Source organism: Bidens hawaiensis, unplaced genomic scaffold, assembly GCF_021521415.1.
Source record: "Bidens hawaiensis isolate Kalapana, Puna unplaced genomic scaffold, B.hawaiensis_p1.1 tig00028269_1, whole genome shotgun sequence".
Classification (NCBI taxonomy): Eukaryota; Viridiplantae; Streptophyta; class Magnoliopsida; order Asterales; family Asteraceae; genus Bidens; species Bidens hawaiensis.
Window position 1 is genome coordinate 132,178 of NW_027494608.1, and position 72,089 is coordinate 204,266.

At 37.5% G+C, this 72,089-nt stretch overlaps 2 protein-coding genes and 2 pseudogenes across 4 annotated transcripts; 1 reads left to right on the forward strand and 3 right to left on the reverse strand.

Annotated features, from left to right (window-relative positions):
• Positions 1-29,040: 29,040 nt before the first annotated feature.
• LOC143576697 (epoxide hydrolase 2-like) lies at positions 29,041-51,058 on the reverse strand. The gene is made up of 4 exons (XM_077060733.1): positions 50,334-51,058; positions 49,360-49,601; positions 46,687-46,873; positions 29,041-29,646 (listed from the first exon to the last, which is right to left on the reverse strand). The coding sequence occupies exons 1-4, from the start codon at positions 50,994-50,996 to the stop codon at positions 29,041-29,043; spliced, it is 1,698 nt and encodes a 565-aa protein (XP_076916848.1). The 5' UTR covers positions 50,997-51,058.
• A 2,559-nt stretch (positions 51,059-53,617) lies between these two features.
• LOC143576698 (epoxide hydrolase 1-like) lies at positions 53,618-56,929 on the reverse strand. Its single transcript, XM_077060734.1, has 3 exons — positions 56,448-56,929; positions 54,768-55,009; positions 53,618-54,012 (listed from the first exon to the last, which is right to left on the reverse strand). Exons 1-3 carry the CDS (start codon positions 56,916-56,918, stop codon positions 53,766-53,768), a joined length of 960 nt encoding a protein of 319 aa, XP_076916849.1. The 5' UTR covers positions 56,919-56,929; the 3' UTR covers positions 53,618-53,765.
• Positions 56,930-58,647: 1,718 nt separating this feature from the next.
• LOC143576692 (lipoamide acyltransferase component of branched-chain alpha-keto acid dehydrogenase complex, mitochondrial-like) lies at positions 58,648-62,027 on the reverse strand (annotated as a pseudogene). Its single transcript, XR_013142987.1, has 8 exons — positions 61,797-62,027; positions 60,421-60,567; positions 60,227-60,352; positions 59,773-60,154; positions 59,431-59,678; positions 59,216-59,304; positions 58,911-59,138; positions 58,648-58,836 (listed from the first exon to the last, which is right to left on the reverse strand). The product of XR_013142987.1 is annotated as a lipoamide acyltransferase component of branched-chain alpha-keto acid dehydrogenase complex, mitochondrial-like (transcript).
• Positions 62,028-63,395: 1,368 nt separating this feature from the next.
• LOC143576699 (uncharacterized) lies at positions 63,396-65,157 on the forward strand (annotated as a pseudogene). The gene is made up of 3 exons (XR_013142988.1): positions 63,396-63,567; positions 63,633-63,738; positions 64,786-65,157. The product of XR_013142988.1 is annotated as an uncharacterized LOC143576699 (transcript).
• The last annotated feature ends 6,932 nt before the right edge of the window (positions 65,158-72,089 follow it).

The window sequence follows — 72,089 nt, forward strand, 5'->3', positions numbered from 1 at the left end:
TGTCCTTTGTCCCGTTGCGTATCGCGATAGGACAAGAAAACAGAAGTTTCATTTTTAAACCTTGGAGTTTGGAATTTGGCAAAATTGATCCCTTGACTTTGGAAGTTTGACATTTTGAACTCGAAATTTTCACGATGTTACATACTAAAATATATTACTTGAAAACTGCAGAAACATGCTCTTGCAACATGCACAAGTTGCTACCTTATTTTTCTTAGAGATGCTAACTTAATATTTCATCTTATCTAGTATAACAACTTAACACACCAGTAGTTTACCTTACCTATTACAAAATTACTCTAGGTTAAAAGCTTTAACAATAGTAAAATACCAAGGGTTTGCAGCTGAATTGTTTCGTAACCTATGAACATAACGATTAATACTAACAAACACGAATCATATCATGTGTATACATGACCGATTCAATGAATGTGGAAGCCTAAATTGAAACAAGATTTATGGCATTTTCATGACAATTGTTAAGAAAACAAAGTTTGCTTATTACAAGTTTTGAACTCATAACATATACTTTAGTAACAACCAAGCTTACTATCACGCCAATACATTACTTTGAGGTTACTTTACTCATTATAATATATTTATATATAATGTTTTTTTGGACTTGGAGGCCTTAATTATATGTACGCCTAAAGCTTTAACTTGTTTTCAATATCCCACGAGACACCCCTGAATGTATACAATACATTACACATTCTATTCTACTTTTCCTTAAAACTTGCAACTTTTAAGTTAATTTTAGTATATACTCTTTAAATTTAATTAGAAATCGCGAACAATATCATGGATCATATGTATAGTATAAATTAACATGGTAAAGTTAAAATACAAAGGAAGACAAAAATGAAAAGTGTGAGGATTTGTGTCCAAAAAAAACTCCTTAACAATAAATTCAAAAAAAATAATAAAAAAAAAATCATAACTCGATATATAAATAAAAAACGAAAAAAAAAATAAAACTAAAATGTTTCCGCCACCATTCATTTTCAAAAACAATATATAAAAAAATAAAAAAAATTGACGAAAAGACACAACGCCGAGATCAAAGACACAATAACAAAAATGAACAAAAGGGCACAATTATAACTAAAAAAGACACAATAGATCGCAAAATAAAACACAATACCGAACAAAATATAGCACAATGTTGAGTAATATAACACATTATAAAAAAAAAGACACATTGTCAAGAAAAAAGACACAATCAATAACGAAAATAAACACAAAACACAATGATAACCAAAAAGACATAACGACTTTTTTCACTTACCTTTGTGGTTTTTTATAAGAACGAGAAAGACAGTGAAAATATTTTTGTGTTTTTACTTTTTTCGTTTTTTTATTAAATTTTGAGTTATGATTTTTTTATTTATTTATTTATAATTATTTAACGGTTTTTTATGTAAATTATTCTCATCATTCTCATTTATATTTCTCTTTGTAAAATAACTTGACCCTATATTAACAATGACCTATTTAAAAGTTAAAACACAATACATAACCAATAAACTTTGACATGTATTCGAATCAAAATTAGAATTGTTCCCTTGAACTTTCATGTTTAAGTGATCTTTAATGTAGTCAAGAAAATATATATTACTCTCTATTGGGTCAAATTTCTTTTCCTTTACCAAACTTTATATATTACTCTCTATTGGGTCAAATTTCTTTTCCTTTACCAAACTTTATCTTGTTCCCATTTAGAGGTGTACAAAATACTTGGTTTCGCAGCTGACCTAGAACCGATTCCTACCCGAACCCGATTCGCGGGCATGACCTGATATTGGGTTTCTCCACAGACTTGTACACAGAATCGGACCTGACCCGGACCCGCCGGAACCGGTTTCACATTTACCCAGTCAAAACCCGACCCGACCTACCCTAAACTCGAAAAACCCTAGAAAACTCGATCAAAACCCAGTCAAATGCCCGACTTACCCGAAACTGGTTCATATCCGACCCAGTTTTGACTTTTGTTGACCCTACCCAGATTCCGTTACTTTCCTGTTCCTAATTAAAAATCCCTGTTTTATGCACCTCTATGAGTCTATTACCATTTTCTATTTTCAAATTTAGGCATTGGAGAATGGAGATGAAACGATATGCAAAGCCCAACAATATATGGGCTTTCGAAAATTCATCTTTAAGCCTTTAATAACTTCTATAGAAACTAGAAAGTATGGATTTTTAGATAGCCCATATTTTTTTTTTCCGAATTAGCTTAAAAGAGTGAGCATGGAATTCGTCTTTTGGCCACCACCAGGCAACGAGAACAGTCGTCCAAGCATTCCTTTTGTTAGGTTTTACGTACGCTTTTAAACTTGTTCGAAAAAAATCGAGTCAACTTGTTAAGGCAAAACTGAGTTGAGTTGTATATGTGTTGAGTGCGAATGAACTCAATAGCTTTCAACAAAGAGATTTTGAGCCGAATGAATCGGTATGTACAGTCCCAGCTTAAGCCTAAGTTGTATACATAGGTAGTTAGAGGATATATACGCTTCATCTTAAGAATACAAATGTTACTTAGGTAGTTAGGTTGTTAACTTCCAAATCTTGCCTAACACCCTAACCGCAGATGTTATAGATCCCAATCTCTCAACTCAGCCCATGGTGCAGCGGCAGAGCTATGTTATAAACTTAGTTTGGTGTCACGTGACATCGATAAATACCCTTTATGCGTGATTACTATATTAAAAAATATAGTCACAATCTATTTCCTAAAGATATACTCATTGAACACATTTTTATAATTATATATATGTTTTATAAATTTTAATGTTTGATATAATTTAATAATTTCTTATCATACGAATAATGATAACTACAAGAAAACATACAAAGTAAATATCAAAATACTTGGAATTAAATAAACCTTAATAAATAAGGAAATGTTAAGAATTAAGATATTTTAAATGTTTGGCTGATTCCAAGCCGAAGGCAACTTCAAATAAATTAAGAAAATGAAAGTCTTTTTTTTTTCTTGAATGGCTGTGTTAAGTTATAAACAATCAATAGGGACTGAACCAGAATACATAACAAAATTAATTAACAAAGACAAAAAAAAAATAAAAAGACAACCACCAAACAAACCACAAGATACAAAAAACCAGCTTGAGCAAAAAAAAAAAGACCTCCTTTATCCAGAGCAGCCAGCGGATTTGATTCCCACATTTCACTTTGGATCTATGATTTATCCAATTGAAAGTTGTTAACTTGATTTCGTCAAAAGCTCTTTCACCCGTTCTTTGCCGTCCTTTGAACGCTTGATTATTTCGGGTTTTTCATAGTCATCGTCACGATGTGTACACAACGGCAAGCCGTACTAACATTTTTCTTTAAGATGTTGTTAAGAAATATAGCCTTTGTTATCATAATTTTACTAAATAACCCAAATAGCTAGTTTTATCTATATACTATATATAATATATGAGACAAGAGTAGATTAAGACACTTAAATTTTAATAATGTATAAAGAGAAAATTCCAAAAGTGGTCCAAATATAAAGAGAGAAACTCTTTTAACCCAAATTATTAAAAGATGCCATGAAAGTCCCCACGAAAACCATTTGAGGCGACACCTTTGGAATTGTGCCGATGGATTTACCATTCAATAACATGTTGTCATGTGTCTAAGTATTGGCAAGACCCATCAACTTTGAATTAAAATCCATTGGATCCGTAAAGTTCAAGCCTAAAACTGTCTTGTTCAAAGTAATACTCTCGATTTGAAGGTGATTTTATCGAACTAGTTGGAATTTGAAAAGGTTAGACAAGTGGTCCGATGCCTTTGAGATGAATTTAAATGTTTCAAAGTTTTACCTTTAATATAATAATATTATAATTAATTTTTACTTATATTTAGATTTTATTTTATAACTTTTAAAATATAAAGTTTTATAAAATTTAGAATATACCATTGAGACATGCTTAATTTTTATCCATGTATTATTCAAAACTGATTCGGGTTAAGTTTTTATTGAATGTTTCGATATAAATTTGACTCGGCTTGGTTTTGAATAAAATTTAATATCGGCACATTAATAAAAATAATTTTGTCTTAACGATATATTCAAAAAAAAATTTAATTATATATTTTAAAAGTTTTAAAGAAGACTAAATATAAGTAAAATTAATTATAATAATATAATATTAAGATAACATAATTTTCAAAATTTTGTTCAAAAACGACGGATTTTTAGGAAAGTTGCCGGAGCCGACAGGTTTTGTTCAAAAGTTGTCTGAGTCGACGTATTTGGAACGCGTGGCTAGTTTTGAGTGGCTCTAACAAAATTAGTCGGTTAAGACGGATTTGACTCAAAATTAGTCGCCAATGTTCTATATATTGCACTAATTTTGACGTTATTTTACTAATCTCGTGAAAATAACGTTAAAAGTGGTGGAAAGTTAATCAGGCATCATGTGCTGGCGTTGATAGCCGAAATACAAGGGTACATGCACAAATCGGTCGGTGTCCCAATGGTTGAGTGTTATGTGTCTTATGTCCAAGGCTTGATGCAAAACTACTATCGAGCCGGGGTCTCACCGGAAGCAGCCTCTCTATTCCTATGGGGTAGAGATAATGCTGTCTACATCTTACCCTCCTCAGACCCTACCATAATTTTGCTATTGGTGGGATATACTGAGTACGATAATGATGATATGCACTCTTGATCTCTTTTTTTTTTTGAACGGCGCTTTTATCGTGGTAAGCCATCAAGTCTGCTAATCATCAATACTCTTGATCCCTTAGATGAAGTTTCAGTCGCCCACTAACGCTTTATAGATTTGAACCTAAGAGGCTAGGACCTCCTAGGAGGAAATCCTTGAGGGGGAAAACTCCCTAATCACCGGATCAAAGGCTTGATGGCGGTGTACTCTGGATCTTAAGATATATATATTATTAAAATGTTTAGTGGGCCGACTCACCAAAATTTATTACGATACACTAGGATATCGAAACACGTAACACGAGTAAAAATATTATGCGCTCACCAATGGAAAACAAGTTCAAGGAAAGAGACCGTGACATCTGGTGTTTAGTGTAACATCTCCAAAATTTTGGTCCAAATTTGACAATTTATTAAAGTTAAAGGATCAAAATTATTCTCTAAAATAAGTAATGAGAAAAAAAATTAAATAAAGAAAATAAAATTATTTTTATAAAGGAAATAAAATATTCCATAAAGAAAGTCATCTTATGTTAAGAATAAGGAAATTAAACCCCATCCCACATGAAAAGTGGTAAAGAAATGGAAGCTCTTTATAAGGAAAAGATTTTCCATAGTAATATTCTTTTATGCCTAGCATGCACCCAGTTCGCACCCGACGCGCACGGGCTCGGGCTCGGGCGAAGGGCGATGGACGCAATGTGGCGCTTTGATGGCGCACTTCGCACGCTCGCATCGCCGAGAGCCGCCTTAGTATTTTTGGATAACGAGATTTAGACCTAGACGTGACAAGCTATAAAAGACAAGGGACCAAAAGTGAAAATGATATTTAGGGACCCATCGCGATACGCGATGAGTCCAAGGACACGGCCATCGCGTACCGCGATGGTCCGTGATGACTCAGGGACACGTGTCACACTCTGGTGACACGTGGCAGCATGTGACACTCCGAAAATCAAGTCATTTTCCGTACATTCCTTAAACATGATTTCGTTACGTTAATTCCCGAATGAGTGTAATTTTTATGTTTAATCACAACGAGTCTAGCATAGGCTTACATATGCACGATACATTGCATGTAAGTAATTTATTTTTAATTAAACCACTCGAACTTTCGGATTTTATCCGACGGATACAACGATGGTGATAAAATACTTGAATCCAGAAAAGTATAAACAAAAGAAATAGATAATTAAAAAAATATGCATTCACGTATTCGTATACAGGATTTAAAAATATTAATGTGTCAGACTACATGCGTTACATTAAAAGTACTATGCCTCGTAAGTGAAAAGCGTGTGCGCGTGTGTGTATATATATTTATATTCTAGTGTATATATGAGTGTTTATTATTGCGCAAAAAGTATATGTGAGCAAAAGTAAAAACGGATTTGAATGTTGAATGATCATGACAATTCCGTTGCCAAAATGGATGTGAACAGAGTAATAATATAACCAAGTTTGTTTATTATTTATGCATGTTGACAAATAAATATAACATAACAAAGTGTTGTATAGTAATAATAGTATGACATGGAATGCTTGATGTCATTGCATTATATAGTTCTGAAATTAAGTTTATAGTTATAAGGTGTGGGACTTACCATCACCAACTTGTAACATACACAACTACACGCTCATCCATGTATTATACACGTACACAATATAACTAACAGTTAAAAACAAAGATTTACATCTCAACACAATCTTCATCATGTCACCATCACACTATTTTCTCACTCCATCGGCTGAACAAACCCAAATGTATTTTCTTTCAACAAATTTACAAACAAACATCCATACCTTATACATATTTAAATTCAAGAAACCTAACACCCCTATAGTACCATCATCAACATTAGGTGGGAGTCAAAGATGCATGCATTATCCACCATCATCACAAAATCTCATTTTCACCAAACCACCCAAACTCTCGTCCCTTGATGTCGGATGAAGACACACACATCCATACTTTCTTTGATTTTCCTTATCATGCACTCAGCCAACACTCACATCCAATCTTTCATTGAATTATATTTTGTAGATCGTGCATGAGCTTTTATATTTAAGAAACTGTTAGATGTAAAATGTTTACACCACAAAATTTCCATGCACTCTTTCTCTCTCTGGATTGTAACCGACCACCGAAGGCACCCGAACACCCCTTCCCTTGGTTTCCGGCAGCAGCTATACCACAACAAAACACCCTCCCACTGCAACTCACCACACCAAACCACCGCCACTACTACCTCCTTCTCTCTGTACGCTCACTCTCTCTTCGGCTCTACAGCACACACGTACACATACACCGCTGCTCTCCGTTTCGCTCGACATCTCATCACCACCGTAACATCATCCCCACTGCTACCGGTCTAACACCCGATTGTGGCATCGAACCCAACCCGAGACACCGTTACGTACGGTCCACTATTAGACCCGAACCCGGACAGAAATATTCTTCGGTCTCTTACCGTAATCCGAGGATCCCAGGACCATTAGCGGTTTTTAATCTAAAGAAACGACTAGGAACGTGAAGTTGGCGGGCTGAGCATTTGGAAGTGGGAACTAGCTCAAGTCTTCTTGTTTCATCATCCTAAATGAACCCGAATCTTAGAGCATTGTGAGCTAATTGTTTTTAAAATGATCTTTACATGGTTATAAAGAGCGTTTATGTTAGCTCTAGCACCCAACAATCTACACACTAACTAATATGTTTAATGTTGCTAAACTTATGCTTAAACTTGATAAATATGAGTTTGGTTAAGGATTTGAAAATGGTTATAAAACTTGAGTTAAAAACATGTTAAAGATGGTCATGGTGTTTGCATACTAGTTAAAAGGGTTCTCTTGATATAAATGGTGATTATGAAAGATAATACTTAGATTGTATTTTCAAAGTACAAAATGGATTTTTGTATAAATTGTTTATATACAAATATTTATTTGAAAGATAGAAAATGTACTTGTAAAATATTAAAGTTTGGATGTGAAAGGATATAAACAAGTAAAACACTAGTTGTTTGTTTAATAAAGCGGTTATTTGGTAACTTTAAGTACAAATAGTCTTGTTAAAGAAAAAGCATCTAAACGAGTACACTCGACTTTTAATAGAAAAACAAACGTATTTTTATAGCCAAAGCGTGCTTTGCAATTTTAAATAAACAAAAGTTTTACAAACTTTTATGTTGAGATTGCGGTTATGAAGTTTTATAAAGCCTAAATATGGATTTGAATAAAGCTATAAATTTATAGTTGAGAAAGACGACACGTATATTGTTAACGGCAATGAAGAAACGGTATATAAAGGTGGTTTGGATATTTATGAACGAAAAATATAGTTACATTATATTTTACTAAAACATTTGCCATTAGTTAAGGATACAATACTTAGAAATAAATATATAACCCTAAAGTATATTTATTTATTACTCGATGAAACGAATAAGTTATCTCTAAATGAAAACAAATTACAATAATTATATTCTTAATAACTATATAAGTATATAAATATTTGTATGGAAAAAGAAAACAAAAACTTATGAACAACGTTTCATCCACAACTAACATGAGAAAGGTTAATAAACGAAACGCTCGGTTGGTGAAAGCGACCGACAACTTGAACGAAATGTTCGGTTGGTGAAAGCGACCGACACCTTAAACGAAACGATCGGTTGGTGAAAGCAACCGACACAATAAACGAAACGTTTGGTTGGTGAAAGCAACCGACACCTTAAACGAAACGATCGGTTGGTGAAAGCAACCGACACAATAAACGAAACGCCCGGTTGGTAAAAACAACCGGTACAAATAACTAAACTACTAGTTGGGTGAAAACGACTAGCATAAACCAGACTTGCGAGTCAATAACGAACTAACTGACCTTACGCGTTTAGGACGTGTGAAGGCGGCGAACTTTGACTTATCTGAAAATTGCTAGCGAACGACCACTGAACTCACGAGATGAGTTTCACTACCCCTTTTTTATGGTTTTTACTGTTTTATTTATCCAGTGGTGGAAAACATACACAACTGCTTTATATACGATAACTAGAAAAAAAACACATAATCCTTATGCGAACATGAGTTGAACTATGTAGTGCTATAAGTCCCTTGCTTGCATACTATAACCATTAGCTAACGGAGTTAGCCACAGGAATATACGAATAGTACTATTGACGTTGACATTTCCCCCTACTGTTAGGTTAGTCGCGCTAACCTCCGATATTGCATCGAAACAGGGTGCGTATATCCAATCTGTGAGATTTGAACAGGGCAAAATGGATATAAGTCGTGGTTTGGTTATAGGCTCAGGGTTCGTCATATTATTTTGTAGATTTAGCTAGTCTACGGAGGATCATCGTATTTGTTTCAACATATTATCGTATATTTATTTGTGAACTGATTTAACGTTTTATGAATAACGTGATTTCATATCGAGTATCAAAACTTGTGAACTCACCAACCATTGTGTTGACTTTTTAAACGTATGTTTTTCAGGGAATTAACAACACATAAAAGGAATCATGAAAACGGGACCTCAATGCATAATTAGGATACCATTTTGGATGATTTTGCTTGTATAACCCTATCGATGTTTGGGGTCATATACGAGAAATCTTCTAATTATTTTCAACGAACTTTGTTTGAAAATAAGTTATGATTTGTAAACGATTTTCAATACTATTGGTATCCTAATACATGAATGTTGGCGATAATCATATGCTTATGGTATACATGACGTCACTTGCCCGCGCTTCCGTTTTGGCGGGGTGTGACAGATTGGTATCAGAGCCATTGGTTATAGCGAAATAGAAGGTCCAGTCTATAACTGGTGACTCAAATAAATGTTTTCAGTGCATGCATACACATTTGGACAATGTATATATTACTTTATTTGGATAATGTTGTCACATAGATTTCGTCCTCGTCATCCACTCACATTGTTTTTCGTGATACTACAACCATTAGTCTCCTAATCGCCACCATTTTATGAGTTGTGACGCGCTAGCATTAAAAATCGCATCAACCTCCCATCCCGATAACCATTGGGACTCGCACCCGAGTGGTGACTTGATACGTATTCTTAACTACAGAGGAGTCGGGATGACTCGGTAACCTCAATGTACCTTTATGGAATGAGCACCAGTAACTCCAGTGATGGGAGTGCCGAATTGTTATATTGCTACCGTAATGTACGACTCACGAGTTTGCGATTCATAGCTTGCAAATCGGGTATACACCCATATGGTGCGTCTAGAATATGTGTAGGAGTTTATCACACGAGGAAGCTGCGTGTCAATTTCTATCTGAATTCTTACGCGATAACATAGAGGCTAACATTCGTGACGCGGAGTAAACTCGGGTGAATAAAAGACTATTCATTATTCATGCTAGACCATTCATGTAACATCCTATCTTGAGCACGCCTATGGATGGAGTTTTTCAAATCATTTCTTTCCACATAACTTCGGTCCATGATTGTTAAAAAAAAAATCTTTTATTGTTCATGACAAAGATTTAGCATTCGATAATGCAACTAAATGGACACTTCGGTTCCCTTACAATAAGCTCGAACATGGAAGACGCTTGGATGACCATACAAAGGATTATAATAGTGTCTCCTTACAATTAAGAAACATAAATTTTACATTCATAAGGATATATAGTTTCTTCACGATTAAGAAACGTAACATTCTATATACAAGGAATATAGTTAAAACATTGTTTCTCTATGATTAAGAAACATAAGATTTTACATTCAAAGCTAGCAGTCAATGAATGTTTCTTCTTGAAGAAGAAACAGATTATAGATGTTTCTTCATGAAGAACAAACTCAACATATGATTTGAAAATAAACAAAAAGACTATAGGTCTAAATATTTTATTCAAACGAATGATCAATCAAGGTTTAAAGCTATCAAAACCAGACTAAGGGTCTGTAGCCGGATCAAAAGACGATCCGGATATTTATACAACCCTATTTTTATAATAGGTCAATCATCAATCAATCATTCACAGTCAAGGTTTCAAACGAGATCACCATATCATTCAGATCAGACATTCAACAGATGAATACGTAAATCTTTTTAATCAGTCAAAACATATTTATACTCGATAAGATGAACGGGTGTTTGTCTTAACGAGTCAATCAATGTCTACATGAGATTTTGTGATCAGTAAAACGTTATAATACAAAGTAGAGAATAAAATCAACTCAGACCGAATACGCATGTGTATGGATCCAAACATAACTGTTAAAGCTCAATCAATCAATCAAAGGCAATGAAGAGCTTAAACGGTCATGACCAGTTCTCTGTTCAGGGCCGTTAGGCTCGGAGAATACCGTTATGTGTGTAGGGCAGTGGTACATATACCGAAAGTAGAAATGATTCCGCTGAGCTTGTCAAGAAAACTATATTTGTATTATAATCGTCATTCAAAATGTTTTATTGAGTCATACGTGTTCACCAGCATATAGCTGACGTATTTTCCCCACATTTCAGGGAAACATATTAGCACGGGTAGCAAGGAACATAGTCATTCATGAAGATAGACGCTCGCAAGGTAGAGATGGCTCAGTTTTTAATTATTAAAATATTATAAACATGATTTATAAATCAAATACTCGGATATTTATTATTCGAGAAGTTTTCAATTAAACTAATATTTTATAACCAAAGTCTTTCGCTAAAATAAACTGCAACTATGATGTATTTACAAAACATGTACCAACTATTAGTCATACGCCTAGGCCCTAAGCCGGAGTGTGATATCTAGGAACATAAATTGGTTGGTTGTGAATACACACAAACCACATGTATCTTGCTTGTTTACTTTATTAAAGTAAAAGTCATTCATTACACAAAGACAAAAGATTCGTGAAAAGCCCCACCTCTAAAGATAGAGATAGAAGAAGCGTGACAAGAATACTTGAATTCAAAGCTTCATTTCATTTTCATCACAAAATATTCTTTTCAATTTAAATAAGTTTTCTTAGAAAACCAATGTAAAAAAAATTACTTTCCCAACCCCCCTCTCTCTTTTCAGTCCTTTCTCTTCGAGGGTGTTTATCCCTTCGGATATTTATTTATTTCGTTTATTCGATTTGGTTTTGAATTTGTTTAGTGTTTACCCTAACCGAAAACTTAACCAATTCTAATCAGATATGTGTCAAATGTAACCGAAATCAACCTGTTAAATCGATTTATTTGGGAAACGTAACCTCTCTTTCGTTTTCTACCTACCCCGGTTTTGTCTCTCATTTGAACTATCAATGGCCTCGATTTGTACCTACCTTTGATGTGGAATGGGAAAAATCGACGGGAAAATACAACGTAGAGGGCAAAATGGCATTTGGGATTTCATGAGACATAAGTGGGTGGGTTGTGCCGAGTGCTAACGAAGAAGACGAAACACAAAAGAGGCAGTTAGGTACTTAGGTTGCATCATTAGTGACATATTGTCAAAGACAATTAAAGGAAGTGTTGTTTCTCTTCTTTTTTCTATAGTAAAGTTGAAAGAGTAATTTTATAAAAAAAACTAACATAAGTTTTTACTAGGGGTGTGCAAGAAATCCAAAAAACCATTTCGAAACCGAAAAAACCAAAAATTCCAAACCGAAAAAACCGATCAAAACAAAAACCGACGGTTTGGTTTTATGTTTTTGTAAAAACCGAACTAACGGTTCGGTTTTGGTTTTATATGTAAAATAAACCGTAAAACCGAACCGAATTCCTAATTTTTAATTTTAAGTAAATTATAAGAATTTAATAAATATGTAACTCAAATATTTTTGTCAAATATATAATAGTCTATTAGTTAACAATGAACAAAATTATTTATACTTAAATTCATTATTTATTGCTAACTTTTTTTTTCACCCTTAAACTTTTAAGCTCAAATGGCAACATCCAAAAAACCGAAACCGAACTGTAACCCATATGAAAAACCGAAAAATCGAAACCGAACAATTTCAAAACATCCAAAAATCAAGGTTTTGTTTTTTGGTTTGGTTTTAGCGTAAAACCACGCACCACGCACATCACCTGGTTTTTACATAACCCGGTGAACTAAATTTTTTTACATTTAAACAAACATTTGCAAACACAAATGTAATTTCTAAGCAAGTGTAATTTCTAAAGAGTTAGGATCGAAATCAAAATCACATTCCAACCTTATCGCAACATCATCCTCATTAGTCAAACATATTTGTTATGTTAAAATATTAAAGCTAAGACCATGTGTAGTCGTAAAGCTCCACATCCAGGGGTTATGCGCCACGTGGCGCCCAGTCAGAGTTATGGTTATGTACAAAAACAGGCTGTAGTCATAACTCTTCACATCTGTCACACCCGGCCCTGAGCGGCGGAAACAGCCGGGCGCGCGCGAGTGGGGATTGATAATTAAGCACGGGCCATTGCAAACATTCAAAGTAAGATTTTCATTGCGCATGAAATGTTTAATACAAATACGTTACATTGTTTAAAAAATTACATAAAAACATCCAAGTATAAAACTGTAGAAGATTTCCACGCCATATCCCCTTGCGCGGCGGGAACAACCACGCGCATCGAAGGGATAGAACTAAAATCTTCCAAAAAGCTAGTTTTAGATGTTCAGCGTGAGGTGCTCTAAGTGTGACTCCATGCGCTACTTAGTTATCTCCTGAAAGACACGTAAAACATTTGAATCAGTATAAACTGAGTGAGTTCACAAGTTTTAGTAACTTTATAAATCGCATTGCATCATAGTCTTGATAAAAATCATATTGAAACACATTTCTGATTTCATGTCTAAACATATACTTGATAATCCGTATGAAAACATAGATCTGACACATATTTCTGATAAAAGTCGTTCCGCGGGCTACGCGCGATCATTACTGGAAGTGTGCTCGTCCATGCAAAGTGGCGCTGCCACTACGAGCTAAATAATATAATGCCGTCCCGCGGTTTACGCGTGGACATTTCTGAAAAACCGTGCTCGTCTATGCAAAGAGGCGCTGCCCCTACGAGCTAATCAATAATTCCGTCCCGCGGGTTATGCGCGGACGTTGTGCCGGAAAACAAGGCGCTCGTCCATGCAAAGAGGCGCGACCCCTACGAGCGGGCTCAAACCCATAGTACTGCCCCATGACCATACTTAGGCACTCGTCCATGCAAAGAGGTGCGACCCCTACGAGTGGGTGGATCAAACCAGCAGTCCCTACCCTTAGAGTTCCAATGGTAAAGTGATCACTTACTCGAGTTCTAGCGCACATACATCGAAAACCTTAGATAACCGTTCGCATTGCTCATCATGAAATATAATTTAAACACATAATCGCTTGCATAGCTTGTAAGTATACCATGATAAAACATTATTTAAGTACGTGTCCCTCGCCCCGAAAACAGTTTAAAAACAGTGAAAACAGCGAGAATAGGGGCTGTGAGACTCACCTATGGTTCTTGTTAAGGGATTAATCGAGATTCGGGTTTTCTTGGTGTTGGCCTCGGAATTGAAGGTCTAGAATACGATTAAATAACAAGAAGTATATATATTAAGATCAAGAATTAGGAGAATATAAGGGTTGGAAAGCAGATCTCAAGGTTATATTCTCGGCTTACCTAGTAACAGGATCGGAAACGAAAGCAACGGATGCTTGGGAGATGATTAGTGCAAGTTGCAGTTCTTAAGAGAGAAGTTTGAAGTGTGTTTTGGGTGATATTTTAGGTTACATATTTATAGGCAAACTCAAGGGAACACAATCCCTTGCTTTAGGGGATTGTAATCTCTTCATATCTAGGTGTAATGGTGATAAAGTATGGAAATTATTATTATTTATTTAAGAGTGGAGTAGTGGATAAAAGATTTTGATTTGATTTGGACAGGACATGCAGGTCTGTGGTTGGTGGGAGTAGGGTGACTGACAGTTGACTTTTCATGTTACAGTGTGCTTTTTCAGGTACTTTGTCAGTGTACAGTAAAAAGTGGAAAATCTCTGAAACACGCTACCGTTTCTTTTTGGGCGGGAGTAATCTCCTTACAACTGGAGAATAGACTAAGTGTTCTGCGCGTATCACTTTGTGCGCATAGCTTTCTGCGTGAAGGACATTTCTTTGCTGCGGGTAGGTGCGTAACCTTCTCGCAGTCAGGGACATTGAGTTTCATTTGTGGGTTCTCCAGGTGGTCTTGGTATTTCAACATAGTGATCAGTCATGTTGAAGTCAATTCCATCTTGGAGCTTCAGGCAAACTAGCTCTCAATGTTCCCGCCATGCGGGGAGGTTAGTTCCCCTTCCGCACGCGCATAAACGATTTGGGATACACCCGCCTTAGCAACATGCGAGACGGTCAACTCAATAGACAACATTATGGATACATAAAACCAATACACTCGCGCATGGCGCATATAACATATGCCCACGCAGGTTCTTAACATGGTGCGCTTGCGCAGGGCGCATATAACAAATGCACGCGCTGATTAACATAGCGCGCTCGCGCAGGGCGCATATAACAAATGCCCGCGCTGACTAACATGGCGCGCTCGCGCAGGGCGCACATAAAAAATGCACGCGCTGATTAACATAGCGCGCTCGCGCAGGGCGCACATAACAAATGCACGCGCTGATTCTAATATGGCGCGCTCGCGCAAGGCGCATATAACATAATTACCTAATATTTAGGTTGATTTAAGGGATTGGGAATTTACCGGGTGTCACAACATCCAGGGATTATGCGCCACGTGGCGCCCAGTCATTATAATTTTATTTGTTTTTTTTTAAATAATAATTCATTTAAATAAATTAACATAAAATTAAAAATTACATTAAACTTCCAAATAAAAATTACATTAAACTAAATTAAAAAAAAAATACATCAAATTAAAATAAAAAAACATAAATAATGCTAATAAAACTAAAACTCATTTATATTTTTCTAAAATTTTCGCTCGTCGAGTGGCTTTTAGAGATTGGATTATCGGGTCCTCTTCGGATAGCTCGTTTGATAAAATCTCGATGTCATTGTCCATCTCATTCCTTCGAAGTAGGTCGACGGCGTCCAAATTTACTTGAAGTCGTTGGGTTCCAAGTTGGTGTAAATCTTGGAGTCGAGAGTTCATTAGTTGGAATTGGCTTTCCAATTCGGGATTCGAACCCGTTGCCGACGACGAACCGGCCCCTTTCCCCTTTCCTTTGCCTTTGGTTCTTCTACCCCCCGGCCGAGGCATGTCGGTAGTATTCACGGGGTAATTATCGCTTAAGTTGAAGTTTCGAGCGTCGGAAAGGGGCGTGTCTGGATCAACCGAAGATGATGTTTTAGACTTTTTTTTACGCGGACCACCTTCGCCTTGGGCTTCGGCTTCGGCATCCAACACCAAGCCCCATCTTGGGTGAAACCTCAAGAGGTCTTTCCAAATGCCAAAGTAGTTGAAGGTCCCACCGACCTTATGTTGAAACTCAACCAACGCGTTATCCATGAGTTCCGCATCTGAGACACCGCTACTCCTAGTTCGATTCATCTGAGAGAAAACCGTATGGAAAGCCATGCATTTGGTGTTTATGTCGCCCCATTTCGACAGTAACGAATCTTTTTCTCGACGCGAGTCCCCGCCAAGGTTGTGAAACCTCTCTATAATTTTGTGCCAAAATACCCCCGTTTTTTGATAGTTCACTAAAAAAATAAAAACATTACAAGTTTAATGTTTGTTATAAGAAATTTAAAAAATATATATATGCATTTTAAAAACCTACCGCATTTGGCATCTTCCGATATTTGGCACCAAGCACGAGCACATAGTATGCACTCGTCGATACTCCACGATATCACCGTCTTTTTAACCCGAGGTTCGCCGGCGGGCTTCTTTGCGTGTTTTTTCGAACGTCCGTGTTGGCTCGAACCGCCCTCGGGTTGTGTCTCTGGCACGAACTCGACCTCGGGTTGGGTCTCCGGGGCGGGTTGGGAACCCGAACCCGCAAAAATGTTTGTCAATGGGTTTTGGAAACCGGGCACCGCATTTGGCATAGAGTTTTGTATAAGTGCAAAGTACGCGGCCATTTGCGGGTCATACATTTGCGGGACGGGTACGGTTGGCGTCGGGGCGGTAGATTGGTTCTTTGGTTGGCTTGACGGGCATATTGACCGAAACCGAGAATATTTTGGTTGTTGTTTGGAAACATGATGGTAGAAATATTAGTGTAAAAGATATAAATATTTGTGTAAATTGGTAGATTGGAAGGAATGTGTTAAAAAATATGAGTTTGGTTTGTTTATATAGTATAAATATAATTAATTTTTTTTTTAAAACTCCAACGGCTCCATCCAACGGTAACATTTTGATTCTCGTGCCACTCTAGCGTTTTAGATATAACGCGCAAAAAAAAAACTTTAACATAACGCGGGGAGGGGGGGCGGTGTACCCCCTGCGTTTTCATCCAAAACGCTAGGCACAACGTGCCAGTATCCCTGGTCTAACATGCATAGAACGTTAACGTCAAAAGTAGATTAAACTCATTATTTTTTTAGTTTTTCTATGTAAAAAGAAATTAATAACTTAAAACCATGTGGGTTACGTGCAAGGAAAGTTATATTCGATCGTAATACATATGGATGACACATCCATCAGTTACTCCATTATATGTTGTAATATAATTATGTTTAAAAGGAATAAAGAAAAAGTATACTTAAAATGGTCTTTTTTGATAACTTTTTAAAAAAAGGAAGATAAATAAAAAACTTTAACACGTCCTCACTAAAAGTATTTAAAAGAAAGATTATAAAATAAGATCATATCAGTTGTGACATATTGTCGTACTTTATGCCAATTATTACATGCAAAAATGAGCATCTACAATCCGTATAACATATAATAATGTGTTCTTTGGCATACATAAAACTTTCATCATCGAAACCTGAGTTTCTCGATAGAATTATATATCTAGAAATTTTTTAGGATTAAGGTGGAAATATATTTAAATAATACATGTAAAGAAAGAAACGAAACAGGAGCTTCGTTTAAAAATGGTCAAGTGTTAGGTAGCTTCATGGTAATGAAGGTGGTTAATATTTTATGCGGTTTTCAAGGTTGGTCATTTTAATAGTAGATAACAAAATAGCAAAGGCCAACCGATCATATGATACGTTGGTGACTTTTTTAATAAAAGGTTGTGGCAGGATCGATCGTGTCTCTGATAATAGGGGTGTAAACGAGCCGAGTCGAGCCCGAGCTCGACCAGGCTAGAGCTCGGCTCGTTTAACTTATACGGAGCTCAAGTTCGAAATCGGCTCGTTTTGATCTTTATTTATAAAGCTCGAGCTCGGCTCGGGCTCGGCTCGTATAATATTAATTAATTAACTTTTATATATTTATAATTATATTTTTGAATTTATTTTCATGATAACTTTATATATAAAATAATATATGTTATTTAGCTTTTTTATATAAAATTATATATATATATATATATATATATATATATATATATAAAAGATGAGTATCATTTCAGAACTGTTAAATTATTTAAGAACTTGAAGGATTCTTTGAAAACTAACGTTTTTTATAAAAAAAAAAATTTGTATGTTAATGCTTTTTGAGAGTAGTTTTATCATTTTTATATCTATATCTACGATTACAATTTTGAAAATTTGTTTTTATACATATCTATGTTTTGTTTTACACCTATGTAAATTTGTTAATACAAAAATTTTACATATATGTAAACTTGTGATTAATATATGTAATCGAAATTTTTTATATAAAATATGATAAAACTAATCTTAAATAATGTTAATATATAAAAAAAATTAATAAATTGTTTGATTGTTAAGGGTTCATAAGAGTTCTTAACTTTTTTAGAGTTCTTAAATGATACCCACTCTCTCTCTCTCTCTCTCTCTCTATATATATATATATATATATATATATATAAATGACAGGCTTGTTTAGGCTCATGAGCCGGCTCAAGCTCGATAAGTAAAGCTCGGGCTTGGGCTCGTTTATAATTAGTGTATTAGATATAATCTTAATTTCATCTTTACTTCAAATAGTTTTCTTTTGTTTTTGTTTGCTTCATTTTTATCTTAAATTTTCTTAAGTATGTTTTATTTTATTTTATTTTTTATTGTTTAATTTTTTATTTTTTTTTGTTTCAATCTCAAATTTCAAGTGTAAAGTTATTGGGTTTATGTTAAGGTCCACCTTGCAAAAGTTGTTAAGTGATGGACCAACACAAATATATCTTCTTTAAATTTAAGTGTTTGGATTCGGTGGGTAAATATTTTTCGGGGTTAAATCTGTAAATATTTTCAGAGTTCGGTGGTTAAGAGTGTAAAAACGTAAAAAACTCGAGATTTGTTAACCCTATCGCGAGATAGGCTGACCCTATAAATAGGGTCAATCCAAAATATATTTCATTCTTTCACTCTCACTTTCCCCAAACATTCTCTACTTTCTCTCTTTACATCATCCTTCCACTGCCTTCTAACTTCAAATCCTAGGGCAACCAAACAGTTGATTTCTTTGTTATTACACTTGATATATCATCAGAGATGGATCCTTCACCTTTTTTATCCATCTTTCTTGGTGAAATTTAACTTAAATCTTGTTTGTTCTTCAAAAGTTCGTCAAAAATGTTCAAGATCTAAGGGTTCTTTGTATGTTGTTTGGCTATGAAGATGATATATTCCTATCATAGACATCTTAAGGGATATTGGTATTGATTTAATTGAGTTTTTATGACAGTTTGTTCAGTTGATAGATTTTAGGTCTTTTTCGGGCCATTTTGGGTTTAATTGACCCTTGTAAAGAGTTTGGATGTGTGTAAGGACTGCCCAAAAACTCATATCGGGGTTGTATGATACCAGAAAAGGAGTAGATGTAAGATTTGGACATAGTGTGATTTTTTATTCCCGAGAGGCCCGGATCCGTTGTCCAAAATCCTCGCCCTCCCTTTGGGCCAGGCCCTGGGTTGTTTGTTCGAGTCTCGTATGAAGCAACTTGCTTAGTTGCTCTAGGTTGAGCCAAGGGATTTTTATTGTTGTAGGTTTCCTCCTGGGGTAGTGGGTCAGGTCTTCATGTTTTGTTCTTCAGTCGGAATTCAAGTCTCAGTCGATAATCAAACACAAACTAAACGAATAACTCTCGTTTATATTAATTAGATAATATAACTCAAAAAACTGATTAAATCTCTCAACCCCTAACTGGGTTTGACTATTATCAAACCTTAATTCGGTTGCTCGTATATATAATGCTAACTCTAGTTTAACTAACAAAAAACTAATAACCATAACTTGGTTATTAAGTAACTCATTAATTACCCCTTTTAATTCTAGGATTGGGCCCTATTCCCGAGCCAAACAACAATCAAGCCAACACAAATGACGTTCTATTTGACATGGTGTTTTAGATGTCCGAGCCTTTGTTGTTCAATTGAAAAAGAGAAGAAAAAAATAAATAACTACATAAATAAAAATCATGGAAGAAAGCAAATAACAAAAATTGGACACGCTTAACTAGTGGAAGTACGTTTATCAATGGCCCTTACTTTTCTCAAAACCACCATAGACTAATCAGTAGAGTCGAAAGAAAATATTTATTGATTATAGAGCTATAATAAAGGACTGTAATAATATTGTAGCTTTACGTTTCTTGCCATTAAGAAAACACGCCTAGTTAGAGAATGAAATAAAAAAACAAAAATCTTTTCAGAGTGATGATATAGATGTCATGTTTTAATTAAAAATAATTATTTTAAAGTCTTAAATACCTATAACTAGTACAGTACAGGTAAGTAAGGTCGACTTCATAGAAAATCAGTGAAAAGTGCAATTAAAACTCATATTTTATTTATTAATTAACTATGGACAGTTGATGTCAAGCGGTTTAGAAAAAGCTTATTTGTAGGAACACACGATTATAACTTAAAGGTTGTAAACAATTATGAGAAAATGATTTACTTCAGATTCAGGTAATGTGATGACCGACTAATCACGGATTCATAGAAATTGATTGCGCAGTAATTACTAAACCTAACAGTTGGGTTGTGATGACAAATGATATCTTAACCGAATTGTTGACACAACTGAATCCTGGTTTACCCAATTACCAGTTTAATGTATGAAAATCTATTATAAGCAATGATTAACGATTACTGGTTCAATGACATAAGAGCTAACCCTACATGTGATTAACACAACCAGAAAAGTGATGCGAAGTTTGATATTCAAAATCATAAACAGTTTAAACAATTAATTCATAATGTAAAAACAAGATTAAAAGACATTCAATCAAGTCCATACTCATTCAAAACATAGAATCTGATCAAGTTAGTGTACACACAACTCTAGCCTAAAGTGAATACTATGGTTTTAGCCTGACATCGGCATCACGAAAGATTCGCTTATCTGATGAAAGGATGAAAGCATGTGATAATCTGACGAACCGGAGGCTTCGGGATGGTGAAAAATCATCCTAGAGCTTCTCTCTGATTGCTGGAATGAAGGCGCTCCCAAATAGGGGCTCAAAACTGATTATATCAAATTTAGGTTAGTTTTTCTCGTTTGTAGCCCGTTCGTGCGGCGCGAACGGCTTTTAGTCAAGTCCTTCGCGTCGCCCGAAAGACAAATTAGTCGACTCTCCCCTTTTATGCAATTCGCGTAGCACTAACATCTCCACAGATCCCTTCGCGCCACGCGAAGGGGGATCTGATGTATTCTTTTTGTTTTCTTTTTATCTACTGCATAGAGAAACTTGCCGACTATTATGACTCTTCTACATCTTCGTTCCAAGCCCGCAATTCACCCCCGATAAACATCCTTAACGTCATGTGTCCTGAAACACATAAACACACTTGAAGTACCAAAGTTCACAAAATATTTAAACCAAAAGTAAACAATTAATATAATAATATACATGACTTTTACCTGACCATCAAATGACTAACTTTAGGGACCTGGATTCGGCTAAAGTTTCTCCTTAGACCCAAAACACACACCCACACACACGCAAATAATAATACAATAAAAAAAGTTGTCCAATCTTTTACCATGAATTACTAGATAAGCATATTGGATTGATTGTTCAAAATCAGGCCGGTATATCATGTTTACACACTACATACGTGTTTGTTTCAAATAGCTTATTATTCTCAGTCACCTGTGTTTAACTTACCATTACGGTTAAATGTCTGGTGAATAAATCTAGGATTGTAGTTTTATCATTTTCATGTTAATGTAAGCGTTTAACAAATTTAAACTTGACAATCTAATTGTTGATTGCTTAGATTAAATATTATTTTGATATTATGTGTTAAGTTGTATTGAAATTACTACACACCATTGACATATAGATTTGTTGGAAAACAGTCGATGAAAGTCATCACTAACAAGATTTTGTCCGATGAATCACCGACAAATACTTCTAACAATTAAACGTTCACTTTTCCGATGACTACTAATGGACGTTTTTCCAACCTAAGTTTGGTTATCGATATCAATAGTCTTTTAGTAAGTTTCAAAATATAAATAAAACGAAATTATCCAGCAATAAATACAAATAAATATCTAAATTATATTATCATTAAGAGGCGACTTACAAAGTTTAGTTCTTTGTAATTTGGTTATTAAAAGTTTGTCGTCAAAGTCAAGTTCTTTACAGTTGGGCCATAAAATTGTTCTTTCATTTTTGTACTTGGTCAAAGTTTGGTCGCTTTGACCATCACAAGTTTATTATTTTGTACATTAACCATCACAAGTTATTCTTATGTTTGCCAACAAAGTTTCATACATTTACACTTTTGACATAATACTTTTTAACTTAGAAGGATTTTTCTTAGGAATTTTGTCATCACAAATTTGTCTTCAAACTTTTGCCACCAAAGTTTCACATTTTACATTTTAGGCAAAAGACTTTTTATGCTTCGACTTTTGTCCCAAAACTTTTACATTTTTTGTCACATCCCGACTTAGGCCTAGGCGTGTGACCACAAGTTGGTACCTGTTTTATAAATATATCAGAGTTTATGGGTTAATTTTAGCGGAAGATTTTAGGTTGAATATAATATTAATTTACATTGAAAATTTTCTCGGGAATTAAATACCCGAGTATAGGTTTACAAAAGATATGTTTTCATATTACAAGGATTCTATATCAAAAATGGAGCCATCCTGTTCGCGCTTCTATCTTCATTAAGACTCCAATCCTTGTTAATGCTACTTACTCTTAATTACCTGCAAAGGGTTGGAAAAATATGTCAGCTATATGCTGGTGAACACATATGACTCAATAAAACATTTTGAATGACGATTACAATACAAATATAGTTTTCTCTACAATCTCAGCAGAAGCATTTCTACTTCTGGTCTATGTACCACTGCCCTACACACACAATTGTTCCCGAGCCACGTAGCCCTTACCGGGAGACTAGTTATGACCATTAGCCCACGACCACGTAGCCTTAGAATGATTTAGCTGAATGGTTATGTTTGGATCCAGACACATGTGTATTCGGTCTGAGTTGCTTTTATTTTTTACTTTGTATTATAACGTTTTAGAGATCACATATTCTCATGTAAACATTGACAGGCTCGTTAAGACAAACATCCGTTTGTCTCATTGAGTATAAATATGTTTTGACTGATTAAAAGGTTTGCGTATTCACCTGTACCGTCGGTGTTGGAAAACCTTGACTGATTGATGGATTGTAAATGATACTTAACCTATACATAAATAGGTTCGTATGAATGTTTTGAATGATGTTAAGCTATGATTGTAAGCTTAACCTTGAAATCGTTTATCTTTGATTGTGAATGAAAACACTTGTTTTATGTGACGTTTGATATAGCATGCTTTGGCCTAATAGGTTTTATCATGTTGGTAAGTTTCTCCAGGCAAGTAAACGGGTCCCTCGGTTGATTGGGATTTATACGAATTACTTTTCCTTAGGCAAGAAACTTACTACTAGTGATATCCCCCTTCCAGTTACTATATGCCCGTCAAAATATATCTTTTGTTAATCAATACTTCATCATAAAGTAACATTTATGAAAACATGATTGCGAATGATTAAAAAAAAATACGAACAAGGTTAAAGGCCGTAGCCTCGATTGATAATCTAAGTTATAATTCAAATAACTTAAACGTAACTCCTACCATAACTCGGATGCTTAGATTGATAATAAGAAAAAAAAGGCAGGATCTTGATCTACTCGCTTAAATGATTGCTACTTGATTATAACTTCGTTTCTTGCACGAAATACGAGAAAATGGCACGTCGGCTTGTTACGGCAAAGGGGCACGCCTTACGAGGTTAAGTGTGTGTAAAGGAAGGTGTGTTTGGGATGAAATGAGCTCAAACCCGTCACCCCCGTTTATAGGCTAATTCTGGACACCATCGCGGTACGCGATGGGTTTCTTTGGGCCCTATCGCGTACCGCGGCGCCGCAAAAAGACGCCGCCTTATGCGGTGGTGACACGTGGCCTGTCACATTGCGCCACGTGTTGACACGGTGTTGGACACGTGTCCGGTGACTAACCATGCGCGATGGGTTGATTGTTACCCCGTCGCGTACCGCGATGGGACAATATTTTCAGAAATTGCAATTCAGGTCCCTATACTTTCTAAGTTAGTATTTTAGACCTACAACTTTAAGGGTAAAAGACGCGGTGTTACATCCTTCCCACAGTTTGAATAATCTCGTCCTCAAGATTTATTGGAATAGACTGGGATACTTTTTCTTCATTTTTGACTCGAGTTCACACGTATATTCGGGTCCTCGTCTTGAATCCCATTTGACTTTTACGAACTCGAGTCGTTTGTGCTTAAGAAACTTGATCATGCTATCTTCTATTTGAATCGGTTGTTCTACAAACTTGAGCTTCTAGTTGATCTTGACATCTTTTAATGGCATTGCAACGGTTTCGTCGGCTAAACACTTGCGCAAATTGGATACGTGAAACACATCGTGAATACCCTTCATCTCTTCGGGTAACTCTAAGCGGTAAGCAACCGGTCCTATTCGTTCGAGTATCTTGAATGGTCCAACGAATCGTGGACTCAATTTTCCTTTCTTCCCGAATCTTACTACACCTTTCCAAGGAGATACTTTTAATAACACTTTGTCGCCTTCTTTGAATTCTAATGGTTTGCGACGAACGTCCGCATAGCTCTTTTGTCGGTCTCTTGCCGCTTTCAATTGTTCTCGGATTTGTATTATTTGATCGGTGGTTCTTTGAACCATTTCAGGCCCTGACAATTGACCATCACCCGTTTCTGACCAACACACAGGTGTTCTACACTTACGTCCATACAATGCTTCAAATGGTACTGCTTGGATACTCGTATGATAACTGTTGTTGTATGAGAATTCCATCAGCGCGAGATGAGTGTCCCAACTTCTTCCTAAGTCGATAACACAGGCACGAAACATATCTTCTAGGTTTTGAATCGTGCGTTCACTTTGGCCATCAGTTTGGGGATGATAGGCAGTACTTTGGTTTAGTCGAGTCCCCATAGCCTTTTGAAAGCTTGACCAAAAGTTTGAAGTGAATCGACTATCTCTATCAGATATGATGGATAGCGGCACCCCATATAAGGATACTATGTTTTCGACTTATAAATGTGCTAACTTATCCATACTAAACGTTTCTTAAATAGGAATAAAATGAGCAGACTTCGTAACTCTATCTACAATAACCCAGATTGCATCATTTTGGCGTGAAGTTTTAGGTAACTTCATGATGAAATCCATAGTTATCATATCCCATTTCCATATCAGAATTTCGGGTTGTTGTAGCAATCCTAATGGCTTTTGATGTTCAGCTTTCACTTTTGAACATGTTAGGCACTTAGCTACATAAAAGGCAATGTCTTTCTTCATCCCGATCCACCAGTAATCGTCTGTTAGATTGTGATACATTTTGTCACTTCCCGGATTCATCATATACTTTGACTTGTGTGCTTCTTCTAGAATCTTATCTCTTAAACTTCCGATCATCGGTACCCAAATCCTTGTACCGAGTCTAAGTATTTCATCACTTCCTTTAATCAATTGATCGATTGTACCATTCTCTTTTTCATCTTTAATGTTTCCTTCTTCCAATGCCAACTTCTGAGTTTCTTTAATTTGGTTAGCTAAATCGACTTTAAGTTCCAATCTAAGAGCTCGGACTCTCTTTGGCTTCTCATGTTCTTTTCTACTTAAGGCGTCAGCCACTACGTTGGCTTTTCCTTCATGATATACAATCTCACAGTCATAATCATTAAGTATTTCCATCCAACGCCTTTGTCTCATATTCAATTCCTTTTGATCAAATATATGCTTCAGACTTTTGTGATCAGTATATACTGTGAACTTTACACCATACAAGTAATGTCGCCATAACTTCAATGCAAAAACTATAGCGCCTAACTCAAGATCATGTGTGGTGTAATTCTTTTCATGAAATTTCAATTGTCTTGAAGCATAGGCAATTACTTTCTTACCTTGCATTAAAACACTTCCCATCCCCGTGTGCGAAGCATCACAGTAAATGGTAAAGTTTTCTAGTCCATCTGGCAAAGCCAAGATAGGTGCATTGGTTAACTTTTGTTTTAGTGTTTCAAATGCTTCCTCTTGCTTCGGTCCCCATTCAAACTTAATTGCTTTCCTTGTGAGTGAAGTTAATGGGACAGCTATTCGAGAGAAATCTTGAATGAATCTTCGGTAATAACCGGCTAAGTCTAGAAAACTTCGAACTTGAGTCGGTGTCTTGGGTTTCTCCCATTTGGTTATGTCTTCGATCTTTGCTGGGTCTACTTGAATACCCTTTTCATTTATAACATGACCAAGAAATTGTACTTCGGACAACCAAAATCCACACTTGGAGAACTTGGCGTATAATTTTTCATTTCTTAGGGTTTCAAGTATGATCTTAAGATGAACTTGATGATCGTCTTTGGATTTTGAGTAAACAAAGATGTCATCAATGAAAACAATAACAAACTTGTCCAAGTATGGCTTGCAAATCAGATTCATCATGTCCATGAAAGCCGCTGGAGCATTAGTGAGTCCGAAAGGCATCACGGTGAATTCATAATGTCCATATCGGGTTCTAAATGTGGTTTTAGGTATATCTTCCTCTTATACCTTCAATTGATGGTAACCTGATCTTAGGTCAATCTTGGAAAAACAACTTGCTCCTTGGAGTTGATCAAACAAGTCGTTGATTCTAGGTAATGGATACTTGTTCTTAATCGTGACCTTGTTTAGCTCTTGGTAGTCAATACACATCCTCATTGACCCGTCCTTCTTCTTTACAAACAGAATTGGAGCTCCCCACGGTGACGAACTCGGCCGTATGAATCCTTTCTCTAATAATTCATCCAACTGCTTCTTTAATTCCTTCATTTCCATAGGTGCTAGACGATAGGGAGATTTGGCTATTGGTGAAGTTCCCGGTATTAAGTCAATTCTAAATTCTACTTCTCTATTAGGCGGAGCTCCTGGTAACTCGTTAGGAAATACATCTTGGAATTCATACACGATCGGCACTTCCTCCATTTTCTTTGGTTCAGGTTCCTTGGTTACATCGGCCATAAATGCGAGGCATCCCTTGCCTATGCAATGGCTTGCTTTAATCTTGGATATGATTCCTACCTTTCCTCCTTCTTTATCTCCGGTTATATGAATGAATTTGTTATTAGGTGTTCGAATGTCGATGGCTCTATCGTTACATAAGATACGGGCATGATTAAACGATAACCAGTCCATACCTAATACTACATCAAAACCTGCTAATGTCATGGGTAACAATCGTACATGTATAACATGATTGGCTAACGATATTGTGGCATTCTCTAAAACCTCGGTTATTCTACTTACATTTCTATCAGCAGTATCTACTTCATAATGTTTATCTAGTTTAACTAAGGGCTCATTTAATAGACTACAAAATTTATAATCTATAAAGCTTTGGTTTGAACCCGAGTCAAATAATATTCTAGCATAAGCATTATTTATAGGAAACGTACCGGTGATCACGTCCAGTATATCTGCTGCCTTCTGGGTGTCTAGCATAAAGACACGAGCGTTTCCTTTCATGGCATCGATCTTCGCACCGCTACCACTTGCACCAACTGTCACCGTCATTGGTTTCTTCTTCGAACACTCGTTGCTATAATGTCCCTTTTCACCACATATAAAACATTCCACTGCTTTCCTGGTGCAATTTGCTTCCACATGACCCGGTCTTTTACAGAAATTACATGTAACCGAGTTGTTTGGTCGAAGACATTTTCCAAAGTGTCTCCTACCACATAACTTGCAAACAGGGCGATTATACACAAACGCCCCTTCTCTTTTCTTCTCCATCTTTCCACCAACACTCCCTTTTCCATCATCCTTCTTCTTCTCATCTCGGTTCCTCAACATCCAATCCATTAAATATCCGGCCAACTCCATGGCTGATTCCGTCGAGGACGGCATATGTGACCGAACTAAATCACGGATTTCGATTGGTAACCCGTAGATATATCGTGTCACTTTGTTAATTTCAGGAATGACCAGATGTGGCACAATTCTACAGTATTCAAGGAACTTGGTGTTGAATTCCTTAAGATTAGTTCCCACAACCTTGTGGTTCCATAACTTAGTTTGAATCTGATCCATTTCATTAATCGGGCAGAATTTCTTCAGTATCATGGCCTTGAACGTAGCCCCGTCCAGATTGTATAAATTTTCTCATCCCTTGATTCCAATCAGGGTATTCCATCATTCTAATGCCTCCCCCTTGAACATCTGGGAGGTATACTGGACTTTCTCACTTTCAGTACATTTTCTTATTAATACGATCGATTCCATTTCCTCCAACCAGCGGAGGGTATTAATCACACCTTTAACCCCGTGGGGGTTATACACTTTAAACACTTTGAAATCACACCCTTCATGGATCTTGAGTTTCTTTGTTTTCTCATGTAGATTGTTTTCAGCAGTCGAGTTTTCATCACTCGCTTCTTTCTTTTTACTTTCTTTCTTTTCCGACTCTTTCTTGGATTCTCTTTTTGAAGTAGCAGTTTCACTTAAACTTGCTCTTTTGTTAGATTGTGAAGCAGTACGGCTTGGATCATTTATCAATATTTCATAGATTGGGTTTACGGCATCTTTTATTAAATTGCGAATACCGAGTACGTAATCCTTCGGTATCGCTTGAATATTTTCTTCGGTAGCTTTTTCATGTAAAATTTCTTTGATTGTATTTCCTTTATTATTTACTTGCATTTCTGGATTGGTGTTTGCTTTAGACATGCTGAATAAAACAAAATTTTAGGGAAAATTACACCTTATATTACATTATTTATTTGCAAGAAAAAGGATTACAACTACAACAGTACACAACTATGATTTCTAGTCCTTAATCCATTTTGTAACAAGATTCTTCATCTTGTCACATTTCTTGGCAATCTTTATCCCTATTTTCTTTTTGTCCACTTTCTCGTTCCTCAACTCGTCCATCACTGAATTTGGCGGGTTCGGATATCCCGTTGGTGCGGATGCGACTGGGAAGAGATAAGCGTTTTCCTTGGGATAGGGATGCGGATTAGCAACGTATGCATGCATTTCTTCATTGGGAATATTGTTGGTATAAAATTCCTCGATAAGATTTGCCTCCTCGCGAATCTCCTTAGCTTGTTGTGAGATCGAAGGCCTCGGTCCTAAGTATGGAGGGAAGTAAGGATTCTCGTTCTCTTCTTCCTCTTCAGGATCCTCCTCTTCTTCAGGATCCTCCTTCGATTCATAAAGATTCTTGATTGGTGATGAGTTAAATATCTTTTTGTATGGCATGCCAACTCTTTTTTTTGGTTTGTGACTGGGTTCTGCAGATGCTGGCGCAGTTTCGTATTGGTAGTTCAATGGTGGTGATCCAAATTGCCATCTCCTTTGATCAGAGTGACAATTCATCCAGCTTGATGACTCCGATTCGGTTTCCCACTTGATTTTACTCTGTACCTCCTATTCCTCGGAAGGATGGTATGTTGGAATGTTAGAGGGATAATACTGGGGAATGTTGTCCTCGGTATTGTCAGAGATTTCGATTGGACATTGTTGACTGCCCGGGAGATACACGGGTTGTCTCCCATACGGTAACACCGGATTGATTGGTTGATTGTGACTGAAAAAGCTAGTGTAGTAACTATTACTACTTTCCATATCGGATGGTTCGTGATTGATTGTCGGTATTGATCGAATGGCTACTCGGTGTCTACGACCAAAGTAGTTAGTATAAGACATCTGCACTTTAGTTAGATTAGAGATAGGAGGTTCACCAATCCTATCTTATCTCTACAAGTAATAATAATCATAATAATGGTTAAAGCCTAGGTATTAATGTTTTAATACCTAATTTGCTGAAACCGATGGCTCTGATACCAACCTGTCACACCCCGACTTAGGGCCTAGGCGTGTGACCACAAGTTGGTACCTGTATTGTAAATATATCAGAGTTTATGGGTTAATTTTAGCGGAAGACTTTAGGTTGAATATAATATTAATTTACATTGAAAATTTTCTCGGGAATTAAATACCCGAGTATAAGTTTACAAAAGATATGTTTTCATATTACAAGGATTCTATATCAAAAACGGAGCCATCCTGTTCGCGCTTCTATCTTCATTAAGACTCCAATCCTTGTTAATGCTACTTACTCTTAATTACCTGCAAAGGGTTGGAAAAATACGTCAGCTATATGCTGGTGAACACATATGACTCAATAAAACATTTTGAATGACGATTACAATACAAATATAGTTTTCTCTACAATCTCAGCAGAAGCATTTCTACTTCTGGTCTAAGTACCACTGCCCTACACACACAATTGTTCCCGAGCCACGTAGCCCTTACCGGGAGACTAGTTATGACCATTAGCCCGCGGCCACGTAGCCATAGAATGATTTAGCTGAACGGTTATGTTTGGATCCAGACACATGTGTATTCGGTCTGAGTTGCTTTTATTTTCTACTTTGTATTATAACGTTTTAGAGATCACATATTCTCATGTAAACATTGACTGGCTCGTTAAGACAAACACCCGTTTGTCTCATTGAGTATAAATATGTTTTGACTGATTAAAAGGTTTGCGTATTCACCTGTACCGTCGGTGTTGGAAAACCTTGACTGATTGATGGATTGTAAATGATACTTAACCTATACATAAATAGGTTCGTATGAATATTTTGAATGATGTTAAGCTATGATTGTAAGCTTAACCTTGAAATTGTTTATCTTTGATTGTGAATAAAAACACTTGTTTTATGTGACGTTTGATATAGCATACTTTGGCCTAATAGGTTTTATCATGTTGGTAAGTTTCTCCAGGCAAGTAAACGGGTCCCTCGGTTGATTGGGATTTATACGAATTACTTTTCCTTAGGCAAGAAACTTACTACTAGTGATATCCCCCTTCCAGTTACTACATGCCCGTCAAAATATATCTTTTGTTAATCAATACTTCATCATAAAGTAACATTTATGAAAACATGATTGTGAATGATTAAAAATAATACGATCAAGGTTAAAGGCCGTAGCCTCGATTGATAATCTAAGTTATAATTCAAATAACTTAAACGTAACTCCTACCTTAACTCGGATGCTTAGATTGATAATAAGAAAAAAAAGGCAGGATCTTGATCTACTCGCTTAAGTGATTGCTACTTGATTATAACTTCGTTTCTTGCACGAAATACGAGAAAATGGCACGTCGGCTTGTTACGACAAAGGTGCACGCCTTACGAGGTTAAGTGTGTGTAAAGGAAGGTGTGTTTGGAATGAAATGAGCTCAAACCCGTCACCCCCTTTTATAGGCTAATTCTGGACCCCATCGCGGTACGCGATGGGTTCCTTGGGCCCTATCGCGTACCGCGGCGCCGCAAAAAGACGCCGCCTTATGCGGTGGTGACACGTGGCCTGTCACATTGCGCCACGTGTTGACACGGTGTTGGACACGTGTCCGGTGACTCACCATGCCCATCGCGCTACGCGATGGGTTGATTGTTACCCCGTCGCGTACCGCGATGGGACAATATTTTCAGAAATTGCAATTCAGGTCCCTATACTTTCTAAATTAGTATTTCAGACCTACAACTTTAAGGGTAAAAGCCGCGGTGTTACACTTTTAAAAATTGCAAAAAATCTTTTTAAACTTTCAACTTTGTTATGGAACTTTTGAAATTTTTCATGTTGATTAAAACACATTTTCACGTTTAACCTCAATGTTTTTTCACTTTCAACTTTGGTCACACTTGTTTTTTACTGTATCATAACTGATATTAACCAAACCAGTGTCACGTCCCGCCGCAACGCATTAGTGTAAAGTAGTTACAGAGAGAGGGTTTGGATGCTTTTGGTTTCCAGTCGTGCTAGACGTTAGGGTTCCTTAACAAATCAAGTTCGAGTTGTCGTAAGATACATGTGTCACACACCGACTTAGGGCCTAGGCGTATGACTAATAGCTGGTACCTGTTTTGTAAATATGTCATAGTTGCGGGTTATTTAACGGAAGACTTTGGTTTTAATAAAATATAAATTTATTTTGAAAACTTCTCGGATAATAAATACCAGGTGTTTGATTTACAACCTTGTTTAATCTTGTTGCAATATTTTAATAATTAAAAACCGAGTCATCTCAATGTATCGAGCATCTAACTCCATGAGTGACTCTAACTAGGGTTGTTCACGAACCGAACCGAATCGAATGCAGGAATGCTCATACTTGGTTTGGTTTGAAACCGAGCTGAACCGAGTGGCTTGAATTTAAAGAAACGAGCGATATGTTTATGCTTGAACTTGGTTTGGTTTTAAATTGAGCAGCTTGGTTCGGCTTGGTTTTGTTTGATTTCGTACAAAGTTTTCAATTTTTAAACTCTAAAACTCCAAAATGCCATTTATTCAAAACTTTCAACAAAAAAAATGTATAGAGTTCCAACTCTAAAATGTTTAAAACTCAAACATAGTAATAAAACATACATAACAAGTTCAACGAAAATACCTGGTCGATATTTTCTCCTAACAATATAAAAAATAGTTCATGTATTAAATGTGACGAGAACTAATATGTAGTTTTTTAATGGTGTAATCGAAATACTGAACGACATTGTGGAAGTGTTAAAAAAGTGACTAGGGTTTAAAATTAAACTTTGAAGTCAACACAAAAGTGAGAAATTTAAAAATCCTTAAAATTTTGTATATTTTTATATAAATACATATTATATATATAAATTTTAAACTAAAAAATAATTCGAGCAAAACAAACCTAACCGAACCGGGCGAAGCTTTGCTCATGCTTGGCTTGTTTTCAAATCGAACCGATCCGATCGGCTCATTTCCAATTCGAGCGAAATCGAACAAGCATTTTTTGAGCGAGCGGCGAACGATTTGGACAGCCCTAACTAACTCCTTGCTACTTGTTCTAAATCTGTTTCCCTGATATGTGGGGGAAAATACATCAGCGATATGCTGATGAATCGCTGACTCTAAAAACATTTAATAAATTTTTGACTGATATGATAGTTATCTTGATCAATCTCAGCAGAATCGTCTTTTATTTATGGGATTTATACCTAATGCCACACACACACAATTATGGTTCTACAGGACCTGATACCCATTGGAGGACTTGGTTATAACTGCTAGTCTGCGGTCACGTAGCCTTGATTAATAGACTAGACAAATATGTTTGGATCCGGGCACATGTGTACTCGGCCTGAGTTGCTTTTTATTTTCTTTCGTGTATATATAATAGGGATCACGTAATCCTTAAATCAATGTATTTAAGAGATCATGTAATCTCATATAAACATGTTACTGACTTGTTAAGATAAACAACCCGTTTATCTTAATGGCTCATTGTAAAAGGTTTAACGTATTCACATGTGAGTGTCTGTATGATGTGATGAACTTGTTTGAAAACCTTTGTGAATGAATGATGAGTAACCTATAATAAAATAGGTTTATATAAATATCCGCATCGTCTCTAGATCGACTACAGACCTTTAGTCTGGTTTTGATAACTTTAAACCTTGATTGATCATTTGTATGAATAAAATATTAGACTTGTAGTCTTTTTGTTTATTTACCAATCATGTGTTAAGTTTCTTTTTCATTAAGAAACATCTATGATAAGTTTCTCGTTTAAGAAGAAACGTCATTGGTCTATAACCTTTGTTTATAAATTCTTATATTGTAACAATTTAACCTTTATGAAATGATCTTTGGTTTTAAATTCTGTACAACTAATACGTCAGCCATGTGGTGTTCGTTATATTGTTACACGACGAACCCTCCGAGGTGCAAATGCATTAAATTAAAACACATAAGTCGTTATTTAGTCTACAAACATTAAAGGAAATGCCGACACAACAGATTCTACACACATATAAGATGTGCTTATTGACTTATTAGATCATGGAACCAAATGGAGTACTAAAAAAACAAATCTAGAACTTCTGGAGAAAGTCAAAGATGTGTTTATTGACTTTATCAGGGATTTCTTGTGTGATGAAATGAGCAGCACCTTCAATCACAACTGAAGAGGTATGTACCCGCCTTAACATCGAGCGGGGCGGGTCAACCCACAAGATATAGACAAGAGGTTTGAAATCAAGATATCATGAAGGCACAAAGCCAAAACCTATGCGCACGGCGCATATCACATATGCTCACGCATCACATATGCTCACGCATATCATATATGCTCACTCATCACATATGCTCACGCGTATCACATGCTCGCGCACCATATATGCTCACGCATATCACATCTGCGCGTGGCGCATATCGCATGCTCACGCATCATATATGCTCACGCATATCACATCTGCGCGTGGCGCATATTACATATGCTTGCGCATATCACATCTGCGCATGAAACATCTGCGCGTGAGAATAAAGAGAAGACTTCGCGCATCCTCAAGATAGGCGCATATCACACGTGCACATAATCAACCTCGTCCTTATCCAAATCAGGATAAGGACAACCTTGATTGTGCTCGTCAGACAACCTTCCAGAAGGTATCCTTTAAGGAATAAGAATATGCTGATGTTGACAGCTGCCAATGAAAGGTGGACAACTCAGCAAAACCCATGTGCTACCACGTGATTGCACATGGGTCAGGTAAAATGCCTGGGTCAGAGAATAATCAATGAAAAAGCACCAGGTGTCCTAAGGACACGTGGCGCAAAGCAATAGGAGGAGGCCAAAAAGGCCCTAATGGGATCTGAGCCCAATCATTGGAAACCCTAACACTATAAATACCACACCACCTCCACAAGGGGAGGTAAGCAAGAAAATACATTCCAATTCCTTACTCACTCTCAGATTATTATTATCTTCTCCTACAATCTCTTATTCTCACACCGGAGGGTTACCCCAAAGAGGACCCCTCTGTCCCTTTCTGAGGGGTAAGTTCACGGTGCTGCTCGTTTTGTAGGTGGAAGAACTCATACTCCGAAGAACCATCGGTGAAATAGCATACTCATACCCGAGGAAAGTTGATCGTCTACCAGTGAGCCGATCCACGTTTCTTCATTGGCGCCATCACCTGTTATAACGGCAACAAAATCTCATCAGTTCTCTCTGAAAAACTTCACCATGGTTTCTGGTGTTCTAAACAGCGATCAAGTTCTGGAGGATATTGAGCGTGAGGATGTTAATCCTCGACAGCAGTTTCTGAGGGTGCCGCGTGATTCTGCGCGCACCACCAGTAACCATCCCTTCATCACAACTCCTCATAGCCAGACTGAAACTCCTTCAGACGATCTCACGTTCCAAAATTTGACCGGCGCGAAACAAAAAGGACCAATGGGTCCAAAAGATGAAACAAATGACCCTAAAGAATGGCTCATAAACGAACAACGGCGTTTAATGGACAAATACAATGAGCTGGTCAAACACAAAAAGTTAGCCGACCTAACACAAAGGCTCGCGTTTGATAAGCAAACCATTCAAGGAACAACAAAAAGGGTGCGCGCGCCGGAAGATGGTCACTCTGTTCACACTGAACACGCTGATTTTAGTGATGAAGAAGTGCACAGCATGAGGAAGACGCGAGATACTCATGCAGGAGGCTCACAGCTCCGCGCGCACATGAACATGACGCCTGGAGCCAAAGCCGATCTGGATCTGTACACACCGTACAACCCACCAGCGAGAGGGCAAGTGGACGTAACCACACCGTACAGGCCAGCCATCTTGGTGTAGCATTCAAAATTCACTGAGCGCATCGCGAAGGCTCCCATTCAACACAAAACCAAGATGCCAAGTGGGTTGGGCAAGTACGATGGCACAACAGATCCAGACGATTTCTTACAAGGTTTTTATAACACTGGAAACCTAGAAAGCTGGACGATGCCAACATGGTGTCACATGTTTGCTCGCTGCCTCACGGGCGCAGCGCGTGTCTGGTTCGAAAGCTTGACGACTGGGCAAATCGATGGGTTCGAAGAGCTATTGGAGAAGTTCCAAGCTCACTTCGTACAGCAGCGCAGACACACGCGCGACCCTGATGACATCATGCACTGCGTGCGCAGGAATGATGAAACGATTGAAGACTACATAACTCGTTTCAATCAGGAATCTCTTGCAATTGGAGGTATCACTGAGCAACTCTTGCGCGTGCCCTTTATACAAGGTGCGCGCAGTGATCAACTCCGCAGAGCTCTCGTGAGCAGAGATGGCATGCCAACCACTTGGGCTAAGCTAATGGAAGCATCGCGAGTCTTCGCGCGAAATGAAAAACAAATTGCCCAAGATAGAGCAAGAGAAAGAGGGCACCAAGCAGAAGCACCGCGCAACAACGAAAGGAGGGGCAAACAAAACTCTGTATGGTCCAGGTTGCAACAAACCAGTTTTTCTCCCGCATAAAAGCAGGCGCAACCAAGCTCACCCCAGCCCCAAAAAGACAGTCGTAATCGCGGAGAGGGTGACAAGAGGGAGGGGGCAGAGAGCCTAACAGACGTCTACCAAGAATATGGACTCCCCTCACTAAAACGCCTTCACAAGTGTTAAGCACAGAGAATGTCCAGTTTAAAAGCCCCAAGCCACTACACTATAAGGAACCACCAAACAGTGGCAAGTATTGTGAGTTTCACAAGTCCACAGGGCACAACACCGATGCATGCCACCATTTGAAGGATGCGATTGAAAGAGATGTGAAATCAGGCAAGTTGGCTCACCTGGTGAAAAACCCAAGACCAGAGAATGAACAACCAGATGGAGCCTCAGCCAACAAAAAGTTCAAAAGAATCTGTGTAGCCGAGGGAGGAAGGCAAGGGCAAAGATCGAGAAAGAGAAGCGCGCAAGTCCAAGGAGATTGGCGAGAGCAACAAGTAATCTTCCCAAGAATCAGGGGAGGCCCTTCTATCAGCAGTCCTCTAGTCATCACTACACACATTGCTCATTATGAAGTGTCAAAAGTCCTGGTGGACACTTGCAGTGAATCAGACATCATGTATGAGCAATGTTTCAGGAAGTTGGATCCAGCAGAACAAGCAAGGCTCGAAATTGTGAATGCACCAATCTCGGGTGTTTCAAATGAAATCATTCACCCCTTAGGTCAAATACAATTTGAACTAACTATGGGGGATGAGAAACACAAGCGAGCTGAAATTGTCAAATTCTTGGTCTTGCCCACCACTTCATGCCACAATATGATCTTGGGTAGAGGAACGATTGCCCAATTCAACGCCATATCGTCGCCAGCGCACGGCGCGTTGGGGTTCCCAACACCAACAGGTGTAACATTTGTATACCGAGATCATTTGTGCGCAGTGACAAGTATTCCGCGGGAAGGGAGAATGAAACTTCCAATGGCAAACAACGCGCCAGAGGAATGGATTCTTAACCCAAAATTCCCAGAGCAAACAATCACAATTGGAGCTACGATATCAAACGACACAAGGTTGAGAATGAAAAGATTGCTCACAACGTATATGTCGGTCTTCGCGTGGCAACATTCTGATATGACTGGGGTTCCGCGAGACCTGGCGCAACATTCTCTCAACACGTTCAAGTCCGTAGAGCCAATTGCTCAAAAGAAGAGAATCATGGGGGATGAGAAGGCAAAGGCCATGAATGAGCAAGTAGAGGATCTACTGCGCGCAAACATCATCCGCCCAATACGATACCAGACATGGGTAGCCAATCCTGTGATGGTAAAGAAGAGCAACGGGTCATGGAGGATGTGCATTAACTTCAAAGACCTCAACAAAGCATGTCCAAAAGATTGTTACCCCCTCCCAAACATTGACGCGAAGGTGGACTCCGTGGCGCCATTTAAGCTCAAATATTTTCTGGATGCCTATAAGGGCTATCACCAAATTCAAATGGCACCACAAGACGAGGACATGACTGCCTTCAGAACCGACAAGGATGTTTTTTGTTACACAAAAATGCCCTTTGGTTTGAAGAATGCGGGAGCCACCTACCAAAGACTCATGGACGCGGTTTTCAACGAGCAAATTGGAAGAAACCTAGAAGTCTACGTGGATGATTTGGTGATCAAAAGCAGGGAGGAAAAACAAATGCTCAAAGACATCGAAGAAACCCTTTGGCGCCTAAAGGAAGTAAACATGAAGCTCAACCCGAGCAAATGCACATTTGGAGTAGAAGAAGGGAAATTTCTCGGTGTAATGGTCACCAAGGATGGTTTCAAGGTGAACCCAGAGAAGGTGGAAGCTATCCTTGACATGCCCTCACCATCCACCATAAAAGAAGTTCAAAAGTTGAATGGTAGATTGGTATCAATCAACAGGTTCCTAGCGAACCACGCAAGCAAATCTACCCCATTCGTTAACACATTGAGAAATTGCCTAAAGAAAAGCCAATTCAAGTGGACGTCTGAGGCCGAGCAAGCTTTCAGTGAGATAAAAGAATGTCTGATAAATCTTCCTGCGCTCACAGCTCCACTTCCTGGCGAAACTCTAACATTGTACCTGTCAGCAGGAGAGCGCGCCATCGGCGCAGTGTTGTTGGTGGATCGCAAGGGAATCCAAACACCAATCTATTATGTGAGTCGGGTGCTGACAGATCCTGAGACGCGCTACTCCATCATGGAAAAGTTAGTTTTGTCACTAACACACGCGTCGCGCAAGCTTCATAGATATTTCAATGGTCATCCTATTGAAGTTCTGACTGGTTACAACATCCAGCAAGTCTTGCGGCGTCCCGCGCTCTCAGGAAGGCTGACAAAATGGGCGCTGGAATTAGGAGAGCACACGATCGCCTATAAGCCCCGTCCAGCAATAAAGGGACAAGTCTTAGCTGATTTCATCGCAGAAATCCCTGAAGGAAAAATTGAAGAAGCTCAGCGCGAGGTAGACCCTCCGCGAGCCAATAATGAAGAAAATGTTTGGAGATTATTCACTGATGGAGCTTCAAACAATGAAGAGTCCGGCGCAGGCCTCAAGCAGGTGGATCCAGAAAGTCATGAGTATACTTACGCAATCAGGTTGGATTTCAAGAGCACCAACAATGAAGCTGAGTATGAAGCCCTGCTGGCTGGTCTGCGCATCGCGCACAAGTTCGGAGTTAAAAAGCTAGAGGCCCATGTTGATTCATACTTGGTAGCAGCACAGGTCAATGGCCTTTATGATGCCAAGGAGAACACCATGCCTCTGTATCTAGAGCAGGCGAAAAAGCTCATCGAGCAATTTGACTTCTTCAAAATCATACATATTCCGCGCAGTGAAAACAAGTCTGCTGACGCGCTGAGTAAGATGGCATCAACCAGCTTCGATCACTTTGGCAAAGATGTCAGGGTAGAAGTAATGAGCAACCCGTCGGTGGGAGCGAAGTCTGTCCTTGTAATTCATACAACCCCTTCATCATGGATAACTCCAATAATGGAATTCTTGAAGGAGGGAAAGGTACCGGACGATCGCGCACAGGCGAGGAAGATAAGACACAAGTCGCAGAACTATGAACTGCTTGATGGTACATTATATCGACGCTCTTATCTTGGACCGCTCATGAAATGCCTAGATGCTGAGGAAGCAAGCTATGTGATCAGAGAGATACACGAAGGAATCTGTGGAATACATGCTGGCCCGCGCATGGTGGTTGCCAAGGCAATGAGCGCAGGTTACTATTGGCCAGGCATGTACTTGGACGCGTTAAAAGAGATCCAAAAATGCAAAGCGTGTCAGAGCTATGCGCCAAACACCATGCGGCCAAAGAACAACTTGATTCCGGTGACCTCCGCATGGCCTTTCCACAAATGGGCAATCGATATTGTGGGTCCCCTACCGCAAGCGCAAGGGCGAGTAAAATTTTTGGTAGTGGCAGTAGACTATTTCACAAAATGGGTTGAAGCCAAGCCACTAGCAAAAATCACAGCCGAGGCGATGAAGCAATTTATCTGGAGCCACATCATATGCCGTTTTGGCCTGCCCATGGAAATTGTGAGCAACAATGGCAAACAATTCACCGACAGGAAGATATCCAGCTGGCTCAAGGAATTGCGCATCAACCAAATCTTCACTTCAGTATACCACCCTCAGGGGAATGGCCAAGTGTTGCGCGCGAACCAAGGCTTACTAAATGGGCTGAAGAAAAGGTTGGAGGGAGAATCCCATTCATGGGTCGAGGAGCTACCTAATGTCCTGTGGGCGCACAGGACATTAAGCAAAACCAGCAATGGCGAATCCCCGTTCAGCCTAACCTATGGAACGGAGGCTATGATTCCAGCAGAAATTGGATGCCCATCCCATAGAGTGCTCATGATGAGTAAGATTGATAACGAGCGCGAAAGAAGGTTGGATCTCAACTTACTTGAAGGGCGCAGAGAAGCGGCTATCATCAGTGAAGCCAAATACAAGAAAAAACTAGAAAAGTATTACAATCAGCGCGTGAAAGAATGCCACTTCAAGAAGAATGATTTTGTCCTTCGAAACAATGAAGCTAGCCGCGCGATACCCCCGGGAAAGATGTCCCCCAATTGGGAGGGACCTTATCAAGTCTCGGAAGAATTGGGAAAAGGCGCATACGCTTTAAAAGATTTGAATGGAAAGAAGATCCCGCGCGCATGGAACGCAGCACAGCTTAGCAAATGTTTCATGTAAAAATTGTCAAGTTTGTAATCAAGGCTTTTTAAGCCATTATGAATAATGATACGCGCTATCTTCTCTTAATGTGTGTTCTATTACCTTTTGCATACATGTTTCACACTTCCCTTTATTAATTTTGAGCAATATGACAACATTGTATTGACATCAAAACAAAAATAAAACAAAGTAAAACATACATGCGCGAGCTTCAAGCTCAAACGCGTTAACGAGTTTTAACTCTAAAACGTCAGGGCCTTAGCCCAATAATATGAGCCTTAGCTCAGGGCCTTAGCCCAATAATACGAGCCTTAGCTCAAATCACTCACAAGATCCATCCTACATGCTGCGCAGCTAGACCATAAAAATACCTAAGCACAACTAAGGCAAAGCACATGCCAAAACATAGTTGTTAAGGTCTCAGGTCGAGGTCGCGCATGGAATTGTAATGGATATCAGAGTAACACATACTGACACGTAAAGGCTAAAAAACTCATAATTCCCTATAATAAATGCGCGATAACGTCGCGCAAAAGAGGAATAATGAAACGCCAAGGCACGTGTCAACATAGTCAGGATATTGCAAAATCACTTAAAATATGACAAGGATTAAGTAAAATAATTTCCTTACAACCTTGTTCTTATTTCAACGTGCAAGCATATCTTATATTCAATAAGCAAACATGCAATATAAAGAGATGAATGGGGAATGCGCAAGATGCGAATAAGGGAAAAACAAAATTTCATTCCAAAACATAGAAGGTTACAAATTTACAAAATGATGAGATACAAACTGCAAATAAAAAAAAACATGAAGGGCTTCTCAAGTCTCTATGTCGACGTCAGCCTCTTCATCGCCCTCATCATTACCTCCCTCAGCATCTGGCGCAGCCCGCTCCTCGTCATCTCCAAACTTGCCATAGTCAAGCTGTTCGTCTTGAATGGAGTCGTCTTCTATCACAATAGTGTCAGGAGCGGGTCCTTTGGCCACGCCAGAGCCGCTAGCAGAGGCAGCATTGCCCGCGCCATCATCGCCGCCACCAGCCCCTTCACACTCGTCAAGTAATTTCTTTAGAGCGCCGAGATCGGGCTGATCAGCAAGCAAGGCTATCTGCAAAGCATAAGGAAAAGTGTGAGTACAAAAAGACTAGGAAAATAAGTCAAGGTAAACTCATTAAGGTTAAAATACCTGCTCAAGGATGGGAATGGGAGTATTCAAATACTTCTCCCCCACCTCGGCCATGTCCGCGCAGACAACGTCGAGCTGATAAGGGTAGTCGGATGGGTTCTTCAGCATGCTATATTCACAGCCATCCTTAAACCCTTCAGCTCGACCCACCAAGCTCGAGGCAGCGTTGCAATCCATCACAAGGGTCTGAAACTCGTCTGAGTATTTCATCGCATAAGCGCAACGAGTCATACCCTGTGAGACTAGCCATTGGCGATCCTGCGCGAGGGAAGAAACAGACGTCTCAAGAGCAGGAATCTGAGAGTTTAACAACTCAACAGTTTCCTTGGTCTGTTTCAGCTCCTCTCTGTCGGACGCTGCTGCCGCCAAGGCCTCTTTCCTTTCCGCTCGCGCAGCATCGAGCGCTTCTTGGCTAGACGCTGCCGTCGCCAGGGCTTCATCCTTCTCTGCCCGCGCGGCCTCAAGCTCCTTCTTCAGGCGCGCAACCTCACTCTCTAATGAAGATTTGTCAGTGATAGACTGCACAAGCGCTTGGTCACGCGCCTCTGCATCCAGCTCCAAGTCGCGCACTCGCCGCGCATACTTGGCCGCGTCCGCCTCTGCTGCCTGCAGCTTCTCCCGCGCAGCCTGCAGCTCATGCCCGCGCTTCACGAAGGCAGCGTTGGCACTTGCTCGGTTCTCGCTGAGTTCTGCTTGGAGTTTCTCAGCTCTCTCTCGAGCGTCAGAAAGATTCCAAGCAGATACCTTAGCCTCTTGCTTGGCCTCCGCAAGAGCATCACGCACCTTTACATAATCATAGCGAAGCTCTTGGGAGGCAGCAAAGAACGCTGACCCAGCGAAAAGATGGTCGTTGAGCAAGTCCACGCGGGCGCGCTCCTCCTGAAACCTCCTTTCAGCTGGAGGCACGGAGTGAGCCCAGAAGTCTTTACACACCCCCATGGACTGAAATGAGCTATTCTCAGTAATATTCCATCTCGGGCGGTATATGTGATCGGCTTCCTGCAAACACAAAGCAACGTTCTAGTCATCTAAACACTAATATGGAAGTCCGCGCAGCGGAGCAAAACGAACTTATACCTGCGGGGAGCAAGCAAAAAATTCAGCGCCAGCCCCATGAGAAGACTGCGCCACGAAATCTCGTGGCGCTACAGGGCTTGCGCGGCCGCCATCGGAGTCTTCAAAATGGACCTCCTCATCTTCCTCTGTAACAGGCCTTTTCTCCTGCGACCTGGAAAAATCAAAACCAGTCTCGCGAGGATGGCTGCACGCAGGAGGAGGTGAGGGAGGTCTCGACGCCGCGAGATCAGCGCGTAATACAGCCTCCTGCTCCTTAGCAATCCCAATGAGGGGAGATTCAGTGCTTGCAGGAGCAGGAGCAGGAGCAGGAGCAGAACCAACGGCGCCGGCGCCAGCAGTGCCGCCAGCAGCTTGTGTGCCAGCTATAATGCCTATGAAAAAACCAACAAAGAGAAATGATTCAGGACTTGATCTAAAAAGGAAAAAGTCAGAAAATAAAAGCGCAATATATACCTTGGCGCACCGCCGTTCGCGAGTTAAACATCGCCATGAAGTCCATTTTCCCCCGTTTTGAGGGCAAAACAGGGGACTTCAAAGCAACCTTCGGCGCAGCCTCGGTACCTTGTTTCGCCTGAGGTTGATCCACCAAGGTCGCCGGCTCTACAAACATTTGAGTGAGCAAAGATTCATTAATAACTCTATCGGAATCACGCTCATAAAACCATAAAGTATAAACAAAGTAAACCTGTTGAAGAGGAAACAGCAGGCGCAGCGCCGCTTCCCTTTTCCGCCGCGCGAAGAGAGGTGGTGGCGGCACCATACCTCGTGTTGACAGGAGGACTGCCCACACCTAGAGGCAAAGAAGACAAGGAAAACTTGGAGGTAAACCCCTTGGTTTTCTCAAGTCCCTTCGCTTGAGCAGGAGGATCCTGAGCAACAGGGGCATCATTTTTCTTCTGTTTTTTACTGGCCCCTGCGCCAGTTTTCCCTTTAGCCTTACGCTTGAGTTGTGGCACCTCAGCTTCCTCCTCCACCTCTTCTTCCGCGAGCTCCAGCTCATAGTTCTCAAGCGCATCTACAATACGTGCAACAGAAATGTTAACCAAATTTGGTATTCTAAAGGCATAAGCATAAGTACAAAGGCCAACCAGGCGCATCGCTGTCAAAGCAAAATCTCAAATCAACAGGGATGAACATATCAGCGAAGCGATCGGGGAAGCCAACTTCCCCAGCGCCCAGCGCGACAGAGCCACCCTCCATATGCTCATCATAGACGGCGTGGACGTACTCCTTGCTTACTGCATAAAACAAGACAAATGATATCAGCAAAACGAATTATATTCACGGAGAAATAATGCAATGAGCTAATAACTCACATAATCCATCAACTTGGATAACAGGCTCAGTCGCACTGTCGGCCCACCTCCTGCTCATGCCAACCCCCACCAGCGTTTCCTCGCAAATATTCTTGGCGGGGGATGGTTCAGCAGTCAACTTATTAACCCATGCGCCAGTTGGGTTCTTAAGAACATTCACATCCGCGGGCGCAGAAGTGATCGCGCGCATGGTCATGCGGATGGGAATCACACCAGCCTTAATATAGAAAAATTTCTCAGACCAGTCATGAAGGCTCTTGAAGGAAACAGTGCAGCACTTGACCTTCTGACTGCGAGGAACGAATGAGAACCAAGAATCTTGGATTTTTGGCTTATAAAAAAATTGAAAGCGCCGAGGGGTTGGCTCCTCGCGCTGAGCTTTGCACATGAACTCAAAATGAGTCATGCGCACAAGTCCAAAAGGATGGACTTGGGATATGTGAATCCCATGAAATTGAAGCAGCGCACCCATAAACCTTGTCATCGGGAGACGAAGGTTGCAGTGAGTGAAAAAATGGCAATATAAGGAGATATAGCCGGTGGGCGGATCTGCCGCCGTTTGCCCGGCCGCCGGAAGCATACAGCCATACTCAGGGAGAAAACCCTGAGAGGCGATGAGAGTGTCAAAATCAGACTGTCTCAATTTACAGGGAATCTCATCCCACCTCTTTACTGTCTTGCCCTTCCCCACCTCCTCCGACGAGGCCTCAGCAGCCCGTTTTCCCTTGCCGGTCTTCTTCAAAGTGGACATGACTAATGATTTTACACGGCGTTTGCTTGGGGAGATTGTGGTGTCTGGGTTATCAGACATACAACTGTGAAATCAAACAGAGGTTACTTCAAGAACGGAAATCGGAATAAAAATGGAAGGAAAGGAAAGCTCTGAAATAACAATGAAGATGAAGAATAATAACTCAAAAGGCTTGCTTTTATAGGCCCAGGAGAGAGAGAAACAGGTACTGATCAGAGTTCACGCGCCCCCACTCGCAGGTGCAGGCCAACGCGAGCGCGACACGTGTTCCTGACTGTGTGAGGGGACATGAAAGGGAACGAAACAGGTACTGATCAGAGTTCACGCGCCCCCACTCGCAGGTGCAGGCCAACACGAGCGCGACACGTGTTCCTGACACTGTGTGAGGGGACATGAAAGGCAACTGTAGCACCTCGAGCACACGAAAAGTCTGACACGTCTCCATCTCTGACGCATGTCAGCACCAACCAACCGCGTACATGGACGATTCATTTCAACCACAAGGATAGAATTTCGCGCAACGATGAGAAATAAAAAAGGAAAAGACAAAACCCTATTAAAAGAGAACTATTAAGTCTAATATCTATCTTACCTCGCTCGCGCGAGACAAGACACACATTAGACTGGGGGGGCTTGAAGAGGTATGTACCCGCCTTAACATCGAGCGGGGCGGGTCAACCCACAAGATATAGACAAGAGGCTTGAAATCAAGATATCATGAAGGCACAAAGCCAAAACCTATGCGCACGGCGCATATCACATATGCTCACGCATCACATATGCTCACGCATATCATATATGCTCACGCATCACATATGCTCACGCGTATCACATGCTCGCGCACCATATATGCTCACGCATATCACATCTGCGCGTGGCGCATCTGCGCGTGGCGCATATCGCATGCTCACGCATCATATATGCTCACGCATATCACATCTGCGCGTGGCGCATATTACATATGCTTGCGCATATCACATCTGCGCATGAAACATCTGCGCGTGAGAATAAAGAGAAGACTTCGCGCATCCTCAGGATAGGCGCATATCACACGTGCACATAATCAACCTCGTCCTTATCCAAATCAGGATAAGGACAACCTTGATTGTGCTCGTCAGACAACCTTCCAGAAGGTATCCTTTAAGGAATAAGAATATGCTGATGTTGACAGCTGCCAATGAAAGGTGGACAACTCAGCAAAACCCATGTGCTACCACGTGATTGCACATGGGTCAAGTAAAATGCCTGGGTCAGAGAATAATCAATGAAAAAGCACCAGGTGTCCTAAGGACACGTGGCGCAAAGCAATAGGAGGAGGCCAAAAAGGCCCTAATGGGATCTGAGCCCAATCATTGGAAACCCTAACACTATAAATACCACACCACCTCCACAAGGGGAGGTAAGCAAGAAAATACATTTCAATTCCTTACTCACTCTCAGATTATTATTATCTTCTCCTACAATCTCTTATTCTCACACCGGAGGGTTACCCCAAAGAGGACCCCTCTGTTCCTTTCTGAGGGGTAAGTTCACGGTGCTGCTCGTTTTGTAGGTGGAAGAACTCATACTCCGGAGAACCATCGGTGAAATAGCATACTCATACCCGAGGAAAGTTGATCGTCTACCAGTGAGCCGATCCACGTTTCTTCAACAACAACTTCTTCCAAAAGAGGTACATGTTCCTGAAATCCACCATTGTGTATGTATTCTTTAACATATGGGATGTTATACACCAAATCTAACTCTCCGACAACAAGCTTTGCTGGTACGCTTATTTTAGCATTTGTCCAAGGTGCCTCTGGCTCCCAATTTCTGTAGGTAACTTAATTCACATTTCAGTTTGAACTTTGAATATAGAACCATTTATGATTTATTCATATGTGAACCAATGCAAATCGGTCATGAACTCATGACATTGTTTCGACTTACTTATCCTAATAATTAAGCATAATAATTACAAATGTAACACATAAATATAAGACAGAATTACAAATTTTGTCCTTTAAAAAAAGCCAAATTACGGTTCGTGTCTTTTTTTTAGTTTCCTTGCAGGCGGTGTACTTTAAACTTTTTTTTCCTACAAGTTTTGTCCTTTACGCTAACTGGGTTAGAAAAACTCAGTTAAATACCCTCATGTGAGGCGCATGTGAGGGTATTTTGGTCTTTTCAACGAAGTGGTTAAAATATATTTAATATATATTTAATAATTAATATTTATAAAATAAACTCTCTCTCTCTCCAACCCATCTCCATCACCACTCTCCCGGCCACCATCACCACTCTCCCGGCCACCATCACCACAGCCACCACCTGCAAGGCTGCAAGTCTGCAACACCCAACATCACCACCGCTTATCCCCACCAACAAGTGTCACCATCTCTGTGACCACCATTAGATCCGACCACCACTTATCCCGACCACCCTGCAACACCAAACTGCTTAGAACCCACAAACCCAGATCCAACTCGCCGGAGAACCCATAAACCCAGATTCCGGTCAAACTCGCCGGAGAAGACACAAACCCAGATCCATCTTCCAGATCCAACTCGCCGGAGAACCCACAAACCCAGATCCATCTTCACCGCCGCCACCAACCACTCCGGCCACCACCACAGCTCCGCCACCACCGCTCCATCTCCGTCACTGCTTATTCGCCACCACCACAGCTCCGCCACCACCGCTCCAGCTCCGACCACTCCTATATTTTTGTTCATGACATCTAGTAGAGATCCCGGTATAGTCCCGAGAAACTCGTCACCACCCGACCCTGATGAAGTTTATGATATGCACACCCCTTCAATGGAGTGGATTCATGGAACAACTCCTCATTTAAGATTACCGAGAACAAAAGACGTTATTGTCAAACATCTGGTGTGCATTCCGATTTGTTATTTTAACAAATTCACTCAGACGAAATGAGGCGATTTCAGAGGGGATTGGTTTTTAAGGGTGGTTGCCCTCCTCTGTGTCAACTCCGATTTTGACTTTTTTTAAAGTCAAACATCACGCCAATGATTTTCTTCACAAACCAACAACCCTTAATATTTTATGACAATGGCTGCTACTACTGTCTACATTATTATTATTATTATTATTATTATTATTATTATTATTATTATTATTATTATGACCCGTGTACTAACAGGCTATGATGATGATATTATTTCAATGTGCCTGAGTGAAATCGAACAAAGTTGAGATTATCTGTATCTTGGCGGGGCAACCCGGATGGTCATGTGATTGACTTTGCGCTTTCACATGGCAACCGGTAAGTAACAATGCAGCCATGGCGGATTTATCCTCTTTGCTAGATTGTTTACAGATCTAAGCCTCGTAATTGTTTTGTCCCAATTTTTAGTCACTCCATGGGCGGAGTGGTTGTGGTATGGTGATGGTGGTGGCGTAGAGAGAGAAATAAGAGAGAAAGGAGGGGAAGGTAAAAATCTGCAAAATGAAGAAGAAGAAGAAGAAGTTGCAGGGTAGGCAAAAAGACCAATATGCCCTCACATGCACCTCACGTGAGGGGATTTAACTGACTTTTTCTAACCCAGTTAGCGTAAAGGACAAAACTTGTAGAAAAAAAAAGTTTAAAGTACACCGCCTGCAAGGAAACTAAAAAAAGGACACGAACCGTAATTCGTCTTATTTTAAAGGACAAAATTTGTAATTGGGTCTAAATATAATATAAATTTCAGTTTATAACAAGGATGAAACTGGGCCTTTTTTACAACAGCCTGTGACACGAACCTATTTTGACATGAACCCATTTTAACCCAAACGTGGCCTGACCACCTAACCTGATCCGAACCACCTGTCTTGCTAGGCTCATCATCAATGTTTGAGATTTTTAAGAAGGGAATATCTCATAGAATAGTAACCAACTTTCAAAAGTGTTCCAATTAGGTCATTCATGCATATTTTTCTCAAATAGGGTCAATAAATCTTCAAATCGAGTCTCACCGATTTTATTGTTTGTTAAGAAAAAAATGGATGATAAGATGTGGGGGTCGGAATTTGCAATATATGTAGTTATATTTTAAAAAATATAAAAAACGTTAATTATATTAAAATTCAAAAATAAAAAATAAAATCCACGTCGCCACTCAACGTTAACATAAAAAAAATGATAAAAAGATTTTCTATATGAAACAAAAAATAAAAACGTTAAAAAAACATGTTAAAACCTTTAAATTAATAAAATATGAAAGTTGAGTGACCTAATTGGAACAGTTTTTAAAGTTGAGTGACCTAATTGGAACACTTTTGAAACTTGGTTACTATTTTACAAGGGAACTTACAGATCAGAAGAACGATAGTAGTTTATTCCTCCTGTGAAGCCAGTTTGCTCGAACTTTTTAGTGTAATAATCAACATCTTCTTCAGTTAACCAAGATGGCAAGATAATTGGAGTATTATGTTCATCTCCAAATGGCTTGCCTTTAGGGAAATAATAAGGACTAGGATCGCGGTGTGTCAAGAACTTCTTGACCACTTGCTTCGTTCCAACATTTGCAAACACAGCTTCAATTTCTCCTGGTTCCTATAAAAGTTCTTTCATTTGGTAATTTCTTGTTTATCATTTTAAACTAAAACTAGAGGTGTGCATGGGTCGGTTTGGATCGGTCTTGAGTTCAAACCGAATCGAAAGCCAAAAAATTTGGTTTTTAAGGTTTTGAAAATCGTCCGGTTTTAATTTTTTCAATTTTATCATTTGTGTCTGAAATTTATGAAAAAAATTGTCCCAAAATATTTAATTTGGGCCTAAATTCTTTTGTTAATTAATGATTAATATATTATTTTATATTTATGCTAAAATATTTTGGTTACTCTACATATTATTTTTTTATAACTTACTTAAAATTCTAAATAAAAAATGCAAATATAGACATTTGGTTCACTTCGGTTTTACAAACACATAAAACCAAACCATCTTTTGTTTGGATCGGTGATTTTGGTATTTTAGTTAACGATCGGGTTTTTCAATTTCATAAATCTATACACCAATTGAACAGCATGTAGGAGAATTTCGTGATAGTCATGTGATACTTACGGAGTTTCGGTTTCAGATTAAAATTATTTGGTGGTTCTCCAAATAGTCAATCGGATAAAAACTAGGGGTTTCACCTGACTTGTTTAACGCATATTATGATGTTAAGTTATCACATGACCCCTTGGAATCCCCATTGGTTAGGGGTTTCACCTAACTTGTTTAACGTATATTACAAGTCAATACAATTACACTAAAAAATATCTGAAACGACAAATTGGGCACCTGAAATCTACAAATGTAGTGATCATCTCCATACGCCGCACGAAACATCTCCACAAATTTCCGGTGAGGGTTTCTTGGACTATAATGAACACTGAAATTAACCAAACCTTTAACCATTTCAGGCCGAAACAAGCAGAGCTTCCACGCGATCATCGCACCCCAATCATGCCCAACAACAAAAACCTTATCCACACCAAGTGAATCAATGAGTGCCACCAGATCACCAACAACATGCATTGAACTGAACTTAGTGGGATCATGTACAGGCGCCCCGGTGGTGTCTCCGAAGCCACGAAGGTCCGGGGCGATAGCGCGGTAGCCGTTGGCAGCCAGGAAGAGTATCTGGTGGCGCCAAGAGTACCAGAGCTCAGGGAAACCGTGAAGGAGTAAGACTAGTGGGCCTTGACCCATTTCTGCAATGTGCATGTTGATGCCATTGATTGTGATTGTTTTGTGATTGATTTGGTCCATGTTGTTGTGATTGATTTGGGTTATTTGGAAACTGGAAGTTGAAAGAGTTGAGTGAAGTGAACACAAGTTTGGTGATTTTAAGATTTTGGATTGGAAAGATAACAACGTTAAGTTAGTTTGTAACGGTCTGCATCTTATCGTCAAACTCAGGATGGAGTGTTGTGTTTTGTTGATCTGAAGTTTGTTGAGCATTTATTATTGTTTTTATTGAACTGTACTTTTGCTTTATGATGATGCAACAGTTTGATTCCTTTTGGAAAAATGACCAACCATGTGTCTTTCAATGTACTGTGAACTAACACAATGTTTAGTTAACCCAGTACATTTTTATCATTTTCAACCAATAATAATCTGTTATGCATCATAAATTATATTTTTTAAAGTCATTGGAGTTGAAGGGGGGTTGTTTAGTCATCTTTTTCTTTTTGAACAGTGAAATTCATTAAAAACCAACAAACTAACACGGGCCGAGCTTCTCACAGAGCTCGGAGAAGCAAACATAAAAGAAAAAAACTTTTTAGTCATCTGACGAGAACTATTTTGACATTTGACGAGCTTTTTTTTGAATTTCAATGAGATTTATCTTTCTTACTGACGAGATTTTTTTTGAATTTCAATGAGATTTATCTTTTCTACTGACGAGATTTATCTTGCCTTCATATGCAATTTATCTCGGCTTTTGACAAGATTCTTCTGGCTTCTAGCGAGATTTTTTGACAAGAATTTGTTGGTTAAAAATCCCGTCAAGTAATGACTAAAAAGTGTGCGAGTTAACAAGATTTATGGTAGACATTACAGGATAAAGATAGTGAAATAAACATTTTCTTGACTCAGAGCATTTAAAAGAACTTATTTTGGTCATTTTCTATTCCTTTTATATTTCTTTGATATGAAGTTCTAAACTTTTATTTAAATGCTCCCAACTATTTTATTTGAATAATTAGATAAATTTGTCAACACATAAAGGAAAACCTAATGACCACATAACACATATCCATAAAAATAGAGGTGAATAAAACAACTTTTTTCCAAACCTTGGGGTTTGGGTATGAAACCGATTTTTGAATTGGGAAAGAATAGGTTTAGTTATATTTTTAAACTAGTTTTAAACCTCAGCTCATTTCAAACAAATCGGTTTCAGGTCGGGACACATGCATATATGGATGGCTAATGGACTTAAAGGAAAGTCGGACGCTTTAGGCCCTCAAAACATTAAACATTTGGCTCCATTCAACTTTAAAATGTTTTAATTGAAATGGCTGAATAGGAGTAGGAAACTCTATGAAAACACTGGATACGTGTAACAATGGACATTCCCAAAGAAGGAGATTAAGAGCCCGAGCGGATTTCTTTTCTTATGAAACCTTATTCATTATTTATAAGTATTTAATTTTGGTGTAGAAACCCGGAGATATTGAAGCCGAGTTGGGAAAAATGAGTGCCGAAACAGTTATGAAAAAGTTCTTGGCATACCGCGATCCCGATCAAATATACTTTCCTAAAGGTAAAGGATTTCGATATCCACCAGGTGATACGCCGGTCACTTTGCCACCTTGGTTGTCGGAAGAAGATGTTCAATACTTTGCTAGCTACCTTCAAAAGATTGGTATTAATGGGGTAGTCAACTATTATCGAGCTTTTCGTTTGTAAGTAATTAATTAGTTACAACTATATATAACATATATTTTTGTGAAAATCTACCTTTTGTTGATTTTATTTTTTCTATAATATGATCAGTGGCGGAGCCAGGAATTGTTTTCTACGGGTTTGATGTTTTTCGGTCCTTGATGTAGTTAAGGTTGTATTCAAAATTCCAGGTGCCCCGAACAAGTATTATTAAATGTGCCCTTATAAAATTTCTTTTTTTCATAGTTGACAAAAGTTGTGAAAACAATACAAAAACACAAAGTTATTGTAGCAATAAAGAAACAAATTTAAATAATAAACAAAACAAAGTTAACGAATAGTTAAGGGTGTTCTACCGTCGAATGGTAACTGAACGGATTACTATAACAATAACAATAACAAAATTTAAGTCATTGTATAGAAATTATCACAGCTATTGATTAACTAATAAAAACGATAAAGCTACGTCGTAAAATATGCCTGAAACAATTTATAGAAAATAAGAAATATTATAACATTGCTTTAAACTATTGAATTAAATGATGTGTGAGCAATGCAACCACTTCTTAATTCAGTTTGCTATTATTTATGCTTGGTTTAGCTTTTGACAAATGACATTTCTTTATACTATAGGGTCTTCTTTTAAACATTCTTTATCTTTATTATTTAGAATTAGAGTTAGTCCGCGGCTTGAAAACTAAAATTACCACTATGACTATATCTTTAATGTTCTCTTCCTTTCATTTCAAAATGATAATAGGTTCGATCGCCGACAAAATTCATCATCCGAGACCTGGATTTGACCTAACATATACAGGGGTTGAAGGACTACGTCGTTGATGATCAGTTTAAAAAAGATGTTCCGTTGTTGGAGGATGTTGTCGTCATGGACGGTGTGACACACTTCATCCACCAAAAAAGCCTGATGAAGTAAACACATAATTGAGTTTCTACAAAAAATTTTAATTTTAATTTCTTATTATGTATCCTCAAGATCTGGTTTGGTTACATATAAATAAATGTGATGAAAATTGGTTTATGATTTCTTTTGAGTTATGTAACTATTTAAACTTTTATGAAATGATCTTTGCTTTTAAATTCCGTATAAGTAATACGTTAGCCCTATGGTGTTCGTCATGTTGTGTACCTATGGTGTTCGTCATATTGTTACACAACAAACCCTTCGATTTGTGCAAATGCATTAAATTAAAACACATAATTCATTAGTCTACAAACATTAAAGGAAATACCAACACAACAGATTCTACACATATCTAAGATTTGCTTATTGACTTATTAGATCATGGAACCAAATGGAGTACTAAAAAAACAAATCTAGAACTTTTGGAGGAAGTCAAAGATGTGTTTGTTGACTTTATCAGGGACTTCTTGAGTGACGAAATGAGCAGCATCTTCAATTACAACAACTTCTTCCAAAAGAGGTACATGCTCATGAAATCCACCATTGTGTATGTATTCTTTAACAATTGGGATGTTATACACCACATCTAACTCCCCGACAACAAACTGCGTTGGTACGTTTATTTTAGCATTTGTCCAAGGTGCTTCTAGCTCCCAATTTCTGCAGGTAAGTCAATTCAGATTTCAGTTTGAAATTTCAATATAAAAGTATATGTAGGTTATGAACATTAGAGGGCTAGCTGTCAGATAAGGTCTCACGGATGGTGCCAAGTTGAAACATTATTATGCAAAACTCCCAACAAGCTAAACATTATTAAGATTCTGTTTTCTTAACTGTAAATGTTACCAATACTCTACTTTACACCAGTAATCTTAATTACTTCCCTTGCTCATGTTTGAACTTGGGACATCCCCTCTAAGGCGCATGTGCCTCTACCAAGTGGGGTAGCCGTATGACTCCCAACAAATAAGCATTATTAGTAAGACCATCAAGCTGGAGGTTTATTATGTGAGACTCCCAACGAGCAAGCATTTTTATTAAGACTCTCAATGAACGAGCATTATCATGTAAGACTCTAAAGTTAGACTATCTGGTTAGTACCATTATTTCTGGTTGAACTTTGGACGAGAATACTTTTAGATTGTTGAACTTGCAGAATGACACAGTTTCATGGTGTGACGGTTGATGCAACGATTCTAAACTGTTTTGACTTAATAATCAAACATAATATGAAGTTTACATTATAATACTCTAAATACCAACTTGACATTTTTTACAATGGCCCGCTCTGACCCAAACCTATTTTGAGCAGAACCCATTAAACGCATCATGACCCGTTACCCAACCCATCCAGAGCCATCGTTTTGCCAGGCTAATCAATATTTCAGATTTTAAAGAATTACAAAGGAACTTACATATCAAAACAACGATAGTAGTTTATTCCTCCTGTGAAGCCAGTTTGCTCGAACTTTTTAGCGTAACAATCAACATCTTCTTCAGTTAACCAAGATGGCAAGATAACTGGAGTATTATGTTCATCTCCAAATGGCTTGCCTTTAGGAAAATAATAAGGACTAAGATCGCGGTGTGTCAAGAACTTCTTGATGACTTGCATCGTTCCAACATTTGCAAACACAGCTTCAATTTCTCCTGGTTCCTATAAAGGTTCTTTCATTAGGTAATTTCTTGTTTATTATCCTAAAATAAAACTAGGGGTGAGCTTTCATAGGTCGGTTTGGATCGGTCTTGTGTTCAAGCTGAATCAAAAACCAAATATTTTTGTTTTTAAGTTTTTCGAAATCGTTTGATTTGTATTCCATTATTATTTTTTTGGATTTTACCATTTGTGTCGGAAATTTATGAAAAAACATAGCCCAAAAATATATTTAATTGGGCCTAAATTATTTTGTTAATTAATGATTAATTTATTATTTTACATGTGTGTTAAATTGTTAAAATAATTTGGTTACACTATTTATTAACTTTTATAAATTATTTAACAGTCAAAATAATTCGTTTTTACGGAAACATAAAACCAAACCATCTTTTGTTTGGATTGGTGATTTTGGTATTTTCAGTTAACGATCGGTTTCGGTTTCATAAATCTAATACACCAATTGAACAACATGTTGTGGAATTTCGTGATAATCTCCTGGACAATCTGAGAGTCATGTGATACTTTTGGAGTTTCGTTTCAGATTAAAATTATTGTGGTTCTCTAAATACTAAATCGGATAAACTCAAATGAGACAGAAATTCATACGGTGATTGAGAACGAATTTAAGTATCAACCAAAAGGACAACAAAATAATATAAGCGGGATTAAGTTTGGAAACTGTTAATTATAGTTATCCATTTGGAATTCCAATTTCATTAAAAAAAACGCTTATTTTGACTTAGAATTTATGTGTAACAAACTCCGAAAATTCAACCACAGGCACTCTGCCCTGTTGGAACCTATGTTTTATACCGACGCATCGAATTAATTTGTGGGTGAAAAATATATTATTTTGCTCTCAACCAAGGGTGGATGGCTTGAAGGCCAAGTCATGCTAGACTAGTATAAATAGATGTTTTTATTCATTTGTCTAGGAGGAGTGAATGTATTGTGTATGTGTGAGATTTAGGGTTTTATCCCTTTGAGAGAGTCTCCGCCTCCAGGATGAGCTCTCCTGGTGGCGGCTGATATTTCTTAATCGATTGTATGTATGAATGTATGTATGAGTGTTTCATCTTTGTGTGTATCATTCGGCTAATATTTCATACTACCATTTCTATCTTTTGTGTTTTGATTACAATTGTTCATCCTACTTTATTGTTGATTGTTAATCAAATCAGGCTCTCTCCCAATACACCTCATCCGTCCGAACATCTTTCAAGAGTGAATACGAGTGAGATTCGATCCTAACCCTAGACCCGAGCTCCACACCGTTGATTATTAACGACTATTTTCACGCTTCCGCACCAGGGCTCGGTTCTGTCATGCCCCCTTGGAATCCCCATTGGTTATGGGTTTCACCTCACTAGTTTAATGTATATTATGACGTACCTTATTCAACAAGTCAATTCAGTTACACTAAAAATATCTAACAGACCTGTAATCTGCAAATGTAGTGATCATCTCCATACACCGCACGAAACATCTCCACATCTTTCCCTTGAGGGTTTCTTGGACTAAAATGAACACCGAAATTGACCAAACCTTTAACCTTATCGGGTCGAAACAAGCACAGCCTCCACGCGATCGTCGCACCCCAGTCATGCCCAACAACAAAAACCTTATCCTCACCAAGTGCATCAATGAGTGCCACAAGATCACCAACAACATGTAGTGAACTGAACTTAGTGGGATCATCTACAGGCGCCCAGGTGGTGTCTCCGAAGCCACGAAGGTCCGGGGCGATAGCGCGGTAGCCGTTGGCAGCCAGGAAGAGTATCTGGTGGCACCAAGAGTACCAGAGCTCAGGGAAACCATGAAGGAGTAAGACTACTGGGCCTTGACCCATTTCTGCTATGTGCATGTTGATGCCATTGACTTCGATTGTTTTGTGACTGATGTGTTCCATGTTGTTGTGATTGGTTTAAGAATTAGAGGTTGGAAGAGTGAACACAATTTATATACGTTAGTTTAGTTGATAACGGTCCACATCTTATCTCAAACTCAGAGTGTGGTGTTTTGTTGAGCATTTATTATTATTATTACTATATTTAAAAATTAATTTGGGTATTATTGTTTAGAAAAATAGAAAATTCTCAAAATAATCGTTTGTGGAAACGTTTTTCAGGTTTTAGGTATCATTTACAAGAAATTCTCAAAATAGGTATTAGAATCTAGTCGTGACAAGTAGTTTGTATAACCAATTAAAACTTGACACGTGTCTTTAAACTAACCGTAACTAGCAGATTACTATCAATTTACTCGTCACGACTAAATAAGTTTTATGTCTCGTAATCAACGCCCGTGAGTAATTCATAAGTTCTTTAGTCGAGACGAGTAGATTGTAAGGTTAAACTAGTCGCGACGAGTTAACTACTAATAAAGTACTCGTGTTGGGAATGTGAACCAGGTAAACTAGTCGTCGCGACTAAATGACTTATGAATTACTCGTGGGCGTTGATACAAGGCATGAAACTTAATTAGTCGTGACGAGCAAATGATTAGTGAACCTGCTCGTTACGGTTAGTTTAAGGGCACGTGGCAAGTTTTAACTGGTTCTACAAACTACTCGTGTGTAATTATAAACTACTCGTCACGATTAGTTTATAATATCTATGTTGTCAATTTTTGCAAATGACACCTAAAACTTGAAAAACGTTTCATAAACACTTATTTTGTGAGTGAAAGGAATGTGAGTTAGTTGGGAATAGAGTTATCATACTTTATGATGATGCAACAGTTTGATTCCTTTTGGGAAAATGACCAAACATGTGTCTTGCAAGTTGCACCAGTAATGTTAACTGACACAATGTTTAGTTAACCTTGGATTTTCAATCAATAATAATTTGTCATGCATCATACAACTTAGTTGTTTTTTTAAGTCACTAGAGTTGAAGGGAACTTTTGGGTGTCTGGCAAGAACTTTTTTGACATCCAACGAGAATTTTTTGGATTTCAACGAGACTTATCTTTTTTTCCGACGAGATTTATCTCGTCTTAATACGTAATTTATCTCGGCTTTCGACAAGATTCTTTTGGCTTCTTACGAGATTTTTGACAATAATTTTTAGGTTAAAAATCCAGTCAAGTAATGATTAAAAAGTGGTACGGGTTGACAAGATTGATGGAAGACATTACGGGATAAAGATAGTGAAATAAACAATTTCTTGACTTACACCATTAAAAAGAATTTATTTTGGTCATTTTACATTCCTTTTACAGTTCTTTGATATGAAGTTCTAAACTTTTATTTAATTGCTCCCAATTTGATTTGAATAATTAGATAAATTTTTCAACACATAAAACAAAACTTAATGACCACATAACACATCCATAAAAGTAGAGGTGAATAAAACAGCTTTCTTCCAAACCTTGTGAAGCGGGTTTGGATCCGAAACCGGTTTTTGAATTGGGAAAGCATAGGTTTAGACAGTTTAGTTATGTTTTAAACCGGTTCCAAACCTCAGCTCATTTCAAACAAATCGGTTTCAGGTCGGGACACATGCATATATGGATGGCTAATGGACTTAAAAGGAAAGGCGAACGCTTAGGCCCCGAAACATAAAACATTAGGCCCCATTCAACTTTAAAATGTTATTTGTTTTTTCAATTAAATATTTATTGTCACAGGCACATCATCACTAACAGCTTGAGAGAAATATTTATTTCCTTAACATGATTTCAGTCTTACAGAAAACAAAACCAGAGACAGATCATCTCATACACAACAACAACAATTCCGGTTTCTCAATATACGCCTTCCATTCTTTGCAGAATAACGCAACATTTGCGCCATCAAGAATCCTATGATCAGCCGCGATATTTACCTAAAATTAATCCAATCAAACCGTTAATTCAACAACTTTATACAATTATGTTATTCCACTCTATTAAAAATTACCGTCATAATCGAGACAGGATAAACACTTCCATCATCCTTAAAATGAGCAACTTTCTGAATTTTCCCAAGGGCAATAATGGCAACTTCCGGAACATTAATAAGCGGTGAACCGAATTTCCCGCCAATCGATCCAATATTGCTTAGAGTTATGGTCCCGCCAGATACATCTGTAGGCGGGAGCTTGTTTGCCATTGCTAGTTTTTGCAGGCGTGATAATTCCTTAGTTATCTGCAGAGAATGCACATACAGTATATCAAGTATTCGCCTTATCTTTATTAAAAAACAATAAAAGATTAACTACCGACCTCCAATATCGAAAGTGACTGAACATTTTTTATGTTCGGTACCACTAATCCAGACGGTGTAGCCATCGCAATCCCAATATTGTGAGATCCTATAATGATTAACAAATTTTATCAAACCAAGATTCAGAGAATCTTTTCCCAGTTCGCAAGGCCCAACCATGTATGGGCGTTGCGAACTGGTTTGTATTAAAATACAAGTAACAAAGTATATGGACCTTTTAGTGTGACTTCATAAGTGTCCAAGTTAAAGGTACTGTTGACCAACGGGTGTGTGGTTAATGCCATGGAGAGTGATTTTATTAGAACAGGGAGGAACGTGAATTTGATCTCAGGATCGGTGTTTTCTTTTTGGAAAGCGGATTTAAGGTCTATAAGTGAGTCACAGTTTATTTCTTCCACATAGTGAAAATGAGGTACCCTTGCGGCTGCGGTCATCGATTTAACCATCGCGCGTTGATAAGCCCTGAAAATACATATATTAGTATTAGTAGTAGTATTAATCTCATTTATCTCAATAATCCTAATATAACCATATATATGAAATTATTTAGAAATACCTCAGGGTGAGTATCTTATCCTGATAAAGTGACTCGGCTATCTCGTGAAGTTTCTCTTCGGGTCCCTCCATCGGTTCAATCGAACTAGGATTAAATACGCGAGTTTATCTTCGATAATTCCTTTTTCTATAGCGTATTTTAAAACATCTTCTTTTGATATTCTTCCATGAATACCAGTTCCCGGGACATCATTAATATCAATATTATGTTCTTTTGCAAGGCTCCTAACCGCAGGCGTGCATAAAGCTTCACCTTTTGTACTCTTTTTAACTTCTGGTTTATTGTCATCAGATCCAGATGTATCGGACCCGGGTGATGACTCAGCAGCCCCATATGGAACCGATGAATCGTCAACTGTTAGTTTCAACAGAGTTTCACCAACCTAGGATAACACAAAATGTTACATAATGAAAATTAACGGACAGAAAAAAATAATTAATAATTAAAGTGCTACCTTTATAATGTCACCGGGAACATGTAGAACTTTAGCAACTGTCCCGTTATACCGACTCGTTATTTCTATGGTTGCTTTATCACTTTGAACTTCAAAAAGACGTTGATATTCTTCAACTTGATCTCCCTAGCAAGATCTTATTATTATTATTCGCGATAAGCTCGACTTAATTATGTAATTAGATAATGATTTACCTCTTGAACAAACCACTGGAGGAGTTCACACTCTGCAATACCTTCACCAGTTTGTGCTAAAGGTATGTCAACAATACCGTTGACTTGTTGACTTTCCAGTGCATTAGTTGAAAATTTGTACCCCTTGATAGTATACAGATTGTTCAACTACATTTTAACATCACATAAAACTTATGTTACCACAAAATTATGTGTATAAATTATGTAGATACCACAGGATCAGATACTCAGGCTTGTAAACGAACGGAATTTTCATGAACTGTTCAGCGGAAAGTTTGTTTATTTAATAAATGAACAAACATGAAGACACGTTTTGTTCGTTCATTTATGTTCGTGAACGACAAGTTCGAATAAATTTTAATAAATACGTAAGTAGTTGTATCTTTATAAATATAAACACAAAAGGGGTTCGTATAACAATATTTTTAAGTAGTTATATATATATATATATTCGGGTAGAAACCGTAGAATCATGATGAATATTTGCATAAATCGTGTAAAATTTAACCACTAATTTAGATGTGTTTTTGGATGAATTGTGATATATTAAACTTGTTCTTTTGTGTTTGGTCAATTATGTTCTTTTAAGTTTATTTATTTATGTAATTATGTTCGTTTACGTTCGTGAACTGTTCGTATAGGTTTCAAACGAATGAACATGAATGAACACGAACAAAAAAATTGTTCAATTATATATTCTTGTTCGGTTAAACTTAAATGAACCAACACGTACAAAAAAAATTGTTCGATTATATGTTCGTGTTCAGTCAAACTTAAATGAACCAACACGAACACGCCCTCGTCCATGTCCGTTCGTTCGGTTTATAACAGGCCTGCAGATACTAAAAGTCTAAGGCCCCGTTTGTTTTTTTTAGAGATTTAAGTCTGAATCTGAATACCACATCTGAATGTTAAGAGGTGGTTCAAATGTCTGAAATCTGAATCATTAAGAGGTGGAGGCTAGAGACGAACCTCTAGTCGTCGGAGATGGAGCCTAGTCTCCGGGTTAGAAGTTAATGGAGGCCGGAGACAAACGTATGTTTTTTTTTGGTTAAGAGGTTTTCAGACCCACTAAAAGCTCTTACTGGTTCAGATGCTACTAAGACGCTGAACCTCTTAATGCCAGAAAAAAAACAAACAGCCCCACGTCTGATTACGTCTGACCGAATCAGACGTTTCCTCTATTCAGAGAAAAGAGGCAAAAACAAACAGGGCCTAAACCTGACTTGTTTGACCACAAAAGTCAACAGGATGTCTAGATATAAACTATAAAGTGTATATTCTGAAACAGATTCATAACAAAATGCATGCAGAGAACTTAGATTAAAAACACACGAGCACATATAGATCATATACCAGCAACCAACATTATTAACCTTATAATCGAAGTCACACTTTGACTTGGAAGAAATTGGGGCTACGCCGAAGAACTGGCGAAAAACGGGGCCTGTCGCCGGCGTGAGGTGACGTAAGCAGCTCCGGCCGGCGATCCGGTGAAGAATCCGGCGAGATAACAGCATGTTGTGGATTGGATGATCCGATTGGATTGGCAGGTAAATGTATTTGTAGATGGAAGAATGTAAATAATAATATAATAAAATATGAAATTCAATGTTATTATAATAATAATAATAATAATAATAATAATAAGTAGGAATTGATTTATATGAAGATAATGGATATGATGAATCTGAGTCAAGGTTTTGTCACATGAACATCTTATTGAATCAACGAGCTCACACTTATAATACCAAACTCAACTCCTAAGTCAAGATGAGTACGGCTTCTTTTATTAATATTAATTAATTAATTAATATTTTATTTCAACCTTAAATGAGTAAAAGTTTAAGAAAAAAAACCGTCGACTTGTTTATCCAACGACCGTTTTTATTATTCTTTTTCATCACATTTTTATGTTTTATTTTTTTATATTTCAATTCCAGTTTGCACATATGTAGTCATTATAATTTTGCACGTTCCCTTACTAATGGCCAATTTTAAGTATCTGACACCTTAACGTCTGTAAAACGAGGCTGTTGGAGCCCTATCGTCAGACAACGTAGTTATTCTAAATTGTGCACTATCCCAATTGTATGATAGTCAACTAAGGGTGTGCATGAGTCGGTTTAGAGGTGTACAAACTGGTTTAAAACTCAAAATCGGTTTGGATTGAAACCGGTTTAGTTAGGTCAACAAAAGTCAAAACCAGTTTATAATCGGTTTCGGTTCGGGTTGAAACTGATTTCTTACCATGTTACGATCGGTTTTAGCCGGTTTTTCGGTTAACCCGGTTTGGAACCGGATTTTGTGAAGAAAATAACAAACCAGTTCCGAACCTGTTTCTACATAATCGGTTTCATACTGGTTCGGTTTTAGTTCGATTTTCGGGTCAGGTCGGTTAATCGGTTTATTTGCCCACCTCTAGGTCGGTTTGGGTCAAACCTATAACCATAACCAATCCGTTATGCCAGTTTCGGTTAAACGGTTTTGAAGGTTAAAACGAGTCGGTTACAGTGTGTTCGGTTATGGCGGATTTGGAATTATCCATAACCAAAACCGACTCGTATCTGGCGGTTTTTCAAAATTTATTAAATCGACCCACTGGTTATGTTTGCTATCGGATAAAATCGGTTCGATTATATCAGTTATGGTTCAGCTATCAATTACGATGGTTAACTTGCTTACCCATATAGCCAACTAGTTATTAATTAACAAAAAAAAGGCCCAAAATTCATTGATCTTTGACCAGTTATCTTTTTTCCAAATATATATTTTTAATCTCAAATGACAAAACTAAACCGAACTCAATCTAAAAACCAAAAAATCTAAAACTGATAAACAACCTGTTTTAAAATCTGATCGGAACCGAACCGAACCGAACCGAACGGACCCATGAACAAATGATAAATATATTAATATGTTGTGGTAAAGTGTCGGCATTTAATCCGTTTTCCACTCCAACAGAGACGAGGGCAATGAGTGAAGATCGGAAGAGATCCTTGGTCGGTTCCGTCCACCGGTAACCAGAAATCCAGCGCATCACCACCGTCGATGTCTTCTACTTCCACCACCAGCAGAAAAGTAGTAATCAAGAGCGCCGATATGAAGGAAGATACGCAAACCGAAGCCATCAATGTCGCCATTCAAGTAATTCACACATAAATAAGTTAATTAATAATTATTAAACTAATCACAATTTCACATTCACACAGGCCTTCGATAATCTCACCGTCGAAAAGGATGTTGCTGAACAGATTAAGAAAGAATTCGATAAGCTTCACGGTCCTACGTGGCACTGCATCGTCGGACAAAACTTCGGTATTTCATTCATTTCTTATTATTATTTTTATATATTATTATTATTATTATTATAACGATCATATTACTAGCTTTATTGTTAGTGAAGCAGATCTAGTGATTTAGGTTCAAAACCCTAGCTACCTAATTGTTATTATTAATGTATCAACAATTTAACTGCATATTATTGATGAATATTTGGCAAATTAGGGCATTTGATTGGAATAATATTAATCATATCTTTTAGTACCTTTTGGTTACAAATCGTGACAAAGATCAGCGGCTTTTGTTTATGAACAATGATCTTTGTCAAGTTTCTGATGTTAATTGGTGTCTTTCTGCAATTTTATAAATCTGTATTTCACAGTTTGTACAGAATCACATAACCGTAGGTATCATTAGTATATGCATAACTACTTTTCTTACTGTGGTGTTTATTATGCACATCACATGATGTTATTGTTGATACGAAACCTTTGTAATTATAAAATGTGTGCTTCTGATTGTGATTTGTTTGACATTTAATTGTAATAATGGTTATCAGTTTAGTACCTTCTGTTATTCAAGTAGTTTAGCTTTACAGAACTGCTGATCTTTGTCAAGATTATAATTGCAGACTGGCACTGAGTAATATATGAATCTTGACAAAGATCGACGGTTTTTTATTATGAAGAATGATTTTTGTAAAGTTTCTGATGTTAATCGGTGTCTTCCTGCAATTGTGTATAGATCTGTATTTGTATTTTAACAGTTTATAAAGAATCACATAAACATAGGTGCAAATATGTTGTTTATATGGATAAACTTGAAGACATAAGGCATCGCTAGTTTATTATACAAATGACATGATGTTATTGTTGTTTATTCGAACGAAGTCGCTTGAACATCTGATTTTGTGATGGTATGGAACCGCTGTAACTATAAACATGTGTATGGTGGTGAGTTGATATTTTGTAAATCTTGGATCTGTGTTACTGTCTACAAGGGGGTAAAGTGGTAATCTGCAAGTGAAAGGGGAAGCTTGCAGTAATCTATAATTGATTTGAAACTAAGGGTTTGTTTGTGCAGGTTCTTATGTGACTCATGAGACGAATCACTTCGTGTACTTCTACTTGGATTCAAAAGCAGTGTTGTTGTTCAAATCTGGTTGACCAGCAAACAGGAGGCTGGAGAATTAATTCAGATTTTCTGCAAATGAGGAGCTGATAATCCAAAAGAAAAGAACATAATGGTTGAAGAGTTGGAGTTGGTTAAGTTGCATGTTTTGAATCAGTATGTTTCTCAGGTTTGATTAATTATATTTGTTTGATAATTTTCGTATCAGAGTAGGACTAGTTTATATCTAGTATAAATAGAGAGTTATGTATTCAGTTTTGTGTGTCAAGTTTAATTAATAAATAAAAGTGTCGAAGTATATTGCTTCAAATCTGTGTGCTTGTATATTTTTTCGGTTTGATTTGATTGCTTATTGAAACAGAAGCTGGTCTTTGTTAACTCGAATTTAGTAACCATGAACGCTTTTAATTCTACTTTTCCTGGTTAGCTTTCTTTCTATTTAATACCTAAACTTCATTCCGCTAAAATGGATCTCAACGGTTAGGTTGGGTGGCCTGAAAAAGCACAAGGGCCATCTTTGTGGTTTGGGTATTGTTGGTTCTTTGTTACCGTGGCTACACATTTGCAAGATCATCACTCGTCACAACAATTTCCACAACCGATTAAAGTTAAGAATTTCCACATACTTGTTTGCTTGGACGATCTCCATCGGATGCTTTGGGGGGGGGGGGGGGGGCGCTATTGACAGACGAGGCCACGCCCTTTGGTAGGGACGAAGCTAGAGCTGCATGCCAGTAGACAAAAGGTGGATCAACTATTTTGGAAGCTCAGAGTGAAGTAGAAATCCAGAACTCCAGTTATAGACTACAAGTGTTCTCGATTTGGTTTCGATGGATTTTCGGTCAAACCATTAGTAACGGCTTATAAGTCTTGACAACCGAAGCCAAACCAACTTTGGTTTCAGAGTTTTCCTAGTCTGCTATGGAATTCATATTCGATTTGACATAATCGGCTATGGAAATTTATGATTAGGACAAAGTTCTTTCAAAACTAAAAGTCATTAAAGCTAAACAAAGGTAAAAGGTAGTGCAAATTTCATAACAAGAAAAATCAACAACTCTTGTAAGACAACTTGTTGGGCCAGATTAAGGCGACATTTATTTAGGTTAGTCTCAACAATAAGAGACTTCTTTAACTTATCTTATATGTGAGTCAGTTTTGTGGTGGACCGCACGTCGGAACGCCTTTGTGTAAGGCCTTGTATTTTTGGTAGTTGTCTGGTTGCTTCTATCGTTTGGGATGGAGTGGATAACTTGTGTGGTTTATTAAAGTCCGGTTCCTAGCCAAATGCTAATATGTAAAAGAAAGAATAGAGTTGGAGTTTCCGAGCAAAGTAAGAAAAAAGGTTTGGTTAACGGTTTTGACAGTTTTGTATAGCATGTGGAGGGCATTATGGAAAAATTGAAATGAGATGAGATTCAAGTGATTCAAAAACAAGGTGAAAAGATTTTTAAAGACATCAAGCTGGTCACGTTAAATAGGTAAAAAGTCACTCAAAGTGGAAGTCAATCTTATATAAGTGGCGTGAAGAACCATGGAGTTGCTTTAGTTGATTTTGCTCAATGTTATCTTTGTGTTTTTTGGTGTTTGTTTTGTGCTTCTGGACCTAAAATTTTAGTTCTTGTGGTGTTATCACGGCAGTTTGTTATGCGCTTTTTAATTAAATTTCTTTTGCTATCGTTCAAAAAACCAAACAAACTTTAACCAGCGAGTGGGATAGCGGTCAAGTAGGTTATTTTTTGTTTATTTTTCTTTATCTTTGTTTCATTTTTGTTTTGGGTGAATTAATCTCGTGTATCATGTGCTTTAGTTACTTGTACAAGTTATTTATTTTTTAATTTAAAGTTGTTTTGAACGATGTTGCGTAAAATAACAAAAAAAATGTATAAAGTGTAATTTTATAAACATTAATCCATATAATTTTTATACCATTTCTATTTCTTTTATACAACACTCGTATTTGCTACCACATATCGTAAAACTCGTGCCTTGACAAAAGGTCCATTATATATAATAAATGCATTGTATCGGGTATAGTAGATTGGTTTTGTTTCAATAGTGACATAAGGGGTAATACTCTTCTAACACTCCAAAATATTTTTTGAAGTTGACACTACTTGTATTTAAATGACCACCACGTTGCAATGTAGCATCCTAGTCTACATTGTCAATTGCTAATGAGACAACAATCCAACTATAAACGTTTGCATTGACGACATGACAAACACAAGTATCCTCCACATGCATCAACAACCGATTGTTGTCTAGTATTACCTACTTTGGGTACTTACTCATTCACACTCATCCATCTTTTTGCCCTTTCTTTCCATCATACAATCAAGTGTCTCAAACTTGTTCACACATTTCTTCATAAAGGGATGCTTCCCATGATTCCTTTTTAAAGATATATGTACTTTTCTTTTAATACCGGTCTTTCTTTTAATACCGGTAATTTTACATAGTCATATATTGATTTTTACAATTATATGCTCATAATACTTCAGTTTTTATATCCTAAGCACCAAAGTTTTATAAATTCGACAACCTCAGCAAATATATATGCATATGCATTTATATTCAGCGTAATCTTTCAAAAGCACAATTAAAGAACTTATTTTGTTATTACATCTAACGGTTCATATGAGTCACTAACCAAACCATAACCGAATATTTTTGTTATATGGTTTAAGAAAGTGACCCATATTGGTTAAAGATTGATTCGGTTATCGGTTATTCAACTAGCTCCGATGTAAAAGAATATATATTTTATAAACGCTTTTTAATTAAAAAAAAACTAAAAAAGTAGTTTTACTATGATTTTTGGTTAAACACAACAATTTGTTGTGGAGTGAAAAAGTTCTAAATCCTTTTGTTAAGACTTTAGCTTGAATAAAGTTATATACTTTTTGGTTATTAAAAGGAAATTAACTTTTTATGTGCTCTTTTTAGAAGTTTCCACGATTTTTTTATACAACAAGCGATGTGGAATTTCTTTTGTATATTTTAATAGAATACTTATGTGGTATGTTGAATTTTGGTTTCATATGAGAACTTTCAATCTGTGTTTTTAATTTCAACATGATAAGAGACACAAGTGAAGTATGCACTAATAGGGGCTTTTAGCTTAATATTTAAACAATTACTGGAATAATTGGTATGAAAATCTCTCTCAATTTGATAAACAAGTGATCACCTACATGTCACAACTACAACTCAGTCCTCAAGAACAATTACTATTTTTGCTCATATGCAACTATTAGTTTTTGTAACTTCCGCGATTAGTTATGTTTTGAATACTTATATGTTGTAATTAGTTATTTGTTTAGAAACATGCTATTAATGATTAAGAAGAGCATTACATATACAAATATTTATATATAAAATCGGTTCGGACCAGTTGATTAGGTTATGACTTATGACACGTATCATAACCAAAACCAACCTATAAAAACCGTTATCTGATAAACGACTAGCTGAACTATCAGTATTAAGTTTGATTTGATTTCTTCAATTCGGTTTCGTCGATTAATTCGATTATACTTATATGATTCATTTAAGAGAGAATTATTCGGTTATATTATACTCACCCTAGATTTAACATTAATATTCACTTTTGGATATAGCCAAAAAATCCACGTACCAAAAGGTTTTTGTCGGTTTCACTTGTAATACACAAATGATTGATCGAATTTTAAATCAATAAATGCTTGATGTGATCATCCCCCTTGAGGTTCTCACTCAATCCCCTTTACACACATCTAAAAGTTCTTATTTTATATTTTATATATACTTCTCTAAGAAAAAAATTGTGAACCCGATTGTAGAAAACCATACAAAAATAACGCACATTATTAAAAGTAACCTATAAGAATAAAATTATAAACAACATCCATTCGTTAGAAATGCTTTAAACCACCTCCGGACACAGAAAATCTATTTAAAAAGATAAAAGAAACTTAATGCTCTTTAGTTATTTTATAAGATATAAAAATAAAGGGTAAAGTTAAAATACAAATGGAGACAAAAATGGGGAAAAAAAATGAGAAGTGTGAGAAGGATTTGTGACTACAGAAAAAACCCTTAAACATAAATTCAAAAAATAATAAAAAAATCATAACTCAAAATATAAATAAAAAAAGAAAAAAATTAAAAAACTAAAATATTTCCGCAATCATTCTCGTCCAAAAAAAATAATAAAAAATTGACTAAATTTATTTTTTAAATTTTTAAGGGGTATTTTTGTGTGGCTATAAATCCTTTTCATCCTTCTCATTTTTGTTCTCATTTATAGAATAGCTTGACTAAAGTTAAAATACAAAGGGAAAAAAATGAGAAATGTGAGAAGGATTTGTGATTACACAAAAAACCTTTAAACATAAATTCAAAAAAAAATAATAAAAAAATCATAACTCAAAATATAAATAAAAAACGAAAAAATTTAAAAACTAAAATGTTTCCGCCATCATTCTCGTTCAAAAAAAATTTGACGAAAAGACACAATGCCAATATCAAATACACAATGACGAAAATGAACAAAAGACACAATTATAACTAAAAAAAGACACAATTGATCGCAAAATATAACACAATGTCACACAAAATATAGCACAATGTTGAGCATTATGACACAATATAAAAAAAAAAGACACAATGTTAAGCAAGACACAATTGATCGCAAAATATAACACAATGTCACACAAAATATAGCACAATGTTGAGCATTATGACACAATATAAAAAAAAGACATAATGTTAAGCATAAAAGGCACAATCAATGATGAAAATAAACACAAAACACAATGATAAGGAAAAAGACATAACTTTTTCACTTACCATTGTGTTTTTTTTATGAGAACGAGAAAGACGGTGAAAACATTTTTGTGTTTTTACTTTTTTTGTTTTTTATTAAATTTTGAGTTATGTTATTTATTTTTTTAAATTTTTAGGCATTTTTTTTGTGTGGCTATAAATCCTTCTCATTTTTGTTCATATTTGTAGAATAGTTTGACAAAAAAAAAAAACCGGTTGTTATTCCAAAAACTATAACGAGAAAGTTATAAAATCTCATATTTTATATTTCACTTAGAAAATAAGATGATTATATACTGGTTATTCAATTCTATTTTTAAATTTTATCATCTATCTAGTTATTTAGCAAAAACTATATTAAAGTGTATTATAAGGTGTTTACGGCACTTTATTTCAAACTGATTATGCATTAAACTTGTAACTATATATAAAACCATAACAAAAACAAACACAAGAGCTTTGAGAAATTTATAAACTACAACAACAGAATAAATAAATTGTTGATATTTTATTTAGTATATCATAAATTTACAAAACCATAACGAATCGTGACAAGTTATCTTTGTCAGTGGAAAGAAAAAAGTTAAACATAATTGCCCATTCAAATTTTACTCTCAATAAAATATCTAGAGCAAAAAAAGAAAAGAATTGTCATTTATATATGTAAACCTTAATAGTCAAATTCACTTAAGTTTAATCATCTTATCTAACACAAATCGTACACTCTTTGTCTCATTTTATTGTCCACGAATAATCGTATAGGTCACTTAATGTCTTAAGGGTATTTCTAATGAGACTCCATTCTCCATGACGCCCAAAAAGCATCAAAAACGCCCCCACTACCATTATAGAGGGGGTGTTCTTGTTCAAAATTTGGTATGCATGTTTATGTGGAACGACGTTTGGGCCCAAAGAAACGGGGTCCGGCCATGTTTTCAATCAACCGCTATCAATCATATCACCCCACATCTTGTAGTTAATTTATATATTTATATGATTTTTAGTTAGTTAATCATTATAATGGGCTTTACCATTAGCATAAAAATGGAAAAGACCTCCGTGTCTATATGGCTTAACGTGGCATGAAAAAATGACGTTTTTTCACCCATTCACTATGAATGTGCCATGCAATCAAGATAAATTTAGTATTTACCCTCAAAATTGAGACACCATTGACTTCATTCTAAATTAAATCCACCGTTGATCATAGTTAATTGGAGGTAAAACAAAAATTAATAATAACTAATCATTGATAGAAAGAAAGTCTGATATATAACAAAAATGGATGCATGTCCAATGATTCCTCTACCAAATGGCTATATATTAACAACTTTTTGACAATATTATATGTTTATATGGGTATAAAACAACCAATATAGGGGGTATCACTCATCACACACCCCATCCAATCAAATGGTGCCACATCGCCAACCCCAAATCCATCACATGTGATGGTTTTTTACTAGGGGTGGTGGTGTGTGATGGAATTTTTTGTTTTTTTTTTTGCAAGATTAAATGTTACAAAGATAAATAAATAAATAAAAACCAACAAAAAAATGGTTGATATAGGCCTCGTCATGTTTCCGCCAACTTTTATATCATTTTTATAGCATTCAAAAGTTCAATATTTAATTCGTAAATTATTCTAAATTCTGTTTAAAAGAAATGTGAAAGTTAAGGGGTTAAATGTGTAAATTGTATTTAAAGTATAATAATAATAACACTAACAAAACAAACGCAGTAGCATCACTCATCTTCCCTGTTATTTTTCCGGTGACCCACTTCCGGCTATCCATCACTTCCGGCGACGGCTCCCCCCCCCCCCCAATGGTCATAACCACCCCACTCCCAACGGATAGATTTCTTGGTTTCCACCCCATCTCACGCGTGACACCCATCACGCAAATTCCATTTTTTCCACGTGACAAAGGGGCGGCGGCGGTGTGGAGAGGCTCACCACGCGTGATGGGGCTCCATCACGCGGTGCCCCGTCCCCCCTAATATAATGAGTGTTATATTAAAACACCATAGATTTTTAATTCTACACCTATTTGACTCATTTACGTCTCGTATAGATCCATACGGGATGTAAAAGCCCCGACTTTAAAAAATTAAGATAGGACTTCAAACCCCGTATGTTATGCCCGAAAATCCCAATTATGCGCCTTAAAATTTTAAGTGATCCCCTCCATTGCCCAGCCCGACAAATCCAGACTTAGCTTATGACCACTCTGGTATGGTTTGGTACTCTGTTCTCATAATCAAAATCGCTCTTGGTTATGACTGGTTCTAGCCAATTAGTCCAAACTTAACCAATTGCTCAACCCTAGTGAAGTAGTGGTTTATACAATTATACATAATTAAACAAATTGGTACATAACCAAAGCACTTTAATGTTGGAACTTTATTCCTTTTAAGTTACGTGCAAGTTACCATGTACATAAATG

Excerpts from the sequence above, each read along its gene's own strand:
- LOC143576697 (XM_077060733.1), bottom strand. The coding sequence starts at position 50,996 with ATGCTCAACAAACTTCAGATCAACAAAACACAACACTCCATCCTGAGT. Across the intron at positions 46,874-49,359 it reads TACTATCGTTCTTCTGATCT|AAATTGGGAGCCAGAGGCAC; the intron begins GTAAGTTCCCTT and ends AGTTACCTACAG. Across the intron at positions 29,647-46,686 it reads AAACGTGGATCGGCTCACTG|GAGGTACAGAGTAAAATCAA; the intron begins GTAGACGATCAA and ends TCCGAGGAATAG.
- LOC143576698 (XM_077060734.1), bottom strand. The coding sequence starts at position 56,918 with ATGGAACACATCAGTCACAAAACAATCGAAGTCAATGGCATCAACATG. Across the intron at positions 55,010-56,447 it reads ACTACATTTGCAGATTACAG|GAACCAGGAGAAATTGAAGC; the intron begins GTCTGTTAGATA and ends GAACCTTTATAG. Across the intron at positions 54,013-54,767 it reads TACTATCGTTGTTTTGATAT|AAATTGGGAGCTAGAAGCAC; the intron begins GTAAGTTCCTTT and ends ACTTACCTGCAG.